The following is a 58,932-nucleotide window of genomic DNA, read 5'->3' as shown; positions in this document are numbered from 1 at the left end:
CAGAATAACTAAATTAACTCCCGACAAAGTTATTTCACAAACTTTGCAGTTTATAGCATCGTGCTTGAAACGGACGATGGTATATGTTGACTTATCAGCTATCAATACCCTTGAAAGTGAAGTAAATGACTAGGAGAGCATGTTGAGTGGCAAAGTTGAACTGCGCATGTGCAATACGTGTACGGGCGGCAGTGTGAGGTTTAGTCAGCAGGGGGCGCTGTTGTTAACACTATATAAAGACCCAGCAGTAAATGATACTGGGCATGTCCACACACAGCCTGCTGCTTGGAAATGGGGCCATTCTTCACATATTGTAAACATGCATGAAGATTAAATTATCACTGAGAATTTATTTCCTGCAGTCTTCTAACGAGGGGTGAATTCGGCTGAGGAAAATATTGAGGAAATGTGCAGACGTATGAAAAAAACTTTATCGTCGGAATTGTGTATCATCTGGAGATACTGGATCTGTAATAAAATAAGTGGAAATGAACACAGCATTAATGGGCTAGTTAATATTTTCTACTGCATGCTGAAGAGGGACACACAATTTTGAACATGCATGTAAGCAAACTAGCTGAACACAAGAAGCCAGACTGAAGAAAGCAACACAAACTTTATAAATATAAAGAAGAATGAAACAAACAAATCACAGTGAATATAACTGCAGACATTTAAATTAGATGTTTTAATTGAAGAAATCAGTCAATGAGAAAACTTGCGAATGCAATTTAATTAAAACTTAATTAAAACCATTATTGTGAGTAAAGGGGCATCAGAGTGTAAATAATTAGCAATCTTAATAAGATCCTAATACCTCAGGTTGTTTTTCAACTGGATTGTAGTAAAAAAAAATTAGCTGCAATGCTTCTCCAACAACAACTGCAATGATAACAGCACATCTTGAGGCCCTGAGGGGTCCTGTGTAAAAGGGTAATGTTGTGACCTTTATTTGAATTTATATTGTTTTTTAATTATATAAATAAATTAAACATTTTTAATTAATATGCCTCACACTAAATGACACACAAAATGTACGATGTACTTTTTGTGAAGGAAACAGAGGTGTGATAGTGGCTCAACAGCTCACTTCTTCATCAATTACGTGGAGTTGTAGTTATCAAAATGGCCACCAGAGGGCGACAAATACATTATCAGTTAATTTGTGTATTTGAGCAACACCTGTACCGGATGAGTAACTACTTAAAGCTACTACTGAAATGTTTTTATGTGCGTACATTTTTATATGTGTTTTAAAACATCATCAAAGAATATATATTCCATATGCAAAAGGTTTGAATGGCTCAAAAATATATAAATAACCATAATGCTTTAGTCATTTGAATACAACAAAGAGAAAAGACAAGAAATACAAGAAGAAAATCAACCAAAACAGGATATCATCATTTTCTAATGTTTATTTGTGTAGTGTTAGGTGTTACTTAAATTTCAATGTAAATGTGTACTTTTTAAAATGAAATACTACAACTTTTTAAATCCTTGTAATTCTTTATTGTATTCTCACTTTAGGATCAGTCATATCCACAGGTCATGTGGGGTCTATCAAACCATGAAAGACTTCACTTGGTGGCCTGTCCTCTATCAGGTCAACACGGGGCAGAGGACGATGCTTGGCCTGTGCACCAGTTGGCGATGCCTCTGCTGCTCAGTCGTTCTCCTAAATCCACATTCTTCACTTATATTTTATATAATCCACTAGTGTCACATAATCTTTCAATTAAATTAGTATATTCTGTGATTTTGTTGTCCTGTACATGCAACATCTATTACATGTCTGCCCGTCCTGTGAGAAGGATCCCTCCTCAGTGGCTGTTCCTGAAGTTTCTTTCATTGTTTTTTCCCTGCTACAAGGGCTTTTTTCCTGGGGAATGTTTTCTTACTTGAATCAAGGGTTCAGGGTCAGAGGATGTCATTCACTGTACAGATTGTAAAGCCCACTGAGGCAATGTGATTTTGATTTTGGGCTATATAAATAAAACTGACTGACTTGCCTCATAAGGACTGTGTGGGTGTGGCTTGATCATGAATTTTCTAATGGTTCCTGCCAACTTCAGTCTAATTTGAATGCACTTTAATGATTATGCTAAATCCAGCCATTTCTCAGCAACCATTTTTAGATTGTTGTTGTTTCTGAAGACTATGGTGAGATGTCGCTTCACATTTGTGTCAGAAACTGCCTTATCTATAAATTATAGAGCAGTTAAGTCTCTGATATGTTATCCCACCGTCATTCCTTGTGAATAACTTCTGTCTCATTTCCATTTGTTATTAAAAAACTCTAGTTTTTGGCTATTCTATATAGTTGGTAGAGGTTGGTTGTGTCTCCACTCCCCCCCCCCCCCCCCCCCCCCAAAAAAAATTATAAAATATCAACATAAAACAGTGTGTATAATAAAAAGGTATGTTCAGATTGCAATTCAAGTTACAACATGTACACAGCCTGACAGAAGCCTGTGCAGAGGTGCAGGGCTGCACATTGTAGGAGCAGATAAGTCAACTCCAGCCAATAAACCCACTCCGAGCTGCTGCTGCTTTGCATACTGAGTCTCTGTCCAACAGTCGTTATACTTTACTAGATTATGACACAAATCACCAATACAGGACGACATGTTGAACAGAACATCTCATCACCACATGGAATGTCTTCATACATCAAAGTTTGTGATGGGACATGTCAAACCCCAGATGATGAGGAAATGACCTGGCTTCATATTATTTTCATCTTGTCCAGTCCTGTGACGATGCACCTGCTCTGCACCTGCGTCCTTTCCTTCTCCCTGCTGATGGTGTCCTCGCTGGTGAGTGCCAGTGTGTCCACCAGCTTCAGAGACTGCAGCCATTTTTTCTACATGCAAACACCACCTGCAGGGATGAAGGGAACCGGCCTGACGAGGATCTGCCAGAAGTACACAGACAAACTGCGCTACGCCACATTGTATGACAGCAGTCACCGCCTCCCCCTCTACTCAGCTTACATCTTTAAGAAGTCTGATGGGAAGAGGAGGGTGGACACACCATGGATGTATGAGCCACAGGTAGAGAGAACAGCACTAATGTATTTGGATTATTTGTCAGTTAGTGTTAAGCCTGTGACAAGCTGAATGTTTTGGGGCAACTCGAATTGTAGTAGATTCTTGCTTGTATTTCACTTGAACCTTGAACCTTGAGATAGGTTTGCAGAAGAAGCATATTCAATTTTGGATTGGCTGCCATTCTGCTAGTTACTGAGGGCAGGATTTAGTGAAGAAGACTGTATGGAGCTCACGCTGGGCCGACTTGCAGCAGTCACCAGTCAATCACCCAAACAATGCTAAGAGTTGGATGAGTTGATATCAGTCTTATGTTGTAAGCTAAATATGTGGAGCCAGCACCTGATTATCCTAGCTTAGCACCAATACAGCTAACCTTTAGTTTAGCTTAGCACAAAGACAGCTAACCAAAGCTTAGCACAAAGACAGCTAACCTTTAGTTTAGTGCAGTGAAGGCTAACCTACATCTACAGAAACATACATTTTGACCCTATCATGTCATCAACTCATCATTTAATAAAAGTTGAACTCACCCTTTACGCTTAAAAAGATGAATAAGATCATTTTTTAAAATTATATAGCCTTATATTGGCTATATGTGACTCAAGTCATTTGTATAGGTGGAATCAAGTCAAGTCCTTGAACTTGCTGGGATTACATTAGTCACACTGCATTTAAAGTTTTTTTTTCATTGGCTTAAGTGCCTTGGCCTTCATTATACAGTCACTTTTAATATAATAAACACCAAATTCCTGTCATTTCTCTTCCCCACAGTTGGTTTCTGACGATGAGAGTGGCAACATGAGAGCACTTCCCCTGACTGAAGACACCCCCCCTCTGATTGAGGACAGCCAGGCTGTGTTGGAGGACTACACAGATGCTGTAGAATACAGACGCAGCCCACTGAATCCTGACCTGCACCAATCAGAGCCAGATGACAAGTCCTCCACATATACTCTGACCAATGTAGTCCCATTGATCACAAACGTCCTGGACACTTCCTGGAACCCGTACTTGGACATCATCCGCCGTCGCCTCAACAACTTCTGCCACGGCAAATCTTTCATTGTGACAGGTGTGACCATTTCTGGGGCGACTGTCCAGAGAGAAAACAGGGACCGCCTGGCCATCCCAAAACACATATGGCTGGCTTACTGCTGCCCCCGGTTCGACCGTAACTCTCCGTATGAGGTGAGGTTCATGTTCCCTGGTTATGGGGGCTATGCACTGAATGAACAGGCTGAGCAGAGTGTGGTTGAAGTCCCACTGAAGACTCTGGAGAGCTTCTTGAAGAGCCAGACAGACATAGACAGTGACTTGACTATTTTCTACAGGGGCTGTGTGTCAGAAAACACCTTCAAGAAGAAGAGAGAGCTGACCAGTATGTCAGTATGATGGGACGTATGGAACTGGAGTCATGGATGAAGCCTTTACTGAAGTGCACCTACTGTATAAACAGGACTAACTCAAGTACACTATAACAGAAGCAGTGTTAAGTAGGCCTGGCTTCATGTGTTTTAGAATTAAATTGTAATCATTAAGAAGGGAAAGAGCCAGTTCATGATAGCTCTTCATGTTGCAGGTTTAGAATCAGATTAATGGTAGTACGTGTGAATGGGCCACAGTACAGATGACCAATTAGCACCACCAAAGGAAATAAAGTGTAACTGCACAGTAATGGGCACCGGGGGATTTACAAGAGAAAGATTAGAAAAATAATGATCAAAATCGAAGCAGCACAGCCTCAGATATCATGACCTTACTGTCAAGTATCAGCCAAGTACCCAAAACTCCTTTTACAGATGGTGTCCACTACAGTGGATATTTGGAAGCCATTTTTTATCTCGAGAAAATTATGCCGTTATCTCGGGAAAACAAAATTTCGTTATCTCGAATGGCATAATTTTCTCGAGATCTCGAGATAACGAAATTTTGTTTTCCCGAGATAACGGCATAATTTTCTCGAGATCTCGAGATAATGAAATTTTGTTTTCCCGAGATAATGGCATAATTTTCTCGAGATCTCGAGATAACGAAATTTTGTTTTCCCGAGATAATGGCAAAATTATGCCGTTATCTCGGGAAAACAAAATTTCGTTATTTTCATTATTTCGTTTGGCAAAATTATGCCGTTATCTCGGGAAAACAAAATTTCGTTATCTCGAGAAAATTATGCCGTTATCTCGGGAAAACAAAATTTCATTATCTCGAGATCTCTAGAAAATTATGCCGTTATCTCGGGAAAACAAAATTTCGTTATCTCGAGATCTCGAGAAAATTATGCCGTTATCTCGGGAAAACAGCAGTTGTTATTTGGATATAATAACTCGAGATCTCGAGAAAACGAATGAAATTAACTCGTTATCACGGAAAAACGGAAGAAATAAAATGTATGAATGCATGGCCCTTGGGCTTCCGTATCTAAGTATAAGTTAAATGGGTAGAATATACCCTTAGGCACGTAATGCTGTGGATTGCTGTATTTTCAGTCACAGAAAATAATGTATATGAAAAGTAATAGTAAAATCTGGATTAAAGGATTTAATAATTATTCCTCAATCACATTTTATTGTGTTATGGTGTCCACTGCATATGTCCAGTAGACATTTACGTAACTCCTTCAGAATAACATATATTGGAAAAAAAAGAACTGATAATTTTTTTATTGAAAAAACAATGTCTTTCCTATTTAATAATTCATGCATGGACATGCTAGAAACCTTTCCCATCATGCAACTCTAATTCATCCATTTATGTCACGTGTATTTCATGTAGACATGTAAACCAGATTAAGCCTTGGTTAGGTGGATTTCACAGTCCACATGTTCCTGATATACTCTACCTCATATGACTCTGTGTTGCTTACTGCTTCTGGTGAATTTGTATATATGGTAGTGGTGTACAGATGAAGTATCAACTTTTAAATAATTAGCAAATTGATTTTTTTAAAGGCAATACTAAGTAAAAATAAAAGGATATATATGAGAAACAGGCATTGCCAACACAAATAAGGTCTACTGTGTGTGAGAGAGGTGATAAAACATGCAGCACAGGTCAGAAGAGGGCGTTCAAAGTAGCTAAACATTTTCTTTATGGGGAATTTTAGTTTGTGCATGAGTGCCTCTGACATTCTGTTGTTACCCTGCATTAGTCATTCTTTTGCCTTTCACAGGATGATCAGTGGATGTAATATATCACATGAGAAACCATCTTTCCTGACCCTCAGTAGTGCCATCATAATCTGAGTTAATCTGAGTTAATGTTTGTGAATGGAATATGAATAAATACAATTTTTAAAACCAGGATATTACTTAGAACTTTTACTGTGGATGTGTCCTTTTCTATCTTTACAAACATTTTGAAATTGTAAATAAAGATAACTCATTACTGACTTATAGATCAATAACACAGCCATAAAAACAATAAAAGAAACACAGACAAAACCCCAAACTGTTTCGTTGTATAATGTGATGTGCAGTTCTGCACTGGCATTTCTAGTGCTCCCCACTAAATTTCATGTAATGGTCTCTCATCCCTTATTTGTTAATGAAATGGTCCTGTATTTATAACCCTGTGTGTGTTTCATAATTAATCTGTGAACTTGTGTTTTGCTGTTTGATTAAGTTTCACTAGCTAGTTTTTAGAAATCCACGCAGAAAGGGATGAGATTCTTTGAACAATTTATTGGCTGCTGAGAAGAAGTTTTTATCCCTCTGTGAGCAATTTACAGCTACATAATAGCTTCACTGTTTGAACAAGATTAGTCAGATGCTCTGGGGCCAGCTAAACCCTGACCAGCACCAGTCCAGCTCAGCAGACAAGCCTTCACCTATACTCTGACCAATACCCCTGGATACTGATTTTCAGCACTCTCTAGGCTGCTGTGTGTGTGTGTGTGTGTGTGTGTGTGTGTGTGTGTGTGTGTGTGTGTGTGTTAATGGAGAACATAGTCGTGTAGAAAATATGTTTTGGAGGAAGAGAATCACAGAGTACAAAGTAAGTAACTGCTCACCATTTAGGGCTTTATAGGGCAGCCTGGTAACTTCAAGGACACATGCCATAAAACTGAACCTGGTTTGAATTTGGCAAGGGATCATCATTGCATGTCATCCCTCTCCTTTTTCTTATGTCAGTCTCCACTGTCTCATATCCATTAAAGGCAACTTTAAATGTGCAATTTAAAAAAAAAATTAACAGTAACAGTTTATATTAAGGTCCTTGTCATAAGCATTAGTTAATAGGTCATAAGGCCATTATTATAAGTCCTTAAGACTAAAGTATTGATAATAGCATAATAAACAAAATGTTTTTAGTTAGATTTTAAAATATTTATAAGCACTTATAAAAAACGTGTTAATAGTTTCTAAGAATTGTTTATAAAAGCATCACCAACAATTTCATTGTGTTGAACAAACCTACCTATTATGTCATTGTTAAACCTTTACTGGGCTTTTTTGTTACATTATTAAGATTAGCGCATACTTTATGATGCATTTATTAGCAGTTAACTATGCTTTTTGCAGCTACTATGCTATTACTAAGTAATCAATTATAAATGTTTATAAGTATCTAATAAGGACTTATAGAGGCCTCATTACCGATTAACTAATGCTTACGACAAGGACCTTATTATTATCATTTTTAAAAATCAATTTAATATTTTTTTTTGCTAGAAAACAACTTGCGTCACAGATTAACCATATGACAGGCCAACTTTGGCCCGCAGGCCAAACTTTGGGCAGCCCTGGTCTAGTGCACAACTTGTGCAGCATGACATCCATGGTATCTTTGAAAACATTAGGAACTTGACCAGAATTGTAAACATGTATTGGAGGAGTGCTTGACTTGCAGAGGTTAAGAAGAAATTAGACACTGATGTCTCCCTATTGGCTATCTACTGCAGCTGGTCTGCTGTGGGTGGATCTACTGAGGTGGAAGAACTGTAGGCCTGCTGTTTTGCATATTGAGTCCTGATTACAGAGAGCAGAGTGTGAAATGTGTGAGACACATTCAATCATTTGTAGAGGCTCACAGAAACACACTTGACTAAATTTTACAGCTTTAACCTCTGTCAAGAGCGACATCAAGCCCTCCTGACGATGGCACTTTGGGCACAGACGGCTTTCCTTCTTGTCAACATAATAACATCAGCAGTGAGAGGGAGGGTGGAGAAAGAGCTGTCTCCAGAGTGCAGAGAATTCCTCTACATGGCAACAACACCGACTGGCCTGGAGCACAACTCCCTCCAGTTCATTTGTCAACGTTACAACAAGAAGCCACGCTACGTGACGCTGTACAACACTGTGGACCATATACCTGTCTACTCTGCCTACACCTTCAAACGCTCAGATGGAGAGAAATGTGTGGATGTCCCATGGATGTATGAACCCCAGGTAAAGAAATCATGTTAGTATTTTTTCTGCAAAAGCTTTCATTCTTACACCTTTGTGAAATCACTTTCTATTATCCTCTCATTTGCACTGGGTCTGTCTCCCTCCACAGTTATCAACAGTGTCTGATACAGATGAGATGCAGCCTTTCCCACGTGGTTATATGCACATGAATTTTGAAGATGCCCAAGCTGTCCTGGACGATTACACAGATGCCATCCTTTACGAGCGCGGTTCCCTCAACCCAGACGAGCATCAGGACGACCCTGATGACAAAGCCTCCACCTATACCCTCACCAATGTCGTGCCCATGGTGCCCGACTTCAGCAACAGAGTCTGGAACAAACAGGAGCACATCATCCGCAAACGGCTTAACAACTACTGCCGCGGGACAGCTTACATCGTCACAGGCATCACCACCTCAGGGAAGATGATCCGCCGGGAAAACATGAACCGCATTGCAGTGCCGACGTACTTGTGGTCAGCTTATTGCTGTGTTGACTACGACCACAACACACCTTTTAACGAGCGCTTTAAGTTCCCATCTTATGCTCACTACGGCCTCAATGAGGAGGAGAACAACGAGGTGGTGGAAATCTCTGTCCCCAAGCTGAAGGAGTTCCTCAAGAAAACAACTTATGTAGCCCAAAACTTTCAGATCTTTGTAGGTGACTGTGTCCCACCAGCCTCCAGTAAAACTGAATAGGCAAATGTTTAGGTGTAACACGGCTATGGGCCATTTTGCCTCATTTTGCCTCAACTCATGTGTTGTTTCCACTTCTTTAATAAGCATTTTTCACAGCAGCCATTTTTCATAGCAACCCAATCGCCAGAATAAATGTTGGCAATGCTTGTATCTGCAAACTATGTATATGTTAAAACTTAATATTTTGTAATGTTGCAACTTTACATTTCTTAAGTTCAATTTTCACTTTGATCTTATGACAAGGTTGAGGTTCAGGCATAAAAACCAGACCAGATACCCATTCTGGTCGCAGCAAACACAGCAGGAGATGTACCCAAGGTCTTGTTACAAACACCGGTTTTGTCACCACAGACATGGATGGAAATCTCGAGGTCTCCTTAAAAATATCTAGTTATATCAAGCTTACAAATGTTGAAACGTCCTGATCCCTCATAACAGATATCGAATGGTTTCACACTTACAAATGTTGAAACACAGTCTTGAACTATTGACACTGGCTGGGCAGCCTTCTTGCCTGTAACTCCACTCCCATCCCCTCCACCTCATGACATGACAGTTAGGTCATAAACATGTAATGTGAACATGATAGGACAAGTTTTGTAGAAATGTTAATTTGGTTCATAGCCCATGACACTTACAAACGTGAGCGGATATGTGGTTTGCAGAACAATTTACTACCAACTACTACTACTACGGCCAACATTTTATTCTGGTGACTGGGCTGTTCATAGTAAGAAAAGCACAGGTGTCTGGCTCTGTTCAACTCAAGTGTCCCAGTAAACCATCATTACTGTGAGACTGAACCAACATGCATGATACCATGAACCGGAATCTAGAGGAACTAAACTGAACTCAGACTGAATTTATTTATTACACCTGTGCTTTTTCTACTGTTACATGTCCAAATGTCTTCTGTGACAGGGTCCATAGCCTGTTGCAAAAGCTCAATTAATTCATAGAAAACATGGACTTTAGAGTTGATAGCAATACAAATGAAACTGAATAGCTTAACAGTACTCTGTATTGTATTTTGAACACTTGATTTAAAACTAGCTGGACAGTAGTTTTGCTGAAAATGTGTTAAAATGCATCTGATTGTCTAATTTGCAGAAATAAACCCTTGCAAACTGTCATTAAAGTGTCTTTTCATTCAGATTTCTGTGATATAATGTGGATTGCTTATTGTCATTCACAAAGCTAACACATTTAAATTAAAACTGTTACAATACAATACAATACAAAACAATACAAAACATTTTACAGCCTTTTTAGCATAGATTTCATCCTCTTACCTTACATTTTTACGTAATTATTAATTGCCTACGTGAAACCGTCATATACCACAGCAATAGCATTATAATTGATTTCACTAAAATTCAACTTTTCAGGGTGTCACTGCTGTTGTAGTCCTGACACTACAGACTCCAGATAATTAGTATACATAATGGTTGAAGAGAGTGGACTTAAAGGTGAGGAAGCTCTTGCAGCTGAAACATATGGTTGATTTGCAATTGTGTAAAAAGACTGTTCATGTAAATAAGAGATCTAAACTCCTACTCTTCTCTGACACATTAACTTACATGGCCATATCCTCAGTTTCTTCCAGACCTACATTTTTATATTGTCTCTCTCATTCATTACTAAAGCTATTTGTGCACAACTTTAAGGAAAGGTCCTCTTTTTTCTTGAGTGTGAATTCAGCATAGTTTTTTACTCTGCAGTTCACTGTAATAAAATGCTCTCAGTGCATGATAACATTCACTGTTTTTGAATTACTGCTACAACGCTGGTGGCACTTTGAATATATGGAAAAGACTTTACAATGGAAGGCCAGTTTGCTAGAAGTGCAGACGAGGCAAGAAGGGAAGATAGAGTCAGAGCAGACTGAGGCTGTACTTGTCAGACAATAGTGGATTTGCAGTGGTGTGTTACAGGTGAGAAAGAGACATACAAGCAGACGTAGAAAGATCAAGGCAAAGAGACCCTCCGTGATGAAACCTCCATCAGAAAACTGTGCCTTACCCCTGGCAGCTGTTCTGAGCCTGCTGACCTGTGTACTGCTGCAGGGGGCCCAGGCAGGAGTAGTGGGGGACTTCAACCACGCCGAGCGCTGTAAGGACTCTCTGTACATGGGCACCCCGCCCCGAGGCTACCTCAGCACTTCCTTTAAGAAGATCTGCCAGAGGTATGAGGATAAACCCCGTTATGTCACCCTATACGACCCGCAGAAACACATCCCCATCTATTCTGCCTATACGTTTAAGAAGTCAGACGGGGAGAAGAAGGTGGACTTCCCTTGGATGTTTGAGGCCCAGGTGAGTGTTCTTTCAAGCTTAATCGAAGTTAAAATGTTCATTTGGATTTATTACAAGTCTGTTTTCAGTCTGAACCCAAATCCAATAAAGGTATGTGTGCTTTCCCTCAGTTTACTATCTCTCTTGTTCTATATGATACTTTTCATCACATGTACATCTATCATTACATGTCAAGTCTTTCATTATTTCTTTAGACACAAAAAACAAATACTCGCAGTTTTTTAGAGCTGGGGCAACTCTAATACTGCTGCTATGGGCAACACAGTAAGCTTGAGATAAGCCACTTTATTGGCTATGAATGGTATTTGAATCAGATACTGTTCCCTTGACCATTTAGGCTCTAGTACTTGTACTCTCAGTACTTGTACTCTCATACTTTTAAATATGTTTTTTGTGAATGTGGCAAATTGTCTGACTGTAAAATCAGTTATTTCCTGCTTTAAAAGGGACAGTTCACCCTAAACTCCAACAAACTTATTTGTCCTCTTACCTGTAGAGTAAGTTGTTTTGGTACGAGTTGCAGAGTTTTGGAGATGTCTGCCTTCTTGCAAATATCATGGAATTAGATGGAAAATTTATTTGAAAAACTCGACAACAATGTTTTCTTACCAGGAGTAATGACTTGGTTTCTCTAGATAATCCACAGACCTTGCATTTTGTAAATTCATGTAGGAATTATATTCTTTCTACTGAATTACAGCCGACAAACTATCACCGAGTAGAAGGAATCGTGCATCAACTCATGGACGGGAGGTTAGCTAAAGTTACAGTGAAGCCAAGGAGGATGCATTAATGTTTTCATCCTGTGCTGTCATGAGAACAAGCCTCTCATCCATGAGTAGATGCACGCTTCCCTCTACGTGGTGATACTGAGACTGTTTCAATATTTTTTTGCCGCTTTCAGCATCACAAACCAAATGCCATTTAGTTCCGTTATATTCAAGACAAGGCAGACATATCTACGGCTGATATCTCTTGACAACTCCCATCAAAACAATCTGGATGGATAAATAGCACTATAGAATAGCACATATTTCTGATTTTGAGAACTGTCCTTTTAACTTTTCAGATGTAATCACATCTGAGGTAATGGTATGCTTCTCCTTCTATTTCCCTAGCTGGCTTCAGAAAAGAGTAGCAGCAACATGGAGCCCTTCCCCCAATCTTCAAGCATGCATATGAACTTTGAGGACTCCCAGGCAGTCCTGGAGGACTATGCTGATGTGGTTCAGTATGAACGTGGCCAGCTAAACCCTGATGAGCATCAGGCTGACCCTCTGGACAAAGCCTCCACCTACAGCTTGACGAACGTGGTACCCCAGATCAGGGAGTTCAACTTGGGCCCCTGGGCAGAACACCAGGACATCATCCGCAAACGTCTCAACAACTACTGCCGTGGCAAAGCCTTTGTGGTCACAGGGGTCACCACTTCTGGCCACACCATCCGTCGCAACAACCTGGACCGAGTGGCTGTACCAGAGTACATGTGGTCGGCCTACTGCTGCACCGAGTTTGACCAAAATGCACCATACTTTGTGCGCTACAAGTTCCCTGTGTTCGCAGCTTATGGGCTGAATGATCGTGTCAACAACCACATGGTGGAAGTTCCCCTCAAGAACCTGGAGAAATTTCTCAAGGGAAGGATGGATGTTGACAAGAACTTTCAGATTTTCTATAATGACTGTGTGCCAGATAACTGAGATGAAGTGGGTGCGATCTCTGTTTTAAGTGTGTTACCACTGTAGAAGGGTTTGGAGTTCTTGCAACTCAAAACACATACGACGGCAGTAAGATGTAGTCAAATTAAGATTATAAAATGTAAGCAATAAAATGGGGAATTGACTGGAGTCTGTCTCATTAAGTCCATTTAATGATGATTTTCATTATCAATTACTCTGCAGATCTGTTAATGTAAAAGGTCATGAATACAAATAAATACAAACAAAGACATTTACTTTGAAGCTTGGTAAAAAAAAAAAAAAAAAATCAATAAGGGAAATACTTACCAGATATCCAATAAGATATGAATTTAATAAAGCAATAATGAATAAAGTGATCATCAAATTGTTTTATCAGTTTGTTTTAATGTGTTGTAATTATTGATTTCATCCACAGGATGGCACTGCAGCTTATTTTGAATCATAAATGCAGACAATGCATTGCAAATATGTCCCATAAAACATGTTTAATTGCATCTATGAGAAAATCACACAACTGTTCATCTGCACGAAAAATAATTCATTTGTAATTCTGAGACACAATTAGGTCTGTCACTTAGTTTTTGTTCATTTTTTGGCAGTCTGAGGCATACACAGATTATAAAATGAAGACTGATCCAGAGATGAGACTCTTTTCCACGCCACCCACCCACGCCTCTGCAGCTCTGTCTTCTCCAGCTGACATCCATAGTAGTGAGGGTCAACTACTAACAAGTAGCTCCCACTGTCCCCTGTGCACACCCCTAATATTCCCTTAGAAGAGTTGTCCCTGTCCCCTCCCATCATGACTGGAGACCCATGCTTCTCAAAGTGCTGATGGAGCTCTCCCACTGCAACCTGCTCCAGCTCTGCCCCTCCACCTCTGACATGTACCAGCTTACAGGGCACATCATAGAAATAGTCAAGGACCAGGGAGGCTTCAAATGTTCCTATCCACTCCCTGGAGCAGGAGAACGAGCCTGGTTTGTCCCCCATTGTGACCAAGGCTTGCTGGATTTCTGGGAGGCTTGGTGGAGGTCTGTGTTTGTCCTTAAGTGGAAACCAGTTATGACACAGCCAGGAAGCCATTGTCTGAACGGTGCGGTAGCCACATCCCCAGCCTCTGTCATCTTGTCCATCACAGCCATAGTGGAAGTAGAGATAGTCTCCTTTTATTAGAGAACATTTAACAGAGTCTGTCAGTGGATAAGGAAGACAGGTGTGGACATTCTTTGATAAGGTTTTGCTCGTCTCCTCTCCCTCAGTAGCTCCACGTCCTCCCCAGTCAATCCCCTCAGATTCCGCTTCCACAAACTTTTGATCCATTTTTAGTATTTGTCTCTACCAAGCACACATTTCGCATTTTACCTAACGGTTTTGACTTCTAGCCGTTCAAAACTTGACATGTTCATCCGGCTGTCGTCGGTTGCTACTGCAATAACCGTCCCTTCGAAGCACTTGCTACAATACTCGAGTTCCGCCTGAACTTTGTTCCCCCTGACGATGGTGCCTTCAGGACGCCTTCAGCGTTTCGTCAGTTTATTTTAATTTGTGCGAATCTATGTTGTCGTCGGTCTCACACGTCTAAAAATCAATTCCTTTGAGAATATTATTGGGATCTCTGAATCTGTCTTCATCTTGGAAAAAATTTAATTAGTGTTAGCTGTTTCATTATGGGAACAAAGTGGATTAAAGCTAATACGGAGCGGGAAATGAGCACAGACAGAGTTAGCTTTAATTAATTTTTGTGGAGATTTTGCAGGATAATATTTTTGATTCAATCATAATCAAATATTTCATCGTTTTTAAGTTGTAGCCTAGTTTGTCCTATTTATTTTTCTTGGAGTATCAGATTTACAATGTTTGAAACAGTCTTTGAAGCTAGCCGACTGTAATTACATTTTACGCTAATTAATGAAACGCCTGCTTGTTTTTACGCCAAAAAATGGCGACCCGTGTTAAATATACACTCTTCGGCTCCTTAGTCGCGGTTTTGTTGGCTGTGCGCGACGTTTCTTTTGCTGAAAAAAGTCTAGAAATAAAGTGCGACGAAGTCAACGTGAGAATAATCGCACAGCGAAAGTTTTTCCTGGAGAGAAGTATTCCTTTCAAACCTGAGCATCTTCGACTCGGAGCTAACTCAACACAGCAGAGGACCTGCGGACCGAAGAGACCCATATCTGAATCTGAAATGGTCATCTCTGCGGGGCTACAAGAGTGTGGCACTGAGTCAAATGTAAGATAAGAGATTTAAAACAAGAGGTTAGCCAGGGAAAAGGTCAGGTGATAATGTTTTTCTTGTGTATAAGGAGCGACACACTCACAAAAAAGTCTGCCAGGCAGGAAAAGCCTTGCCTGTATGTCAAATAACATTACATTAGTGTGTTCATGTGTGTGCAGTCTGTTAATACAGCACCACGAAGTACATTAGACTCTTAAGTTTAAGCTTACCTTATTTGTACAATGTGCTGTTCCTCTCTTTTACAATCATGATACCAACAATAGTATATGGTTGCACTGAATCCTAGGAGATTTTTCATTCATGCTTTAATGAATAATTACTTCTACCCAGGTTCATGGTGAGTGGCTTGTTTATTCCAACCAGCTGGTACTGTTTCCTGCCCTGGTTGTCACCTCTACAGGCAGTGTGATAGTTAGAGGGGCCGCTACTGTCATACCTGTTGAGTGCCATTATAAGAGGTAAGACCGATGTCCTATTACTGTATGAATAATGCATATGTATAATGCCAACCCAGTCAATAGAACAAATGTTGGCAATATACATTTCTGCAAAGCACAGATATGTTGAAACAGTATGTTTTCCTTCATGTTGCAAGAAAATATCTAGTAGTTTCGCTCACTTCAAGTGTCTCCACCATCCCCTCCTCCTCCTGACATGAAAGTTGGATTGAATACATGTAATATGAACGTGATAAGACTAAGACTGTAGAAATATTGATACATGAACAAAACGTACAAATGTACCCTATACATGTAATGCTAACATTTGATCCTGGTGACTGGGCTGCTTAAACTCTTAAACTTTTGAGTTGCAGTTAGCTGCCATCAACACTTTGTAATTGTATTACCTGTCCCATATCTTTATGTGAGCACAGAAAGCAGACCGTGAATGGAGAACCATTAACCCCAACCTGGTTACCCATGACATCCACTGTCAGTGTCTTTGGCCTTCTGCACTTCTCTCTTCGTACCATGGCAGGTGAAACCACTGTCTTATTGAATCTAGAATGTATCGGTGGATGATTTCTCTGACAACATTGTTTCTCTCTGAAATCCATATGAAATTAAGATTGATGAAATATGTCTGTTTGTTCCTATGCAGATGGCTGTACCTCTCTCCGCAGTTCCTCGGTGTATCAGCAGGGGGAAGCAGTGTTTTTGGAGGCCAGTGTGGAGGCCCCTCTGCACCCTCCTCTGATTCTATATGTCGACTACTGTGTAGCTACACTGAAGCCTGACCCTCTCTCCCTGCCAAGCTACAAGTTTATCACCAAGCATGGGTAAACCTGTCCAATTATTCAGTCTTTTTTCAATTTTCAACACTTATTTGACTAGGTTGGATATGTCCTGTCTGACATTTTATGCTGTATGTGGAATCATTTCAGCATGTCTTGCTCCACTGTTACAGATGTCTAATGGACAGTGTATTGCCAGGGTCCTCGTCTAAATTCCTCCCTAGGGGGCAAGATAACAGACTATGCTTCAGTGTCCAAGCTTTCCACTTCAACCTGGATTCTTGGGAACAGGTAACAAGGCCTTATTGGACAAGAGGTTGTTCATAACTTTCTGAATGATAATAATTGGAGTCATCATTTTAGTACAAAGGGTGCCATTTGTGTAATTTATTGGGCTTATTTAATACACTTCATATTGCTTCTACAGTGTACTGTTGAATGAAAGAATCCTATATCAAATGTAGCTTACTTTTTTCTCTCTCTTTCTTTAGATGTTCATCATCTGCCACCTTCGGGCCACCCTGAAAGAAAACTCACACAGCCACCTTGATAAAGCCTGCTTCTTCCAGAGGCCCACATTCAGGTTAGGCTGCCAAACTGCTAGTGACCTTAAATCAGTTCATACATCAGTTCAATCACATGCAAGACCAAATTGCATGTGATTTCTGGTTACAGCCTATAACAGCCAAGTGTATCTATTTAGCTGGGGCATCTCAGCTTAGGTGTATTATCAGTATGTTTCTCTGTTATTCAGCTGGCGTGCCCCAGAGGGAGACACTGCTCTGTGTGAGTGCTGTGACTCTGACTGCTTTAAACAGGCTGGAGAGGAGAGCAGCGGCCACACTGGAGACAAACCTCAACCAGAGACAGGTTGCTCAGCCCTTTTTTTATAAACAAATGCAATCTACATATATTTAGTTATTTTTACCAGTTGTGCTGAATACAAATGATAGTATGACCAAAGCAGTTTGTGTGTTTGATGTATACATACCGTAGCCTGTACAATGGTCTTTAAGCTGGTTGCATATATATTTTTGACAGAAAAGAAGCACGAGGCGGACACAGCTGTCGGACCACTTTACACCCTGCCACGCTCCCATTGGACAGGCCGTCTGTCAGTCAAACACTAAGGAGCCTTTTTTCAACATTTCAGTTAGGTGGGTACAGGGACCCTCAAAACCAAAACCAGGTGTTTGAAATTAAAGCATCCATCATGTATTTTTTTTCTCCAAACTTATCATAAAAGTTGAAATTTGGATTGTTAGAAAAAGTATAGATGGAAAGCATGAATAACCACGATGGCTGTAGCACTGGTTCTACTGATATATACCTGGAGTCACCTACAAAACACATTTAAAGCCTCTTCATGTGGGATTAATTCTTCATTTACTTTGAACCCTGGAGTAGTATTTCACTTCAGCCATCACAAAAGCTCCCCATACCCTACTGCCAACTACAGATAGAAATGTTTGCACAAGAGATGAAACTGCCATAGTGTGTGAACTTGAGTAATAATCCTGAATAAACCTTAATAAGGAGGAGAGCTATTTTTCTCTCTGGCTAAAGATGTGATAATCATTTCAGACAGTGTCATTTAAATGATACTTCTAAATTTGCTGCTGTAAACAGTATCACGCTGCAAACTGTCTGAACTCTGTCTGCATGTTGTGCAACACTTCAAAGCTGTATGCCAGCACGCTGAGCCAGTGCTGTTCCTGTTTTGACTGAGGATGCTCCAAAACCAAAAAAGGGTCAGCCAGTCATGCATGCTCTGAGGAAGTGGTACACAATCCCAGGAGAAACAAAACAACACGGACCACTTTTTACTGTGATGGTTTGATTCTGTACATTATATCACAATCCTGATCCCAAAAAAGTTGTGAGGCTGTGCAAAACATAAATGCAACAAAATGTGATAGTTTGCTGATCTTTTTTTTTTACATACAGAGACAATATATTGTTTTACCTCATCAACTTCATTAGTTTTTTTTTACATATCTGCTTATTCTGAATTTGATTCTAGCAACATATATTTTAAACAAGTTGGGATGGGGGCATCAAGGACTGGGAAAGTTGTGGAAGGATCCAAAAACACATATTTGGAACATTCCACAGGTAATTGGGTTTACTGGCAACGGGTGATATTATTAAATAAACATTTTCAAGATTCAAGAGTCAAGATCTCTTTATTGTCAATCAGCACAGAACAAAAAAGTAGTGAGCAGAACGAAACATTCATTTTATGAATATGTTGAAGTTACTATTAAAAATGTACAATTGTGACTTCAACGTATTTCTCCTTACTTTTTAATCCTGTTTATAAATGTATCTCGTCTGAGACAGTTCAGGTGGTTTCATCATGACTGAAGAATGGGTGGTATTTCAACCACGAAAATTGATAGCCATGAAAACAAACCCATGAGGAATTTCCAGAAAGAGGTCGAAGAACTACAATGGAACCTAAAATATCTCTGAGGCAACAAGCGCACTAGAATAAACAGACATTGGAGTAAGAATGGGACAGCTACACAGTCATGTGCCTTATGTCCTTTACATCCCGTCTGCAGTTGAAACACTTGTCTAGTCCCGTGAGAAGAAACGTGACGGACCAAATGGGAGACTTGGTAGATTTCAGAACTACAGTACTTCTTGATCTGTATCCCTGAAAATTACTGCATTGCATTAGTGTAATTAACTTTTCCGGACCTAAAATGTGTTGGCCTTTCTTTCACCTAAAATTATTTTCTTAAACCTGATTAGCTGATCAGATCAGCTTAGACCAATATAATTCACTTTATATTGGAGCAGTTACATCAACTTCTGTGGTGGTAGGTGTGTTGTGAAATGTAAGGTTGTGGTTTGAAAAGCCACCTGACTCGAGTGATATTAGGAAACGGTAAAAATTAAGGAAAGGAAAAATCACACATTAGGACACATTAGTTCTGTTAAGTATTGCTGTAGTATCGGGGTTAACTGAAATATTTGATCAAGCACAAGAACAGACTGTGTTTCACTTAGATGTCTGTGGCTTTTTATTGGATGACCTTTTTGTGTTATGGGGTTGGTGCTTTCTGTTATATCAAATGTTTTGTGTTACACTGGAGTGAGTGATGCAAGTGTTGGTTTTGGCATGAACAATCAGATAAGTTTTTTGTTTGTGGTTTGATGTTTCACTAAGTTGGCGCCTGTCAACATGGAAAAGTACACATTCCCACATCAAGGTTCCCCTAGATTGATAGATTTTTTATCATTTATGGGACAAGATACTTTTGGCTGGGAGAGAATGATGGCCTCAGCTGCATTACTATCTCCTGCAAACTGCCCTAGTGTGCAAGACAGATCTTACCCTGATAATGCTACAACAATGAACTTCTTTCATTGTTTAGCAATTATATGCGGAGGCATATAACTGCCAGGCGGTAGCTCTAGTTTATGGTTATTTTTAGGCACTCACAGCACTTGGTTTAGTTTAGCAAAAGATCAGGCTCTTGATTAAATATTTACACAATCAAACATGCCTGGAAACATGATCCATTCAGTGTTTGCGTTATTATTTAACCAAAACCAGGATATTTCTCTAATCTTAAGCAAAGTGCTTCCTGGGCTTGTCTGCCTCAAAGTCTCGCCAACAACAGTGTAGCCCTTCCTTCAATCAGCGAACCAATGCCCCTGAGCGTAATCCCAGGAGGCAGTTATGTTTCCTTGATTACATATTTGGCAAAATACTTCAGTAGAATATAAACATAATTTCTAGGAGACAGTGTTGGAATAAGCCTTTTGTCACACACAACATTTGAGTTGTCCCAGTCAGTAGGCACTGTGAGCACTGAATTCCATGAAGATTTTAGACATTTTAGACATTTTTTTAAGACATTTTCAATTCAGACTAGTGGGGAGTCCCTGGAATGTAAACCATTGTCAGGTTGTTCACACCTTGATTTGTGTTTGAGGTCATGTTTGGGCTAAAAGGCCATCTTGAAATCTCCTTCCAGGCAGTTCAAGATCTATCCACACGCTGACTCACTTAGGGGAGACCTGCAGCTACATAATTATTGTAACCAGATGCATAAGGATTTGTATTAGTGTGGTATTCATTCATAAAAACACTGAATTAGCTGCAAAATAAAACCACAACCGTTCGATCGATTGTAGAATCGATTGTACTGCCAAAACAAAATGGTAAACAAGAGCACGGCACAAACGAGATGTTGAGCCTGCAACAATGCTTGACTGTTTTTACCTCACCTCCTATGGCTTTAAATTTTAAAAGCACGCATACTGTATACTGGAGTAATCAGATTATCGCTTGATGTTAGACAAATGTCCCATTGTCTTTCAAGCTTATGTTTCCAGTAAGTTGACAGTTTTGTTTTTTGTTAAACATAAATGTATAAATTACTGAAGCCAACAAACTAAGAGGTCTAAAACAATGTGTGCAATTGTAAGGAGACATTTTTTTGTAATATATGTTTATAAAACCTGCAGTTTAAGAAGAAGGGAAGTTCAGGGACTACAGTGTGCTGCCAGCAACTCGGGGAAACAGCAGACAAGACAGCTAAAAGAGGGTTTGGGTTCTCATGTGTCGTCCCACTCTTTCACCACTTGGGGGAGACATGAAGTACACACTGTCAAACTTACCACAGTTGAGGTTTTGTCTGCTCAGTCACAATGCTGGCTTCACCTACATGCATTTTATAAATTCCACTGTGACCATTCTTCAGGCATGATTTCTCATTCTCTTGGACGTTTTCTAGCACTTTCATGGACAGCCGTCTGCTGTGTGGCTCTGGAGGCACCCGGATGTGTTTTTTGAACTATGATACATTCACGCCGGTGTTGGCTCGTACTGAGGCCAGTCTGTTCACTGTTTAACGGAAATTGTCTCGCATAATCCTTTCCTTTTTCTAGTAGTAGCCTTAACCCATCCCACCCCATGCTCATACAGTACAGACATGACACCAGCTGATTCCAAAAACTTTATTTATAAAAAGGAAATGGCATGAGAAGTTGCGGTAACAGTGTGCTACAACTTACCAGGAAACTACTTTAGACATATGTTTTTCATGTTAATATAAATGTGATAAGAGACAATTGTGTCAATACAATCTTTTTAGTGGTTTTTAATTGGAATTTAATATTTCTGCAATTTAGAATCATGCTATTGTCTTACTTCTATAATCGTATACATTAAACATTATGCATTTGACCAGTGAATGTGTCCCCGTGGAGATTACAAGCTGAGCTTGTAGTGGTCTTTTGCTCAATATCTGAACCATGTGGAAAGGTTACAAGATAGTTAAAATTCCAGTGACGGCCAATTTGTTAAGTGGATTAATACCAACCAAAAAAATTCCTTGGTAAACCATGTTAATTTTTTCTGAACAATCAATAATGTAGCTCTAACTGGGTAGAGTCATTTGTCAGTATTTATCTAACTTGTCTTCCAGGATGTTCAGGTGGTAGTTACTGTGAAGAGTGTGTAGTGGACATGACAAGTGATGAGAGGCCACTGGATAAGAGAAGGTGTGAGGCTAGGGGCAGCTAGGCCAGAAAAATACCACACAAGGCAGCTTGGCAACAGGGAGAATACCAGATACAAGAAAACAAACTGATACAGGAAATTGCTCACAGGGCAGTAGATAGTGTGGAAATATCTGAAGGCCAAAGATATAAGGGGCATATTCTGGGGTGGCTTAGGTGAGAAAGTGGGACCATGGACAGAGAGAGGATATAATGTTGTTGGTGTCAAAAGGTTAAATGGTATGGAATTTAAAGGGGAATTGTGGTATTACTAAACCTGGGCCATATGTTTACATGTTTTTGTACGTATATGATTAGTACTTTGTTGTGCATTAAAACTGCCTGTTTCTGCTTCTCATGGGCTGAGGTTATTATTCTAAGTGTCTGACAACATTATGAAAACAAGCTCTGCTCAAGGATAGTTCTCACTCTGAACTCTTACAAGGTAAGTTTCTGTGGATTCTCAGCCTGTGAGCGGCAAAAATGTATGTAACTTTGACAGTCGGAGTTACCCGAAACGATTACCCTGCAGTCATCATGGTGTCACGGCTGCTGGCTGAGGCAATTTCAAAACTCGGTTGCATTCAAGGCAGCTATGACTCATTCCTTTTCAAAAGCAATGCTTTGTAAATGAACTAGAAAAGCTAGGGATGTGGAGGGATGGCAGTGTTTTCCCAAGGTTTTTTTTCCAACAGCAGTCTGAGGTGTGTGAGCTTAGGTCCCCACTGACAGGAGGACACATATTTGTACAGAGCTGCAGTATTTCATACTCCTGGGCTTCTGAAAAAATGGGTGTTCCAAAGCTCTGCATTAAGGAAACTCACATGTGGGGGGCCTGTTAATGCTAAGACATGCAGAGGCAGCAGCCTGTTCCTCAGGTCAGTCAGGTCATCACCTGTAAACACTACAGCAATCCCTTGCAAATCAGTAGGTATGGGGCCAGCAAAGTCAAATAATGAATCTACTTAAAGATTACCCTATTCACACTGTGAATAGACTGTGTGGAATTAAATATTTTCGTATGATAGAGTTCAGTGGTCCTTAAGACATCTGGTCCTTTTGATATATAGTCTATCTCTACACAGTCAGCTGAATAACACACCCTCTTTTGAAAAATGAGTGGCCTACTTTTAGCTGTTCTGTCTCTACATCTTTACTGAACTTTGTTGTAATAGTACTGTATATGAGTATACATAATTGTACTGTAGGTAGCAAGACCGGCAGCAGTGCCTTTGTTGCTGCCAACTGCACTTTTAAACAACCAAAAACCAATAACCGAGTGCTAAATGGTGGCATTGACTGAATGTACCATTTATAATCCTCACGCATCCCCAACTCTGACTGCTGCAAATACGAATACTGAGTTCATTGTGTTTGGGGATAATGTTATATAGCTGCGGACCTGCTCTGCTGTTATAGAGGAAACACTGCATGGTATGAGTGCTTTGAATTAAAATTTCAGAGAGAAATTGTCAAGCAGTGGTTCTCTGATATTGTGTACTCTGTATTCTGCCTGTCAAATATTGGCCAATTTAAACAAGATGCCAGATAAATCTAATTAAATAATTGACTGAGCAGTTTTAGGACCAGAATTGGGAACCACCGGACGAGGAATGACTATTGGTAGTTTTTATCCATGCTAGTGCTGTGGCTCTGTGGATGTGTATCTACTGCTTTGGTCCAGGTTAAAATGTCCAACTATTTATGGATTGCTGTGAAATATTTTTTAAAGACATTCATGGTCCCATGAAGATGAAACCTTTTTGATTTTGGTGATCCCCTTACTTTCCCTCTGGTGTCACCAAGAGAATAACATTTGTGGTTTTGGTTGAAATGTCAACAACTTTTGTATGGCTCTCCTTGCAAGTTGATGCAAACATTTCCCCATCAGGAGGATTTGTAATAACTTTTGTCATCCACCAGCTTTCTCTTGGGAGATGCTGATGACTAAATACTTGCAAAACTCATGACTCTTTTCTAATCAGCAGTTAACACCAACTGTTGCATTAGCAACAGTTGGTGTTAACTGCTGATTAGCGAATCAGCAAATTGCTAACATGCTGAACGTAAGCATGTCGGCATTGTAACTGTGAGCATTTTAGCGTCATGGCAATAGCATGGTGCTCAAAGCAAAGCTGTTCCAAAGTACAGCCTCGCAGAGCTGCTAGACTGGATGTAGACTCATAGGCCTAATCCCAATACACCTCCTGCCCCTTTTATTACCACAGCCTGCTTCTATGGGACAGCCAGCCTGAATACCTGAGGGCAGCAGGGAATGATAGGTTCAAAAGCAAACTCAAGACCTACCTCTGGAATCTGGCTTTTGATTGAATTTGATCTGTTTATGTATTTATGTGTTTTTTGTATGACATTTTATTTATGTATTTTATTATTGTTAGGTTCTATTGATGTATTTTATCGATGATATTGTTTTATTTCATTTATGTACCTCATTTCTGAATTATTTATGTACTTTTGTACTTAAGTTATAATAACTATGTGTTTTCTGTGTTATTTTTTTCTTGTTTGTTTTATTTGTTTGTTCATTTGTTTGTTTTCTTTTCTTTCACTGGGGGGGTCAGGGAGTCTGTGACTGCTGTTAGGGCTGTCTCTCTCTATGCATTAGTTTTTGGTGTGACACTGTCTTATTCATTGCTAATGATGGTAGATGGTTTGGGTTTAGTGGTTTGGGAGAGGAGCTGAGTCTCTGAGGGGTGTGCATGGGTCTTGGGGTGTCTTTGTGTTGGATGTCCCCCCCCCCCTTTGCTTTGATGGTGGTGGTGTGCGGCCGGGCTTGGGCTCCACAGGTTTGTGTGTGGCCTGATGGCTTGTGTTGTCCTGGCATTATTTGGTGTTGGGGTTTTAGGATTAGATTGTTCTGTTGCAGCTTAACTGGGGTCTCCTCAGACCTTTGTTCTACCATGGGGCCAGGGGCACTGGTGGCTCCTGGCTGTCCTGGGTGTTCTCTGCAGTTGGCTGGCCTTGGCCCTATAGGACATTTGCGGGGGCGCATGGAGGCTGGGGAGCCGAGTGGTCTATGGCATACCGGGAATCACCTGGGGGCACTCTGTGTCGTGCTGGGGTGACATGGGTCGTTGGGTTTTGTAAGGACTTGTGGGGCCTGTGCCAGCTAGTTGGGATAGAGGGGTAGGGTGAAGTGTCAGGGCTACATGGCCCTCCAAACTGAGGTTTTTTCAGAGGCACACTTCAAACCAAGGGTTTGGAGTTTTGCTGATGTCTCAGTAGCTAACTAGCTAGCTAGCTATTGTGACAATGTTATTGAATTGTTAAGTCCAGCAGCAGGCTGGCCGGGTTGGCGCACATGTTTGTTTGCTGAAAAAGCACCACTGGTACAGAAATGAAGCAGAGTTCTTTTTTATTTGATGACTTTGGTGCTAGTTGTGAATATTAAACGAGCGTCCATGCTTTTCCATCTCTTTCTGTCTAGCTTTGTGATAATACCAGGACTTGCCACAGTCATGCAGGAGAAATCACCACCGCTAAAGATGGAATATTAGAAAACTTTGGTCGCGTATGTTCACATGAACAGCTGTGATGAAAACTGGTGACGTATGAGGGTCTTAAAGGGTTGTCACATTTCATAGGGGGAGATTTCAACCATTTACAGCCATTCTTTAAGAATAGTTGCAAGAGAAGTGGTCTATACAGTTACATATCTTTTTTTTACAGTTTTGTGTTTATTGGCCAGCAACCACTTGATAATTTAGTGGGTAAATGCTTTACTCATAGGCCAAATGACAGCATTTGTGCAGGAAGAAAGAGATGAGGCGACTGCAATGCTCTCTAGACTTGGGGAATCACTATGGGATCATACGAAGTTCAATAGAGTGATAAGACTCTTGTCACTGTGGGTGCCTGTAAGTTGAAACAATAACTTCCGCCCTTGTCAGTGTCTACTGTCTTGGCTCCTGCCTTGGCTCCTGTGTCCTCACAGTCCCCCCATTCTTTTATGTTAGCTTCCTGTCTTCTGTCGCGCCAGAGGAGTAGACCTAGCTGGCTGTGAGCCAAAAACTGGATGAGAAAGCAACACACACACACACACACACACACACACACACACACACACACACACACACACACACACACACACACACACACACACGGCATATAACAGCGGTACACTGCCTCCGTATTGTTTGGTTGTTGTCACCCCTGGCCATCTTTGTTTATTAACTTGTGTAAGTGAGGCACGGGGAAAGATCACTTGCGTTCATCCTCGACTTTACATCACCCCTCCTCTTTTAAATCATCTCAAATTCAATAATTGTGTCCCATTCCAACCAAGGAGTCACTGTGACTGGACTCCCCTGCCCCCGCAGTCCCCACACATCCCTCACCTCCCACCTCAATCCCCTGCTCTGGTCATGAAGCATGGCTCGCAGCACGTACCTTGTCTGCCTCTCCTCTCTGTCTCTCTCTCATGTTGGCTCAGACATAAGCAAACAGCCCTTTGTGCAAACAGTGCAACAATCTGTCAACATTGTCTTCAGCTCAACACCGTGCTGACCATGTAGTATTAAAGCTGAGTCACAAGAGAGTATAGATATAAATATGTAAATATAAAAGAACGTGTAGAAAATTACACTTGTACAAAATTATTAGGTAAATACCATGAAAAAACATTGAAATCAACTTATATTAAATGCATATGAGTCCTTCACTTACGGTATCACATTTTTTTAGCATTTTGGCATCATAACTTTGAAAAGCTTTTTTTTAATTGATAGCGACTTCTACTTGGTTATTGGTTGCAGGGTAATATATTAATGTCATAGATCACATAGATCAATTCATTCATCCATTACTGGTGATATTGTCATCAGACACAGATTGATATTGTCAATCACTTCTTTATGCAATTTAAACACTTTCAATAATTTTCTATATTACACCCACTCACCGATTTATGTGTGCATGCACTTGTGTACACATACACCTTGCATAGGCTTATGAAATGGTAAGCAGGCAAACGTGTAGGCTTGATAACTTATCAGTGTTTCCAAGTATTTGTGTAAGTGAAGCTATGTGTGTCACTTGACATGGCATGTTGGCTCCTAGTAATGCATATGCAAACATACCTATCCTGTCTGATGTAAAAGCCTCCTGTTAACCCCTGGAAGACACCCCTTCCTTTATGACACACTAAGGGGACTTCCAGGAAATTTCTATACATTTCCTTTTCTCTGGCTCCAGAGGGTCTTTCAGGGGTCAGGTTGATATGCTACATAAACACATCCAGAGAAGACAGTTGCAGTATAACATTGTTCAAGTCATGCATAGTCATAATTGGATAATATAAGTTACATTGCATTACATAATATTGTTAACTTCATATGGAATGACACCTAACCACATCCATTAGTCTAATAAAATGCACCTGAGACAGTAATGCCACCCTGGCTCCTATGTTTGTCCTTGGCCTATTTGTTTTATTGTATCACGAGGAAGCCTTATTGAGTGTTAACTATTCTAAGAATGCTTCCATGGATGAACTCCAACACTCGCGCTGTACATGAACAGATCCCTTGAAAGAGTCTACATCTTGTAGTAGTTACTCTATTTTGAAAAAAAATCTTGCTGGTGGAAAAGTTGTCTTTTTATTGTGAGAGAAGTTACTTAAATACAGTTTAAGTTTTCCTTTAGTCAGTGTCTACTGGCCATCAGGCCAATCATCAGCAAGATGTTGTCAGAGTTCAGAATTCAGTTTATCCGCCAATATACTACATATCAAGCATGACTGATAATGATCTGGAGCTCCCTTAGGCGGCCATAGGAAGAAAGTGCTCACAACATCTTCATATTGACCCCACTGATGTGTCTGTGTGGATTCTCTCCGGGTACTCCGGCTTCCTCCCACAATCCGAAAAATCCTTTGGGATTAAAGTCATAATCGGTAGCTTTACAACTCTTAAGCCACATTGTTAGTGTTCTCGATGGCTAGCATTGGTTTGTAAAACAATACTCTGGTATCCTTTTGTACTCAGGTGTGCTTCAGTGGGACATAGTGTTTCAAGTGGACTTGTTCTGCCACCATGTTGACTTCTCATACGTTGAATAGGTTTGATGCGAATACTTGTTCAAGGTCAGCTCGTCCTCATTAGAAAATCAGCTCTATAGGTCGAATGTGCACGCAGCATAGTACGACTCATATTTACGTTTATTGTTAGGTGGTGACCCCTCGTGGTTGTAGAAATTATGCGGGGCGCAAAGGAAGAAGTCAGGTGATGTAGTTTAGGAGGCAGATGGAGGAGGTGGGGTGGATTGACAGCTCAAACAACACAGGACTTTCACCTTGGAGACAGCTGTTCGTGTCCCACATGAAACCAAAAGTCAATCAGTGAGATTTTTTTTTTAACTTGCATAATGTGCATCACGTACGTAACATAACTCTAGCCAAAACCGTGCAGATTGTTGGTTGTTGAGACAAATACTAATGCTTTTGAATGGTGGGTTAACAAACAGCAGCTGACAAATTCTGCGTAGTATGCCTTTAAAGTGTTTGCCTCAACTACATTCATTAAAATCCTTTTAACCCCAATTTTGACACCACAGGTCATACTGGATGAAAAATAGTGAAGTCAGTGACTCTACCTCTAACCACGAGTACAGGAGAAATCCACCAAGAAGGCCTCAGCCACTACAGAAGACGTAAATGTATCTTCAGTATTAGAAACATAAAGAAAGGTGACAGATAAAAAGGAAAAAAACAACATTAAGTGTCACTAAAAGGTGTTGTTTCATTATGACAGCTTCAGCCTCCAGAACAGCTTCAGTGCTCATAATCGTCCATGTCTCTGAACTCCCCTGCGGTGATGACCACCGTTCTTCAAATGATATTCCCCCACAAGCCACTGCAAAAACCACAGCATGTGAATCACATCATTGTCATGCACATCAAATTATTCTGAGCATCTGCATTCATTTAGTCTCTCCAATCCTTCATTGAGGTTGTTCCTTTAATTTGTCTCCTGTCTGCATATTAGTGACCATATATACCTTACAGAGTAGTCATCAGAACATACCACATACAAGGGGTCTCCCCTGTATGAAATAGGCCATTACTGTCCCTACCATCAGCATTCAAACCTGCTATTAACAGCTTTATTGTCCAGTGTGCTGCCTGTGATGATGGAAGCTTTTAGAGTTCCTTCCCTCCTCATTGTTCTCCTGAATCTGACTGACTCCTCTTTCTTTAAGCTCTCCTGTCTGTCTCCTTGGTGCAGTTCCTTCAACACATCTGTGTTGTAATTAAACATGCTTTTCCTTCTATCACATTATACAGTAACATCTACTTTATAATGGCACGTGCCGTTAACTAACGTGTCTTACCCTGCAAAAATAATTCTCCCTGGACCCGGACACATGACACTTGAGTTCTGTGTGGCATCATCTGGTCACTGAATGCGCCCTGGCACATGATAGATGTCAGTGATAGTGAATGATAGTCCTGTATTAAAAACGTGTGATTCTGACAATCAGAACTAAATCGCTCACGTAATATTTATTCTAAATCATAGGATCGTTTAAGAAGAAAATAAAACAAAACAAATACTACTGTAATGACCGTTTCTGAAAACCATCCAAACAATGGATGGGAAGTCTCCGCACGGCTTTTTTTGAGACTATTTACTTTTTAGGCCAAATGTTTTCTAAACAGGGATAGCCTATTATTTGGATAACAATGAAAGAAAACATTTTTGCCTTAAGGGAGGAGGTAGTTTAGATTGTCATCCTAGAAACAATGCAACTTTATTTTCAAAGTCATCAATAAACAAATCAAACGGGATCAGTTTTTAGAAACACCTACCGGATAAGTGCAGGAGATCCACAAAAGAGCTTCGTTTCCAATTAATGGGCAATAGACGGACCTATGGGCCAAACCGCGAGGACCCTGTGAGGGGCTCTGCGGATACCGCTATGGAGTTTCCCAGTGAGTTATGGACATGCCTTCATGATTTTTTTCTCTGTACACTGGCTTTAGTAGTTAGTCAATTTTCACGCTTTACGCAAAGGGGGGACTGCATGGGTTGATGTTTAATCGCTCACCGTGGTGCGTAAAAAGGCGCGCCCTCGTCCTTGCGGGCTATCGCGTTATCGGTTTATCCTTAGGGGAGGTAAATAAAAGGTTTTGCCAAAGCACAGCAGTGATGCAAAGTCTGGTAGGTGACTGCTCTCACCCGCAGCGTAGATCTTTTTGATGCCGGCAGGACTAGCGCTGGGACCAGCGCACATGGCTGTATGCTGGACTTCCAGGATTTGACCGGTGCCTTTAAGTGAGCCGTGAAGCTTGAGCTTTTATTGAATCCTTTCACAATGTTTTTAAAAGATGCGGCACCTGTTTGCGAATGTTGCAGAAAAAGGGTAGAGGTAAGAGCACTTATGATATTATCTAGTCTGGTGCGTTACTTGGCGTGCATTAACTGTGCGCTCCATCAGTCTGTATGGTCAGTGTTTTACAACCATTACAGCACGTTTATCACGTTGATGATGTATGGATGTCGCGTACTATTCACATGTATGTGTACCGGTGGATCTTGACATTATATGAGGAGTCTCTGGAGGTCTGGGTTTCTTTGAATAGTTATGCCTGTTTTCCAAAAAGTTGTGTCAGGCTCCACATCCTACACGCTGTCAGACCTATCTCTGCATACTTCAGGATTGTGTTTATACACTGCAGTTAATGGAAATGGATTGTGTAATGTCAGTTCCTAGAAGGCTGCTGTACATTAGGCTGTGCTGCAACATTTTAATCCTTGAAATAGCCATTAATCACTTGGATTTACCTCTAAATGAAACCAGATTACTCTGACCTAATTATAAGAGAATCAACACTATTCAGTTTAAAAACACAATATTTTAAAGCTGATACGAGGCATTATGTTGGTCCTGAACCTTACTGGGGTGGCAAGGCACTAAACCTGTCAGAGCTGTTGGTTTGATTCTCACTAATGCTGAAGATGGATTTTTTCCGGTTACTGTAAGCCACTGTTTCACAGGGAAATTACATTATGAGTCATTCTTCTCTAGCATGACGCAGCAAACTGGAAAATTTAAGGGTACTGAATGCAAAAGCTGAATCTGCAATTTTCGCCACAATTGTCACATACTTATGTCAGCAGAAGAGAGTAAAGGGTTATCCAGGGTGGACAGTTATAAGGGATTCCAGCAAAGCTGAACAGGAAATGATGTCACACCTGTGTTATCCGAGAGCTTCTCTTCACTTTGTCATGGGGAAGACCTGTTCAAAATAGAGAGGAGGTCACAAAGCATTCAAAGGCAACCATCTCATGATTGAGGTGAACCTTAAATAGTATGTCCTTCTCATTATTATCAGCACCATGCCGACTACATGGTTTAAATATGTCGGAGCTCTTTCTGCGCACCTGTTTGATATTGTTAGCTAAAATAGCACATGTCAAAGGCATCATCTCACGTGAGCATCCGGCCACCTTTCCAAAGCATCAGTCACATACCTGGTGTGAGGCTTTCCATTATCCAAAGTACTGCCACTTGTGGACTACAGCTTCCAATTTAAAATAGCAACATGGTTTTGGCAGCTGATGTTGGCAGACAAAGCTGTTAACTTGTAGTGTGGCTACAGCCCTGGACTGCAAATTCCACCACGTTGGTGAGAAAGGAGAGAGAGTGTGTGTGTCTGTAGTGTAGATTGATGCATTCTCACGTAGGCAATGGCAGAGTTGAAAGGGTCACAGATAATCCTCAAGCTGAGTCACACACACTTATTCAACGAAGTGACCACGTTTTGGAAAATGTCAGATTGATTGGAAATGAGTGCCATTAGATCGTCTGTGCAGGCCTCATGTCGCCTCTGAAACTGCTAAATGATTTGGTGTATGTTAGGTAAACTTGGGATCACACTGGGATCTGATTTTTCTCAGTAAGTTTACCAACATCTAAGTAAAGTGGAGCAGCCAGCAGCCAGCTCACTGAATGCATACAGACCCAGTGTAGTAGATTTATTCCTGGTGTGAAATGCTTTGTCATTAGTCCCACTCAGTGTACACTTCCTGCTATGCTTACATCCTGTATTCAGTATGGGTAAATAAGTATTTTCAATGAGCCTATGACTGACTCTTTGAAAATTCATGTCCAAGGCATGTACTGTTAAATGTTACACACCTGGCGACACCTTGGTGTATGTGCATATTTACTAGACTGAAAGTCTTCAGGGATTATAGGGGCTTGCTCTTGCGCTGTACTGTTACTAATTCGCATGGAGCAATGGTAGCAGTGGGACTGTGTGCGGTAATATGTACATACATTAGGTTTCTGTGAAATGTGGGTGGTATGAGTCAGATGTGTAGTTTTATAGACACAGACTGATCCTATGTGTCATTGGCAGTCTCCTCCATGACGTTGACGTCACAGAAAAGGGGGCATGGAGGTTAAACTGATTATACTATTGACCTCTTAAAGTACCACTGCTAACGTACTACTAGAAATGACATTAAAATTCTTGATGTTATTTCTTATTAGTTCTCAGTGATGCAGTCACAAACCTGCAATATTAGTGTAACCTTTTTTGCAGTTCAGGTCAATTTGTGCTAATGTGTGGGAGTGTGGGAACTTGATCTAGCCTGTATCAGACCTGTCTGCCTGGGAAGATCATCTGTATTTTCTATCATCCATCTGCGTCACACATCCAGGCTGCTGTGAAAGAAAGCATTCAGCATGTGGCACGGAGGAAAAGGGCTGGAGGTCCACATGACCCACAACACTAGAACCAGTCTCATTGACAAGTATATCCTTAATGTTCAGAGCGTGCTTTCAATGGATGTTAGAAGTTTCTTTCGTGGTCATTGAGTAAAATCTACATTTCTGAAAAAGGCTGATTAATGGCCTAATTATAGAACAACCCTAAGGGTTAAACAAGGAAACGGTAATTTCTGCACTGTCATAATATCTGCAGGTTTCTATTCAGAATCCAGGATATCACATGGTTTCTTTGGTGTCATGTGCAAGAATGAAACTAAATGGATGAGAAACTGCTTAATCATGTTGGTATTAACATGATACAGCGCTAAAAATCAACTCAAACTCACAGTGGACGGACAGAAATCTGTTAAAGATATCTGCAACATTCGTATTTGCTCTCATATATACTTTGCTATCTGATTAAAATCTGGATCTGAAGAGGTCATGAGACAACGATAGTGGAATTAAGTAGATATGATGATACCCCTGAAGGCCTCAGACCATATGTGAGTTGCATCAACGAGTCACCAGATGTAATATCACATATTTAATCTTGAAAGATCACAACTGACCTCACTAGAGGAGGATGGTGGGTAAAAGTCAATATTGCTCAAGTACTGAAAGAGAGTTTTCATAAATTGGCGAAATATAAATTAATGACATTTTTTTAATGGCAATGATAAGTTCTGATGGTGAGCTAGATTTAACATTATGTAACCTTTTTACCTGAAAATTATAGCTTTAATCATTTTGATGGTACAGTGTCTTGTAATAGGGTGAACGGTGTCTCTAAAAGCAACCTGTAACTGCTGCACACTGTAGCATTGGTGTTTACACTGCTTACACAGCACATCAGCTTATGTTAGTTTAGCATGCTGTCACTGCTCTGCATTGTGTGTGACGCTTGTGCAAGCTTTGACCGCCATATGGCAGAAATGCCTGAGCATGCGCGTTTACTTGAAGACATGAGTTTTTAAGACATAACATCACATTGTCATATAGATGGATTTTCAGTGGCAATGTCGGTGGATTAACAATAAAGACAACCTGCATGACACTACTTACATCTTTTGTTTTGATTGGGAGACCCCTGGTGTTGGGAATTACATACTGTGCATTTAAGTGTTAGCGTAACAAAAAGCTATTAACAAATATAACCCAGCAGGATTTAGTGTTGTCTAGTGTTTCTGAAGTAGCATTTTAGGGACAGATGCGACAAAAGTTAATTCTCACGGAGATTTAGACAAACGTGAGTCCACATAAATACACATTTCAAAGGTATTCCACATTTTGTCTCACGGCTGTGGCTTATTGGCTACTTGCTAACGCAAATCAGCTCATTTTCATTTAGATTCCATATTAACTGGCCTTTGAGTGACTGTGATTTTTTTTGTATCTGTGATGGCAGGACTGCTTGCCTTGCTGTTGATGCTGTTGGAGTGGACTCGGCCAGGCCTACCATCACCGCTGAGGCCAATCTGTGACCTGAGGGTCCTGAACCATTTCATTAAGGAAGCACGAGACGCAGAAGTCGCTATGGTGAGAGAAAAATGTATGCATGCACTTAGATCTGCCAGGAGGCCGAAGCATTCGCCAGCGATACCGTGGTCCTGGAATCAACCATACTGAACATTTGATGTACCATTACATCAAAGTACCCCAAACATTAACACTATTACTCTCTTGTTTTTCGTAGAAGTCATGTAGAGAAGGATGTAGCCTGTCAGAATCTGTCACTGTTCCCCAAACCAGAGTTGAATTTGATGTCTGGGAGAAGAAAAATGTAAGTAATCACTGAAAACAGTTGAATGTTAGAACAGCTGACAACATATTTAGATATAGATAGATGTATTAGCTATAAGGTGTAATAGAGTTCATAGAAACATGCTGCCTTTTAGTGTGTAATTTAGTTAATTTCTAATGACAGCGCTGAATACCTGTTTCCTTTGTTCCCTGTGGCTTTTAATGAGACTCTCCTTTCTGTTCTCGCTTTCTTTGTTTTTTTGGCAAGGCATTGGAGCAAGCCGAGGAGGTGCAGTCTGGCTTATGGCTCTTACAACAGGCCCTCAACTTGCTACGTACCTCAGTCACCAACACAGCACTGCACAGCCACATAGATAACTCCATCAGAAACCTGCTCAGCATCAATGCTGTGCTGCGTAGCCTCAACATCCAGGTGAGTTACAGCAGGCTCACAACAGAAATTCAAAAGCAATGTGTGTACTGTGTGCTTTTTGTCACCTTAATAGTATGAAAAGAGTCTAATTACAATAATATTATGAAAAAATGAAGAAAAAAAAAAAATATTTGCAAGCATTGCTTATCCCCTGTCTCAGTGATTCATCGCTCTCATCGTAAATTAGGTTTCTTTTAGTCACTTTTGAGGATAGAACGATATAGTGGTCATACTTGAGTTCAAGTTTAGTCTCTTGTAATGAATTAATAGCGTTTTCCCTGGTAATAGAGAATCTGAGGGATGTCATGGGACAACCTCTACAAGTGTTACCTTGAGACTTTCGTCAGAAGGCTGCAGGACAAACTTGTTCTTAGACTGCAGAAGTTGCGTCAACACAGCTTTTGAAAAGATCCAGGAACAAGCTGAGGCCTTGGGCATAGACAAACTAAAGCTCAATGAGCAGTCTGTGTCCAGGCTCAGGGGTCATTGACAAATACATTTTATCATTTTAAACAGGGAACAGGGTTGTTAGCATGGAACCCCGACAAAATTCAAAAAGAAAGAAAATATTATCCAAGCCCATAAAGGTTACATATTTCTTTTCAATACCGAGACATGATTAATGTGAGTATTTTCTGTACTTTCCAAGATAAGCTGCTATGCTAGGTTTGTGTGGATATCTGCAGTTTTTACTTCATAAGCCAAATGACCATGAAACTTGTTGACCAATACAAATTTCTGTGGCCTTGCTTCTACAGCTTTCCTACAGGGGGAAATGTAACAGCTGTAAAGCAGGGTTTTGAGATTTCAATGAAAAAGATACATTTTCCAAATTAAATCAAGAGTGAAATGTTTTTTGTATCTTTCAGGAATATACGCCGCCAGCAAGTGCAGCGGGGCTTGAGGGAACATGGAGGGTTTCCTCTGCAGCAGATCTGCTTCAAGTCCACGTCAACTTCCTGCGAGGCAAAGTGCGCCTCCTTCTTTTGGATGCGCAGGCTTGTCAGCAAGATGTCAGCTGATCAGCTAATGTCCCTACTCCAGGCAAAGCTAGTTTGTGTTTCCGAAGGCAAGAGGAGGGACTTGACACTGCTGACATGCACGCTGGTTGTTGGAAGCGGTGTGGAAAGAAAGATACAGCTATCCTCATATAAGTGGAGGAAGCTGAAGGGAAAGGACAGTCCCAGTTTGGCTTTGGATGGACAGGAGATGACTGCACCTTGGAATGTAGATGTGATACATGGACATGGTGAAGCACACACTGACCAAAATGAGGCCTATGGGAGGCACTGCTCCAATAGCTGTTCTACTGGCACTCTCTTGCACTTTGTGTGTGGATGTACTTTTGTGTGTGTGATTTAAGACTGCAAGTTTAAACCTGTACGTAGTGTGTATGTTTCCAGTGAGTTTGACCCTGACACTCACCTCTTTAGAGTAAATTGTGGAGTGAAAAACGCCTTTAACATTTTCTGACAACTATGCCTCACTGAAACATTAGTCTCTTCTCTTGGATTTTTTTCATTGAATATTTTAATATATTTTTAAGAGTTGTGTAATTACTATTTATACAGATTTTCTATGTTCAAGTTCCAGTCTTTGTTTGTTTTTTTTAAGAGTCCGATCTTTCAAATTTTAGTTGGGCTCATGTTGCCATGTTCTCTAGTTTAACACTGAACACATCTGCAAAACTATTTAACATCATTCACAATGGCATGCTGCTGTCTTCCTTTTTATAAAAAGATTTTTTGTACCTGACTAGTTGTTAGTTTCACATTGAATGTTCCATCCAAATAACAAGACGGAGCACTGAAGTTGATGTAGAGGTTCAGTTAAAGCAAACGATAGCCTGACTTCCTGGGAAAATGCTGTTTTGCTGTTACAGTTAACATCCTGTGAGCCTGTAATTGCAAATAGTTTTCCAGAATCTGACGTTAACACTGTCTCTTTGCTCCGTGTTGTTCGTCATCAAACAGCAGGCAGGCAATCAGTTAGTCCTGGGAACCTGAGGCTTTCTATAAAATAGATGCTTAACTTTTTCAGACTAGTTAAGTGTTCTTCCTTGTTTTTTTCCTTATTTTTAAATCCTGTTGTGCAAGTGCGAGATGTTTTTAAGGATGTTTGTACATGTTTTCTTTCCTGTTGTTTGTGTGTTTTGTCCCGTCACTGTATAATTTGCTATTTAAATACAAAATATTATTCTTGGATCAAGAAAGGATAGATGGAAACACAACAAGGGGAAGTCTGTCCATTTCATTCATTATATTTGTCTTGTTCAAATCAGTGGAGTTAACAAGCTTCTGCAGTTCAGATGCTGAATACAAGCTGCTGTCACAGACCTTACTGGTCTTAATGTCATTCAAATAACATCCTGATCAAATGTTCCTCACCTCGATGCATTGGTGATAGTCAAAGATACATTCCTGCAGATTCTATTGTTGTCAAATCAAATACATCGTCCTTCTGATAGCTGTCCATTACATATTCATTTTGAACATAAACACCACTGGTGGTTCAAGGATTTGAAACCAAATTAAATAGACTACTGACATCTAGTGGACATTTGCCACAACAACATGGGCATGAAATATAAACTTAGGATACCTCAGTTTTTCAGATTATTTGTATCTTTAAAAACATAGACATGAAACTGTAAACACTTGCACAGAACCTTAAGGCCTTAAAATTAAAGACACTTGTACATTTAGATTTGGCATAACCATGTCTACAATTATTAAATGACATTGAGGTTTTACCTGGCACACCACTGTTGCTTCAAGACATGCAAGGTGAAAAAGAACAACGGTTACAATTTGCAAATGAAACACCGACAAAAGAGCATAATATAATCAGTCAACTAAGGTTCAAACTGGAGCACTCCAACACAGTTCAATGATAAACATACAGCCACCACACTGAATGTTATCCGCTCCATTTTGCAGTCCTCTAGTGCTGCAACCACAGGTCTTCACAGCCACAGTCCCACATATCTGTCTACTGGTTTATGGGGGAACAAATAGGAGTTGAAGACCAACAGAGAACCTCGGATGAACACACCTCTCTTCTGGTCACTGAGGGTCAGGGTAGAAAACCTTGATGTGAATGGCCGAGTTGTTGCGTGTACGCGTCATAGGCTCCCCGGCTTCATCAGGATCTTCAGGCTCCAGATCGTCCACAAGCTCCACAGTGGAGGTGTTGGCTGCCAGCTGCAGCACCCCCTGGCTGCTGGCCTGCAGCTGAAGGGCGATGTTGATAGCCCTGTTGATGGCCAGGCCCAGGCCATGGACACAGATCTCCCTGTGACCCCCACTTTCCAGAAGCTTCTGACAGCGTGCCAGCTGAGCCCGGAAATCAGTCTTCATGTTGACGTAGACGTCGTTCCTTCTCTTTGGGAGTTTCCGGGGGAGGCGCTTCCTAAGGGTGTACTCCACTGGGTCCATCTCTACAGCTGGAGACGTGGAGTCAGTGTGCACCGGAGCTGTTTGTGGGATGGAGGACATTCCTGGGTTGCGTGGCTCTGTCATGTTTCTCAGTGGATATATGTGCTTAGCAGCTCGGGTCAAAAGAGGAAGCTGAGAAAATAAAGTTGGTAGACAGAAGCTGATTAAATGTGGCCATGATACCTTTTAGCAGACGTTCAGACATGCTATCAACAATTTATATAATCAACAGTTATTGGTTTTTATCCCTCAATGTGCTGATTACATTTTAAATGCCCCTCGTGCATCCGCCCAACAGTCTAAATCCAAAAGATATTCAGTTTAATGTAAATGATTCCTCTCTTATCATACAGGGTTGTTGATTCATCATCTTTCAAATTCTTAATAGTTTCAGCTCTGCATCCTAGACCCTTCAGTAAGTCCATTGATCAGCAGCAAATTGACAACTACACTTATTTGAACTAAAACATACAAGTAAATGTCCTCAACACTGTCTAATTCCAGGGTCTGTGATGTGAAGATTAGCCTTTGTTCTCTGTATCATTGTAAACCGAATGTTTTGGGGTTTTGGACTGATAATTTCACAAAATAAGGTGACATCACCCAGGGCTTTAGGAAAATGGGATGCGGATTTTTTCATTATTTTACAGACCAAACCCTGAATTTAAAAAAACCCCAAACAAAACAAAAAAACCCAGCAGCTTTATTGATAATGAAAAATAGTCGTTTCAGCCCCATACTAAAAGGGACACTACACAAACATAACGATATTAACCTAAACTATAGAAACACCATATTACGACCCTGTTAGTGGCATGGACTTATTTTATACGTCCCTTAGGTGATGATAAGGACATCAGCAGCCAGTGGCAACATACCACGAAAAGGACACTATTGCTTTTAATACAGACAAACCGTGAGTATCGATGCTGCTGCTGGTGAGAGAACAGCTGTAGAGACAGGCTAGTCAAATGTTAGCCACGCTAGCCCCACTTGTGACGGAGCAGTCACATAGCGTTCCCCAGGCAAACCCAGGCGGAAACATCAAAACGTTGTTTTTTTTGCTAATTATCCAGAAGCAGGTTGCATTTTCAAGTTTGTGCTGTGATCTCACAGATGTCTCCAGTCTTCCAGCAGTGATTAAATGTTTTGCCGGGGCAAAACCAACGTTTAAATCCAACATGAATGCGCTGTGGGCCTGGATCTTAGAGTGCTGAACGCTCTCAACTGTTGGTAGTCAAAAATGAATTAGCTAACGAGCTAAAGCTAAAGCTTCTGAGCCTAAAGGCAGTGGGAGCAGCTAAGCTAAATAGTCATGTTTACAGCGAAGCGTAAATGCTTTAAGTAGTTAATCCATGTCATGTACACACTTACATTCAGAAGATAATTCCAAGTTACAATTTTTTTTTATCTCATCGCTGACGTTTGGGGTACCAGCAGCATTCACCTTAGCCAAGCTAGCTGTTTATTTTCCGTGACCCGGAAGTAGTACCAGGGGAAATACTGCCGCGGTCACGTTCACTTCACGACGCGACGCTCGACACACCCAAATCAAAGTTGATGGACAGTGTTTCACTTTTAATATGAGCCGCCTAACACATTATCATCACCATCATGTTCTGCTATTTACAGCAACCTGACGCAAATTCAGACACACAACAAGTTTATGTATTTTAGTATAGAAATAACTAGGCCTATATTTTCTGTAATTTATGTAGCATGGAGCAGCTGAACTTCCATTTCGTTATGCAACCCTGTTCTATAATGACGAGTAAATTACCTTGTACCCATAAGCTAATTTTTTGATGATATTTTTTTTGATACCATAGTCAGTTCAGTTTAATTGGAAATCACATGATGCATTTCTTGAAAAACAAAACAGAAAGTAACTTTGCAGAATAAAAGGAGACGCCTGCAACAGGCTCTTGTATTGCAGGGCAGAACTAATAGTATACTGCACAGAAGAAGAAGAAGAAGAAGAAGAAGAAGAAGAAGACGACGACGAAACTCCAGGATTCTTACAATGGATGAATCTCTCCTACAAAGGTAGGCTATAATTTATTATATCTGTAATTTATTTTTCAAAAGTAGGCTCTCCATACACTAAAACAGAAATATGACTCAGTATATTTTATATGCCCTTGAATCTCCCATAGTGGGTTGATTAGTTTTTTCTTTTGTTTTGGTCAAAATTGTAGTCTGGCAGGCTGTAGAGTGCAGTTAACTGTGTGATTTTTGTGTAAAGGGTTGTTTCTTGTTACTTTCAGGAAGAGGAAGTTTGAATAATCTGGACCACGTGTGAGGTGCCTGAGTGTCCCCACAATGGAGAGCTCTGAAGAGGAGGTAAACAGTTATAAAATATAATATAATAAAATGATATGCTAAATATGTTTTTTCAGCTATTGTGAATGGGTTTTGCTACCAATATTGTCTATAATACACTGCCATTATTTCTAATTTAATAAGGACTTCCATGATGCACCTGATTCCTTCTCTGAGCCATGCTGTGAGGAAGGAACAGACGCTTCACCAACACCACAGTCTGACTGTAAGTGTGTCAATAACTGATCCAATTTAATGACTAAGTACATGCTGTAGTGTGGAGATATATTGATATTAATTTCTCCTCTCTTTTGACAGATGTCCCTCCACCAGAAATAACAGTTCTCAGTGTTGGTCAGAAGACTGTTTCCTTTGGTATACCACTCACTGATGACTCTGTTAAGTATACACTGGAATTAGACTACTCCTGTGACACACAGAGAGACAGTTTGATCAGAGATGACTCCAGCACTGTGGAGGTTGAGGGACTGATTCCTGGGACTGAGTATACTTTCAGCATCACAAGGATCACAGACAATGGAAATCGAAGCAAAGCAACCTCGCTGTCTGTCTTCACAGGTAAATCTGAAAAACAAATGAATACAAGAAAAATCAAACAGAGCTAAAACTACAAAGTGTTGTCTGAATGGTCTTTGTACTCAACATATGCAAATGTGCTTCTTACTAAGAGGTTAGCTCTGAATTTATGTTACGAAGGTTAATTTCAGAATAAAGAGGTGGTAAAATGTTCTTCAAAGTGCATGAAGTGATTATATGTGTCATTGTCTTTTACCACACCTCTTGTGCTTGGCAGTCAAACTGCACCTCAAAGTGCAGGCAAACACTGACAGAACATGAATTTCCAGTTATAAGTGAAACTATGACATTATTCCCACAGAGCCCAGCCCTCCTGTGCAGATTGCAGTCTATCAGGTCAGCAGTGAGTCACTCTCTCTGCGATGGGACCCCCCTGCTGGTGATGTGGAGAGTTACATTGTAACGTGTTGCCATGAGGGAGAAGTTGTGCGAGAGATGGCAACGGACACAAACAACCTGACTCTCAGCGGCCTGAGTCCAGGGGTGTGTTACTCTCTGCAGGTTTCTGCACAACTTAGGAATGGAAGAAGAAGCAAGCTAGATGTAACATCTGCCAACACAAGTAAGTTAAAGAAAATCACAGTTGAAATAATAATGAAGAATGCATTTTTTAAATAAAGTCACAAACTTTGTAACAATAAACACATTTCTAGTACGGGGCTCAAATGAAAGGAATATATTGCATGAAAGCAAATACAGTCCTACAGAAAAAACTCAAAAAGTGACATTATTGATATCAAACACATAAGTAGTCCACAACAAAGAACTTCTCAGGGCGATGTGGGTTTGTATAGACATTGATCGATGGTTACTGAATTCTGGATGACAGCATGTGGTACCATGAACATCCAGAATTTATAAAAATTAAGTGTATTCTTATTTCTTCCTGACAACCAGAGATGGTATGTAATACCTTAGTGACATTTACCAATACTGTCACTAGCAGGTGTGTAGTGCTACTGTAAAGTAAAAGCTGAGTAAACCCATATTTTAATATCACAGATCCATGAGGACCTTTATTGATGGATAGAAGGATCTGTAAGTCCCTATTTCATAACAAATGTCAAACTACACACAATCTGCATGATCCTTGATGTAGATCAATGTTAGAAATACTATAGACAACTCAAAACCATAATTAAAGCCGCAAGCAGCATTGAGTGGGCCCTCCCACCTTTGTACACGGTGGCCTCATTGCTGGACCTTATTGCTGGCTCTAAGTATACATGTGCTTTGGACACCGCACAAATGAGTCCTTGAAATGAAATAGCCAGGGACATGGGTGAAGGCTACTTCCTGCCTGTCAAAATTCAGTTACATCAGTAAAACTCAGAGTGAGAGCTACTTTGTTAAATTTTTGTAGGGGGCGCTTTCAAGCCATTTGTCCATTTGTCATTTGTCCAAATGCAAAGACCCACATCAAACATTAGTGTTTCTACTGTTGACATGTGTTCCAAGTTTTGCAAGTTTTCAAACATCCCAAGCCCCTCAGCGATAACTGTCATGGCCAATAATACATTGCCATGGCAATGCTGTTTGATTAAAAAAACAACAACAACAAAAAAAAGATTTTTGAACAGAAACATTGTTAGGCTCTCGAGTCTTCTCTGACCATATCTGAGGTGAATCTGTTTAATCTGCCTGGAGTCATTTGTAAGAGTATAGCACCTGCAATGTCCTGTTACCAGTAAAAATATGCATGAAGTTGTGTTCATAACTCTAAACAAACACATGAAGTTTGAGGCAGATTGGATAAAGCATGTATGAGTTACAACAACTTCCTGTTTCACAAGAAAACCTCAAAATGTGCCATGTTGCTACAGCCACGCTGTTAAACAAAAACTCAGTTTTTGGTGTGATGCATCATCATTGGTTTTCTGACCAAATTTGAGGTGGATCTGGTCAAAGGGGCACAAGGCTGCTGCGTTGCTTCATCCAGAGACAGTCTTGTCTTTCTATTTTACTGTGCACTTTTTTTACTTTCCACCCCTCCCTCCTTCCCTCCCTCCCTCTCTTTCACACTCCTGCTTTCTTGCTCTTTCATTGGGGGTAAAGGTAAATCATGTCATCATATTTATTGATAATTAGCAAAGGCAAACTCCATGTAAACAGATTCAGCAGGCAGGAGTTGCACTGCAGGAGCAACACTGCCTATGTGGACACAAACACGCAAATGAGCAGCAGCAGCTGAGCAACACCGCTGCATCTCCATGTCATGTCCTGTAGTCCACAGTCATCTGCTTTGTTTTGCTGACACTGAGATGGAGGGTATTGTGGTGGCATCAAAAGGTTGAGGGCTATAAAGCTTTATGATGGTAGAGTTGAGTGCTACTGGACTCTCATGCCGAGGGATTTAGTCTTTTCAGAGAAAGGGATAACGGTTGTCTTTTTGAAACGTGTGGTCTACAGACTGGAGCAGTGACAGGTTGAAAATTACTGTGTTGGCATCCACAGAGTTCAGTTTGAGATCAACAATGAATGGATTCCTCTGAAAACCACATGACTTTGCCCCATTAGAAAGCGAAGCTATGGACTCAAGCTCCCACAATCCTTAATGTCTTGGCACCTAGGTGCAAAGACTGCGCAGAGGCCCAGCTTTGAGCTTTGATTGGTCCGTGGGAGAGACCCCCGTGTCCATGTTAACAAAACTCCAGCTCCCTCTTAATTCTCTTTCTCTTTATTTTGGGCCTCTCATCCCTCCTGGTCTGTCACTGGACTCAACAGCTGCTGAAAGATGCTAGCTGCAGGGTCTTGCATGCAACTAACCATTTTTCTTAACTTGGCAGTAGAGCCCAACTAATATGGGATTTCTGAAACAAATACCAACTTAAGAGGTGAAAAATCCACGGGTATACTGACTGTTTGAGCTAAAGTGAAAACTGACCTTTTCTATGTGCATTGTGTACCAATTTTGAAAAATGTTGTGTTAATTTTAACTGATAATATATTGTACGTATAAAATATTGTTCTGAAAAGTAACTACCAAGTATAGCAGTAAAATAATAAATGCAGTGGAGTAAAAAGTACAATATTTCCCTCTGATGTTACTAAAGTACAGCGCTTAAGAAAATGTACTTAGTTACATTCCATCACTGCTCTCTAATAAACTACTCATTTGAGATTCATGCTGCAGCTTTGTTCCAATTCTGAAGTGTTATTTCAATGAATAAAACTTCAATCAGAAAATCTTATCAATACATGTCATCTTCAGCAATATTTCACTGTTTACATTCAGCATTAACCAGATTGATAAGCTTGTTGTCACGGAGAGTAAAAAACGGGGACGCTTTGGTTGATTTCCAGCATCGTCTCTCACAAATTATGTATCCAACGTTGCATGAAATGGATAAAGATAATAACCTCTGATTATTCAATATAATTAATAATTATCCCTGATAATAATGAATTATTATTGATATCCAAATGTATCTCAAATACCCTATAAATAATGCTCCAACAACTGTGACATCCGCCATCATGCAAATTACAGTTTGCGCAAGCAAAATGTGCAATTCACTTTGAAATGAATAGTGGCAGATTTTGACTTGTACGTCTTAATTCTGACAAAATTGGTTCCATATAGTACTGGCGAAAATGAATGAACAATTTTTTTGAGTACGAAATGTACCAGGTCAGCAGGTACAACTGCTTCCAGGAAGAAGCCACATCTTTGCACATCGAGTCTGACACTGACAATTGTTCTTGACTTCCCCCGCATACTTATTACCAAACTAACAGCCAGTGATACAAAATGGAAGCAGTATAACCTTCAACTGTACAACAACTCACTTTTACCTGTTTCACACCCGCCAACATCCAGCTTTTGTCTTTAATGTGAGTGTGTACCATCGTAAGGGGTACCCCATGTAAGGGGTGTTTATGGTCTCCACCTCCAATTGCCTGTAATGGGAACAGAAGACCTGGGTGAAAATGCTAATATGTGCCACTCTTCAGGTGTGATGTAATGATATTATGTGTTGAAGTTGAGGGCTCTGGCTTGTTAATATTTTTCCATTGGTCTCTGTTCAAGCAGTGCTCAAATGTCATTTAACGCTGAGTTTGAAAGACAGACTGAAATAAAAGACACTAAAAAAGTAGCTGCCATGTCACTAATAACTGAGCCTTGCTGCCAACTGCCTGATTGGTACTGCACATGTGCAACTCGCCACAGAGACGAGAAAAGAAGCGAGATATGTCACTCCTTAGCTACTTCTGTTGTTCAGCATTTTTCAGAATGGGTGTAATCTGGTGAGGTATATGAACTCATGCCTTCTACTGTACCCTGTTCTTCCAGTGCGTTCATGATGACAAACGTGACACGAGGAACAAAAGAAACACAAAGGCAAACTCGCCTCCTGGCAATGTGAAAGCAGTTAATCGGCTAATTTTAGCAGGTTTTCCCGCATTTAAAAACGCTTGTACTTGTGCTTGTAGTGTTACGGTGGGGGTTTTCTTAGGAGATCGAAGGCAGGAAGTCAGGGAGTTAAGGATTTTATTTTGCAATAGAGTTCTCTTTGAGGGAAACATAGATGAGATGAGATGAGATGAGATGAGATGAGATGAGATGGGATGGGTGGGCGGGCGGGCGGGCGGGCGGGCAGGCAGGCAGGCAGGCAGGTACCGTACAGAACGGAACAATCTGGCACCGGAGTAGTGGAGAGACCAGGGTAATATAGCCAGAGGATGATGAGCTGATGAGAGACAGGTGTGCCTCTCCGCTGCTGCAGACACCACTGCCACGCCCACAGACACACACACAGGGAAGGGAGCAGGTGAGGGAGAAGGGAGGTGGAAAAAACACAGAACAACAGAAAAACAACCACTGCGACGACTGCCACAGTAGCACCGTGACATGTAGTCTATTAATGTGGAGTATGAATTAAAGTTGTTTGTGGGTTGTTCAAAGTTACAGTTTGCAAAAAACCCCAAACTTTTAGCTGAAATAAATCCTTTTGTTTCCTAATAAATTGCAATGTTTGGCGACATAAATGGTAATTTCAGCTGTTTTAATTACTCCTGGCTCTATTGGCCGTACCAAGTCTACAAGTCCAATAGTTTTAAATGGTGTCACCCCTAATTACACTTGTTATATATAAAAACATGAATATAAAAACAAGCAAGCAACATTGAACAGGCCCTCGCACCTTCGTTCACATTGGGGTGTACAGCAGTTGTGAATTTGGATGGAAAGTTTCCACCTCAAACATTTCAGAAATTGTGGAACCCTGATGAGAATACAGTGATCGATTCAGATTCTCTCAGTTGTTTGTAGACATTTTCAAATATAGCTACTAGTTTCAATAGAAGGTTTGTGGTAACTAAGTCTTTATTTATGTGGGGATTGTCTCTTTTAAAAGATATTTTATTGCCATAAAATTTGCGGCTGTCTGAATATCTTTTTACTTTCCTCTCTTTCTTAATACCATTCCTTTTTTTGTTGATTGGATTTCATTTTCTGTCTCTTAATAATCTTAGCTTGGTGTTCAATCTGAATGTGACTTTGACTCTACAAAGTGGCTCCAAAAATGACTTTACTCTTTTTAATTTTCGTTAGCGTGTTTCCACCTGATTTCCACCTGTAAATCTTAAAATGTCTCTGCTGACAGTTTATAATCATATGGATTCTGTTATATTGTGTTGTGACTGAGAGCCTGACTCACCGTGCATCATGGAAAGCGAAATTACATCACATAATCACCATCAGTGAATAGCGGACCCTGTCTGGCTCTCACTCATGGAGAGGGGTGCTGTTTACTGGGGGGAAGTTCACCAAAGACTCTCTCCACTGGTGGATCAGAGACAGAACAAAACTGTCCCCCGATTCCGCCTCTGTAACTTTCATACAGACAGCGAGGCGGAACAACGGTGCAATATTCCCGCCTTGAAGATCAGTGTGAATGGGGCTTCTTGAGTAACTGAAAGCAGAGAGTGGTGGTCCAAAAACTTTTAAAAAATCAACACACATCATCTTACTGGTTTCAGGTATACTGTCAAACATTTTGTTGGAGTTTCTTTAAAAAGTAAATGGAATGAAAAAAATATGCAAACAGTACAAATCACAGCAAGATATTTAACATTACTACCGACATACCGTATGATCAGTCTGAACAAAGATCACATCACAAATCACCAATTACCATCTAGAGAATGTCTATGTCCATTTTGGTAATATTTAAAGACAGACTTGTGGAGATATAGACATTCAGCTCTTCAGTTCAGCTCTTTAGGAAATATGCAAGATTTTTAAGGATTTTTTTTTAAGTTTGCTAAATTTTGTAGGGGGTGCTATCAGGCCATTTTACCCAATTCTGAAACTCATTAGATGTTTTCAGGCCAGGACTCTGATCAAGCATGTGAAGTGGGGAAGAGTCAATCATCAATCAATCAAAGTTTTATTGTCATTTAGCTGTACCTGCAAAAGTAGTGCAGCAAAAATGAGATTGCGTTTCTCCGGGACCCCATGACACGAACACAATAAATACACACAATATATTACTATAATAAATTAAAACTAAAAACTATGACTAAGGCTCATGAAGTGCAGTAGTGCGCATGCTCCAGATCAGCAGTTCAGCAATCTAACAGCTTGTGTCAACCATGTACACACAAGTTACAACAATTTCCGATCTACAGTCAAAAGCTTACAGAAAGTGTATATCATGGTAGTTTTCAGTTCTATGATTTCTACAGCTCTCATTTTTCTGTGATTGAATTAGTGGCACACATACTACGTTGTTACTAAAAACATTCATGAAGTTTGCTTCAAATCTAAATTTATTATGGGTCTTCTGAAAATGTTACCAAATCTACTGGTTCAAAAATATATGTACAGCAACTTGAACAATTAATTTTGGTGATTATGGAAAGTTGTGTGAATCTATTCTAATTCATCTGCAATGAATTGGAAGCTGCTGAAAGATAGGTGACAGTGTCCAAAGTCAAGTATGTGAGAGGCTGCCGTGCAACAGAGATGCTCTTGAAACAAACGTGGCACCTTAAAGCTCAACTGAAGTTTTCTGGTGATCACATGCATAAAGAAAAACCCTTCTGGAGGAAAACTCTGTGGTCAGATGAAACAGAAATTTAGTTGTTTGGCCACAGTGACCTGCAATATGTTTGGAGGCCTTTCACCCCAAGAACACCCTACCTACTGAAAAGCAAGGTGGTGGTAGTATTATGTTGTCGGGCTGTTTTGCTGCCTGTGGATCTGGCGCTCTAATGAAAGTAAACAAAATAATGACGAAGGAAGATTATCTCCAAATTATTCAGGAAAACATAAAATCATCAGCCAGAAGATTGGGTCTTCGGTGCAGTTGGGTGTTCCAACAGGACAATGATCCCAAACACACTTCAAAAGTGTTAAAGGAATGGCTAAATCAGGCTAGAATTGTGCCAGGAAGCTAAGAAATTTAGTTGAACTTCACTGATTCTGTCAAGAGGAGTGGTTAAAAATTCAGCCAGATGACTACCAGAGTCTCCTGAATATCTAAAGCACCTAATTGAGGTGAAAATGGCCAAGGGTCATCTAACTAATATTAGAATTACTGTATGTATATTTTTGAGCCAGTAGATTTGGTCACATTTTCAGAAGACCCATGATAAATTTTGATTTAAAGCAAACTTCATGAATGTTTTTTGTGACAAAGTATAATGTGTTCCACTCATTCCAGCACAGAGAGATGAGACCTGTAGAAATCATTGGAACTGAAAACTGCTGTGATATACATGTTCTTTACAAGTGTATGTAAACTTTTGCCTGCGACTGTATGTTTCATGAAATCATCTACTGTATGACTGGTTTTATGTAACAAACATTTTCATATCCACAGAGACACAAATGAAGAGCTTATTGGAGGATCTGGGGTTGGAGCAGCTCTACACAGAGAAGCTGTCGCTGAGCACAATACTTCAGATTGAGGAGAAGACCATCACTGATGAACCTGCCAAGTGTAATTCAGATCTTCCATGGTATTTTCTGAAGAAACTGATGATGGTTAATGTGACAGCTAGGAATGTGAAATGTACATCTGCATGTGAGTCAACCTGTGAGGCTGCATCAGAAAATACAGAGTCAGATTTTGATGATCTGCTTGACAGTGAACATTCAGATGATATGTTGAACCCCCTCGACATAATCACTGCTCTCTTCCTGTGCTCTGATGGTTTTGTACAGCAGGAAATGGCTCTCAAAATGTCCATGTGTCAGTTTTCTGTGCCTCTGCTGCTCCCTGATTGTGACACAAAGCAGTGCACACTCATGCTTTGGGCCATGAGAGACATTGTTAAAAAGCACAGACCTCAGTCGCTTTCAGAATCCAGGGGCTTTATTGAAGACAGAATTGTTGTCTCTGAACTTCCAATGATATCCTTTGTGAGACTGGGTGAGTGCTCCTTGTCCAAGTCAGAGATCCTTAATAAGCTTCTGAGCAATGCTCAGCAGTACCATGACACCTTTGTTCACTCTAACATGGAGTGTGGTGACAGTCCAAGGAGAATATCCAATGGAGTGGCTGAAATTTCTTGGTACCTTCCTTGTGGGAACAAAAACATGGACATTTTCAGTGAGCCAGTAGCTGTAGCTAACCTTCGTGGGGACATTGCTTCATTTGAAACACAATTTTCATTTTTGTGTCTGACATCTGCAGCAGTATTTGTATTCTTTGAAAATGTAGACTCTGAATGTGAGCTGCTTATGAACAAACACCACAAGGCAGAGATCTTCTTGGTGGGAAACCATCAAAGCAGTCGCTTCAGTATGGATGCTCTAAAAAAAGTAGCAACAAAGATGGGCTTGACTAAAAACAACATCATTCTTAAGACTAATCAGAATAATGATGCAGACTTTGTCAAAAAATTGAGGAAAACAATCAGTAATGTAGTTGAGAACCCAAAGATGAAGATGGGCATTGAGCAGATGGCTGACATTGCCCATGAACTGGGAATCTGGGTTGATGAGGACTGTCCAGAGTGCCAGACTGCCAAGACCAATGCTGATGCCATCACTGCAGAAATTCAAGACATCCTGAAATATAAAGAAACTCAGCTACCATTGCAAGGCCAAATATGGAAAGAACTGACTGGTTTAGAGAAGGAAGAGTTTCGGCTTAGAGGAGTTGGGTCTGAAAGCATAGAAAAGTACAAAAGTGATCTTCAAGTACAGAAAGAAAAACTTCGGAAAGAACAGAACTCTTATGACATGTCAAATGCAATGACATGTTTCATCCAAGCAATATCAAGCCCAGGGACAGAGAGATCCTATTTCCTGAAATGGATGCGAATTAACCTCGATAACTTATCTCGAGAAAAACTGTCTGACCTCAGGGAGCGGTACAAAGAAAAATCCAAAAATTCTGAGAACAAAGAGGAAATCAAAGAGATTGACAGACAGCTTTCCAACAGCTCACTGGGGACTGAACACTTCTTCCGTGAAATGGGTCAGATCTATGAAGCTTCACTCTCCCTTCCAGAAACTGACCCATCATGTCAACAGTTACAGCATCTGCCTAAACTATGTGCAGGATTGTTGCTTGATGGATTTCCCCTTGAGCTTGTAGATGGAGATGCATCCAACATACCTCTCAGATGGGTGAGTGATGTTCTCTCTCAGCTCAATGACCTGGTGTCTCCTAAGAACAAGATACTGGTGGTCACAGTTCTTGGAGTTCAGAGCACAGGGAAGTCCACTCTCCTCAACACCATGTTTGGAGTGCAGTTTGCAGTCAGCAGTGGTCGATGCACTCGAGGTGCCTTCATGTTGCTCATCAGAGTCAATGACGATGTTAAAAAAGTTCTCAACTGTGACTTCATGGTGATCATTGACACTGAGGGCTTAAAGTCACCAGAACTCGCACAACTGGACAACAGCTATGAGCACGACAATGAGCTTGCAACACTTGTTGTGGGGCTGAGTGATATCACCATTATCAATATTGCAATGGAGAACTCAACAGAAATGAAAGACATCCTACAAATAGTGGTGCATGCTTTTCTCAGGATGACAGAGGTGGGCAAAAAGCCCAAATGTCAGTTTGTTCACCAGAATGTGTCAGATGTTTCAGCCCATGAGAAGAACTTACGAGACAGGAAACTGCTCTTGCAACAGTTAAACGAGATGACGCGGGCAGCAGCCAAAATGGAAAAGAAAGAGGAGAACAAGAGCTTCACTGATGTGATGGAGTACAGTCCAGACACTGGGAACTGGTACGTTCCTGGTCTCTGGAATGGAAACCCACCAATGGCACCAGTCAATGCAGGGTACAGTGAGGCTGTTTATGAGCTCAAGAAAAACATTATCCAAATGTTAGGAAGTTGTGAGTCGTCTGCTAATAATATCTTGGAGTTTACAGAGTGGGTGAAAAGCCTGTGGAATGCAGTGAAGCATGAAAACTTCATCTTCAGCTTCAGAAACAGCCTGGTGGCTGATGCATACATGAGACTGTGCACAGAATTCAACAAGTGGGAATGGGAATTCAAAAAAGAGATGTACATCTGGGTTACAGAAGCTGAAACAAGAATTTACAACTTTGGCACAGTTGCTGGAAAATCTGAGACATCAGACATGTCAGATTTTCTCACTCATTTAAAAAGTAAAGCTTGCACTGAGCTGTCCAAATGGGAAACAAAGACTCTTGAAAAGCTGGCAAAATACTTCAAGCAAACAGACGGTCACGTCTATCTAGTTGAAGGATACAGAGAAGACTTTGCAAACAGTGCAAAGAGCCTTCGACGAGAAATGGAGAACTCTGTAATCAATCAGCTCACAGCAGCAGCTGACATCAGACAGGGAATGAAAGAAATTGACAGAATCAAGGAGAATCACACAAAACAGATAGAGGAGAGAGTATGTGCATTGATTGAAGAATGTCGGCAAAAAAAAGTCAAGATGACAGACAAAGAGCTGGATGAAAAATTTGATAAGATGTGGAATAAAACACTGAATGAACTATCATTTCCGGAGCAAAAGGTCACAGATGTCATCGCAAGAGTGACCTCTGACTTGAGAACAAATCTATCACACAGGGGCGGTGGTGCATCTAAACTGTTGTGTCAAAAAAGGCTGCAAGATTGTGGACAGGGGCCTTTCAAATATACTGTGGAAGGATTTATCAAGCAGTTTAAACACGGAGTCAGCAAACTCTTTAATGTTGAAGATCAAGTAATGGCTTTACAAAATCTAGCTGATCGCATCATCACGGACTGCACAGAGTTTGTGACTGACAAAGTGAAAAGAAAAAACAATTATCACGACACTTACATCCAGGAGATCCTACACATGATTGATGAGAAGCTGATAAACAATCAGAATGTGAAGATAGAGATCAAGTTTGAAGTTCCTCTCAAACAGCACATCTGTGGATTTGCAGCCAGACAGTTTCAGAAAATGCATGAAGATTTCCTGTGTGAGAATGATCCCTACAGATGTCTGAATCAAAACAAAAAAAAGTTTTGTGATGATTTTAAAGATGTGTTCCATGAACGAGACCAGTGCCAGAAGAAAGCAGAAGAATTCACAGAACGCTGCTTGAGGCCTGCAGTGGAAGACTTTATCAACCGCTCCTTGGGTCCTGATATCATTGGTGAAATGAAGACAAAGTTCAAGTTCAGCACACGAATGTTCTTCCAGTATTCAATTTTACTGGATTTGCTCTCAAAGCAGAACTTTATGAAGTATCAGAGGTACATTCGCTCATATGAGAGTTATGCCAACAAATGGGTTCTTGAATGCATCTTGAAACATTTCTCAAATGGGTCTAAACTGTTTGAGTTTGAAGATCAACATCTCCAGTCAAGAATCAACAGCATAAATATTGCTATCAACAAAGCTAAAACAGAAAAGAGTGGCAACCTGAAGACATTTGTTGAGAATGTCTGTCAGAAACTTGGTGATAAACTGGTCATTTCCCAGGATGCTCTTGGTGCTTTCATGATCCTGAACAATGCTGACCAGGAACAGTTTGCTCACTGGCTCACTGTGTGTGTGAAGGACATGGGACAAGCTCTTAGAGAGAAATTCAAAGAAACAAGCATCCAAATGAAACTAGAATCTCTTCATGTGAATCCTCAGAACGAGCTTTTTTCAGAAATGATCGGCTGTGGCAAACAGTGTCCATTCTGCAAAGCACCTTGTGAGGCAGGAGGAAGAGAACATACAGAGCACCACACTTCACTACATCGACCAAAGGGTCTGGGTGAAACTACCTGGCATGGAACAGAAAACCTTGTCATTGACATTTGCTCTTCTTCGGTGGTCAGTGACACGCATTTTCGCTGCAATGCCACAAATGGTGAATGGCACCCTTACAAGCTTTACACAGAAATTTTCCCAGACTGGAAAATTGCTCCAGATGCAAGCCTTCAGGCATCAGACTACTGGAAATATGTGCTGGCAAAGTTTAATGACAAGTTTGCAGAAGCATATTATGCAAAGCCTGCTGATATTCCAGTAATTTGGGAAAATATCACATACGAGCAGGCAGAGGAGAGTCTGAAAAAGACATTCAACATCAAATGAGAGTACTAACATTCCTCACATGTACAAAGGTATTCATCTACCTTTCATAGATATTTAGAAGAGTAGAGAATCAGAAACAGTCACATACTGTATATAAGATGACAAGGTTGAAGATATTGTAAGTACAAGCAGACATTTGGCCACTATGGCTTACAATGTGGATATAAGAGAAATTCTAATATACAATAGTTCTCACCTTTCACTGAGATTGCAACAACCATAGTAGATAATAATAATCTGCTTTCACTGTATGTTAAGGTTGACCTCATCAATATTTTAAGAGCTTTTTCTGTACTTGGAGTTTATGTAATAGTTAGGAACATACTAAATATTTCCAGTTTGATCTGAGTCTGAATTTGTTACCTTTGTGTGAAAGGCAACAAAATGACAGAAGCAAGTTTGTTTTTCTTTTTTCAAATATCTGATATGTTTACTGTTATTGTTTATTTCTGTGAATTATCTGATGTCAAATATTTATATTTACATTTACAGTCCTTTTTTTAAGTCACTCAGTCTTCACGTGGTATTGTCATAAAAGGACAGGAAGTTTTTGTCATAAAGGGTGATTTACGTTTTTTTTTCTGTGACGTATCTGATTTCAAATAATTACTTTCTTTTATTCATCACTCGGTTTGCATGTGGTATTAATTATTAGAACTTAAAAAAACATGGTATGGGACGTATCTGATGCAAAATATTTCAATGTGTTAAACGATCATTCAGTCAACATGTAGCTTTCACATGACAGGGTCAGGGTTAGTTTGTAGTGGGTTAAGATTAAGGTTAGTTTGTTCCTTATCTAATACAAGGTACAAGATAGATTTGTCATGTTTTAAACAGCATTTAATGAATGATTTTCCTAAATCTGAATTCAGAATCTCTTTGTTTTTGTTTCTGTGAAGTATCTGATTCTGAATATTTACATTTTTTAAAGAATTAAAATGTCACTCATTCTCTATGTGATAGTTAACATGTATACGTTACTCACTCCTGTTAACTGATTCAATAAAGAGACAAAATTGTCAGACTGGCTATGAATGTCTTTAATGTTTCCCAGATCAGAATCACAGCATACAGTGTATAATAACTTCTAAAGTAAACAGAAATATCATCACCTCATTCATTTATATAGTTTTACTATACTTTTTTTAAAAAAAACATCTTTTTTAAAATCCATTATTTAACATTTTTCTTCATCTCAAGTCTTGGGTTTCTGAATTCAACAAAGAATGTAAAAACAAGACAACAGGTGCAACTTTGCAATGGAGACCAAGCTGAAGGTTTATGTTGAGTGTGTCACTGTCTTCATGTGTGTTTGCCACTGTGGGATGTTAACCATGTACTTCCATTCACCACTGACCTGACACAGGATCTCTAAATACTGCACCTGTTGTCTTTTGTTGTCACAAAAAAGCATTTCATTCATTCCCTCAAAAAAAAAAGAAAAGAAAAAAGGAAAACAAACAAGAAACTGAATATTTACAAATATTTTGTCTGTTTGATTCTTACACTTAAAAATGTACAGTTTTGATCCTCTTCCAGATGTTCTGTCTGTCTCTGTCCTGCCACCCAGTTTGGTATTTTTCTTCACACATCCATTTTCCTCAGAGTGGGCAGACCGCAGTGAATCTGTCACAATAGCGCCCTCCAGTGTTAGCTTATAAAATAGACAAGGAAAAAGAACAGAGCAAACTAAATACCTTTGTTTCTGTTCTCACCTCCAGTGGTGTCATTGTAGCTGTGTTGTGGTGAGGTTTACTTCACAAGCCCTCACTGCCCCCTTACCTTCAGGAGTGAGTACAAAAGGGTTCACATGGATCTGATCAGACATGTCAGATCATCCGTAGCAAGGTGTCCTCCTGGCAAACATTGTGGGTAGAAAGATGGCCGTGCCTTTTAATGTCCTTATTTACTAGAGATCAGTTCATCCTCCCTTTTGATTTCTACATTTAAGGCTGTGAGTCTTTCCACTCTCTTCCCAGAGTCTCATTTCCACAGTGCGCACCTGTTCTTGTGCTGCTGTCCATCATCTGGTCCACAGCATTTATCCACCTGCAGCACAACCAAGTCAGTTGTTTTGTGTTTTACATTGTGCACGTCTCCCTTCCAGTGGGAAGTGCTACATCACATCACTGTGAGGTCGACATGGCTGCTTCTAGCCTGCTATATTAGCGTGGGCTGGTAGAAATAATAGGTGGGCAACTTTGGCGGTGTTGCTTACTTCTAAACTGAAGCTGTGTGAATCTGTGCCATGAAGCGTGTTTGACATAGCCAGGATGTGTCTCTGGCTGTGTCCAAATTCAGGGGCTGCATCCTTCAAGGACGCGGCCTTTGCGGCCCACGGAGGCCGGGTCCGTCGGAGAGACCTTGAAGGCCGCGTCCACCGTTGTTACATGGGACGGTCCAGCCTTCGGAGTATTTCCTGGTTGTGTCACCAGGTTACATTAAAGTCTGTTTTGGTTCAAATCTATCAAACGTGTACAGTTATTTGTGTGTGTACAATGTGTCAAATCTAAATTGAATTAACATTACAAAATAAACATTAACCCATTGGTGAATAACAGCTATATTTAACCATAGCAGTACCAGCGTCACGTATTTTAACTGAAAGTTGAAATTTGGAAGTTTTATAGTCCCTTGAAGTTTAACATATCTGGCGTTGGATGTTCAAATGAGTAAAAACCGAGTATAAACCCATGACTTAAATTTGAATGTCATGTCTGCGCCACTTGATGTCGCCATTTTCTCTTGCTTCCTCTTCTGTTTCGGGACTGAGCAGCGGTGCGCAAAGGATCTTGGGATATAGCAGGCCGCGAAGGATAGTAGCGGTGCGTCCCATAGACATATGATATCAGACCCTGGTAAATCTAAACCTCTAGTTTTAAGCAGGATTGAGTTATTTTCAGAAATTTCTGGGTACAGAATTAATTGTCACAAGTCGGAGGCCATTCCTGTCTCTAGAACATGTTTTTCATCAGTTGTTTCTGCTTTCCAATTCCAGTAGATTCCAGAGGGAGTGAAGTACTTGGGGATGAAATTGAGTGCAGATTTAGGGAATATAGTTGAAATTAACATGCAACCTACATGCACCAATCAGGACAGGTGGAAAATGATAAATCTTACCCTGTGGGGCAAAATAAATACCATTAAGATGGCGATAGTCCCTTAATTTAATTACATATCAACGATGTTATCACTTAATATACCCAACAAGATATTTCAATAATATAATCTAATTGGGAATTGAAAACATTGGGCACAATATGATTCTTACTTGGATTGGATACAAATAGAGAAATCTATTACAGCCCCTTTGAAACCCTCTGAAGTCCTTTCACAGGTGAGACAAATAGATGGAGAAATAAACCCCTTATTAAAGCACATCCAGTGGGTATGGTCCCAGGTGCATAAAAGGATGGAAAATCTCAATAAAGACAAGTTTATTCTTCTATATGGAATAACACTCAGGTACGGATAGGGAAACATTCATTTAATTGGAGTAGTTGGCAGGGGAGCACTATATGTGTGATTAATGATTTGTATAGAGATGACACATTTAAGACATATCAGGAGCTAGTTGACCAGTATGACTTGGAAGTGAAGGGAGAATTCTGGAAATACCTACAGCTAAGGAGCCTGTTCCAACTTAACAGGGTTTAAAGAACCAAATATGATACAGAAGCTCTTTGACATAATGCACAGTGCTTCATTGTTCTACAAAACCATTATTAATACACAAAGTGATGAGTGTGAAAACGGACTTAAGACACGATATTGGAGAGGGGACATGACAGGATATAATATCCAGTACTGGCTGGGCCATGAGAGATATTAGAAGTAAATTAACACACTACTACATGATAGAAATAGTGGAAATGTAAGGATACAGTGGGCACATGCTATGTGGGAATGCCCTGTGGTTATTCCCTTTTGGAGATTGGAGCTGGTGAAACTGGGTAAATGGGTAGAACAGCCATTGCCACACTCCCCTCAGTTATGTCTTCTAAACATCTCTGCCACCAGGTGTCATTAAAGCTCAGTTTGGTTTGTTGGTAAGTTCTGCAGTAACTTACAAACAAACCAAACTGAGCTTTAATGACAAGAGTTGTTTTAATTAACTGGAAAAATACAAAAACCGCAGAATTCACTGAATGAATTAGACTAATGACAGAAGCTGCCTCTCCTGAATACTTATTGGCTCCAATCAATTCTACAAAAGGGACATTTTCTGAAGTCCGGGACAACTTCTTTCTATTTATTAAGGGCTCGTGACAAAGTGGGTGCATCTGTGAAATGTTTACATTGTCATTATAGACCGTCTTTCTGTTCTTGTTTGTTTGCTGTTTAAGTCACATGTCTGTGAGTAGAATATTTAATTGAAAGACAATCAATAAACATTTGAATGACAAAAAGTGTGCTCATATTAACAGGCATGTACAGTATTTCATATGCTTTGGAAACGAGATTATAACTGCTGACTTCTCTTTGGGTAGATCCCATCTCACCTAAATAGTTTCCACGTTTCCTTCACTTGCATCTTTTCCTTGCGTCGTAGTCCCACCGAGGATCCGTGGAGATACGCGAGGAAACCACGAGAGGAGAATCCGAGGGAATCTGTTTTAAGAGAAATGAAACCACCTTTCCTCTGCAGCGTCACGTGAAGCGACACCCGTTTCTGATGACGGCTGCAGCTGATCACAGCTGGATCAGCTGTCCGTCGGCTTTAACAGCTGTAGAGACGTCACATGAATTGATGCCAAAATTGCCATTATCTTTACTTTTTTAAAATTATACCACAGAACTCCGCGTGTCGCGTGCGTAATTGCGCACAGCTCTGTTCACGGAGTTTCTTATAGTGCAGGTAATGTAATGGTTTCCTCATTAATGAGATGTATTATTTCAGCCACCAACAGTCCATCTGATACTAATCACAATGTTTAGTTTTATGACCTGGACCGCCCAAACACATATTTTCCGTGGTGTCCATGGATATACCTG

The 58,932-nt window shown here is 40.3% G+C and overlaps 7 protein-coding genes across 7 annotated transcripts; 5 read left to right on the top strand and 2 right to left on the bottom strand.

The window, feature by feature from the left end:
- The first annotated feature begins 8,149 nt into the window (after positions 1 to 8,149).
- On the top strand, positions 8,150 to 9,146 carry LOC141003378 (endonuclease domain-containing 1 protein-like). Its single transcript, XM_073474703.1, has 2 exons — positions 8,150 to 8,443; positions 8,553 to 9,146. Exons 1-2 carry the CDS (start codon positions 8,150 to 8,152, stop codon positions 9,144 to 9,146), a joined length of 888 nt encoding a protein of 295 aa, XP_073330804.1.
- Positions 9,147 to 11,137: 1,991 nt separating this feature from the next.
- Positions 11,138 to 13,161, top strand: LOC141003377 (endonuclease domain-containing 1 protein-like). Its single transcript, XM_073474702.1, has 2 exons — positions 11,138 to 11,461; positions 12,580 to 13,161. The coding sequence occupies exons 1-2, from the start codon at positions 11,138 to 11,140 to the stop codon at positions 13,159 to 13,161; spliced, it is 906 nt and encodes a 301-aa protein (XP_073330803.1).
- A 466-nt stretch (positions 13,162 to 13,627) lies between these two features.
- On the bottom strand, positions 13,628 to 14,565 carry ufsp1 (UFM1-specific peptidase 1). The gene has a single exon (XM_073475280.1). It carries the CDS (start codon positions 14,482 to 14,484, stop codon positions 13,747 to 13,749), a length of 738 nt encoding a protein of 245 aa, XP_073331381.1. The 5' UTR covers positions 14,485 to 14,565; the 3' UTR covers positions 13,628 to 13,746.
- Positions 14,566 to 15,103: 538 nt separating this feature from the next.
- Positions 15,104 to 18,806, top strand: LOC141003376 (zona pellucida sperm-binding protein 3-like). Its single transcript, XM_073474700.1, has 8 exons — positions 15,104 to 15,394; positions 15,731 to 15,858; positions 16,275 to 16,378; positions 16,502 to 16,679; positions 16,808 to 16,925; positions 17,126 to 17,217; positions 17,389 to 17,504; positions 17,676 to 18,806. Exons 1-8 carry the CDS (start codon positions 15,104 to 15,106, stop codon positions 17,762 to 17,764), a joined length of 1,116 nt encoding a protein of 371 aa, XP_073330801.1. The 3' UTR covers positions 17,765 to 18,806.
- An 11,547-nt stretch (positions 18,807 to 30,353) lies between these two features.
- On the top strand, positions 30,354 to 36,822 carry epoa (erythropoietin a). The gene is made up of 5 exons (XM_073475340.1): positions 30,354 to 30,542; positions 34,300 to 34,430; positions 34,588 to 34,674; positions 34,903 to 35,067; positions 35,937 to 36,822. The coding sequence occupies exons 1-5, from the start codon at positions 30,521 to 30,523 to the stop codon at positions 36,087 to 36,089; spliced, it is 558 nt and encodes a 185-aa protein (XP_073331441.1). The 5' UTR covers positions 30,354 to 30,520; the 3' UTR covers positions 36,090 to 36,822.
- A 489-nt stretch (positions 36,823 to 37,311) lies between these two features.
- Positions 37,312 to 39,961, bottom strand: pop7 (POP7 homolog, ribonuclease P/MRP subunit). The gene is made up of 2 exons (XM_073475341.1): positions 39,879 to 39,961; positions 37,312 to 38,636 (listed from the first exon to the last, which is right to left on the bottom strand). Exon 2 carries the CDS (start codon positions 38,586 to 38,588, stop codon positions 38,133 to 38,135), a length of 456 nt encoding a protein of 151 aa, XP_073331442.1. The 5' UTR covers positions 38,589 to 38,636; positions 39,879 to 39,961; the 3' UTR covers positions 37,312 to 38,132.
- Positions 39,962 to 40,433: 472 nt separating this feature from the next.
- Positions 40,434 to 54,024, top strand: LOC141003157 (interferon-induced very large GTPase 1-like). The gene is made up of 6 exons (XM_073474437.1): positions 40,434 to 40,550; positions 40,772 to 40,847; positions 40,971 to 41,052; positions 41,145 to 41,405; positions 41,725 to 41,985; positions 49,253 to 54,024. Exons 2-6 carry the CDS (start codon positions 40,827 to 40,829, stop codon positions 53,932 to 53,934), a joined length of 5,307 nt encoding a protein of 1,768 aa, XP_073330538.1. The 5' UTR covers positions 40,434 to 40,550; positions 40,772 to 40,826; the 3' UTR covers positions 53,935 to 54,024.
- The last annotated feature ends 4,908 nt before the right edge of the window (positions 54,025 to 58,932 follow it).

Source organism: Pagrus major, chromosome 10, assembly GCF_040436345.1.
Source record: "Pagrus major chromosome 10, Pma_NU_1.0".
NCBI classification, from domain to species: Eukaryota; Metazoa; Chordata; class Actinopteri; order Spariformes; family Sparidae; genus Pagrus; species Pagrus major.
Note: the sequence above shows the minus strand (reverse complement) of the source record. Positions and strands in the feature narration are given on the sequence as shown.

Bases quoted from the DNA above. Each gene is read 5' to 3' on its own strand.
- LOC141003378 (XM_073474703.1), top strand. From the start codon at position 8,150: ATGGCACTTTGGGCACAGACGGCTTTCCTTCTTGTCAACATAATAACA. The intron at 8,444-8,552 runs GTAAAGAAATCA...CTCCCTCCACAG, and splicing joins CATGGATGTATGAACCCCAG to TTATCAACAGTGTCTGATAC.
- LOC141003377 (XM_073474702.1), top strand. From the start codon at position 11,138: ATGAAACCTCCATCAGAAAACTGTGCCTTACCCCTGGCAGCTGTTCTG. The intron at 11,462-12,579 runs GTGAGTGTTCTT...CTATTTCCCTAG, and splicing joins CTTGGATGTTTGAGGCCCAG to CTGGCTTCAGAAAAGAGTAG.
- ufsp1 (XM_073475280.1), bottom strand. From the start codon at position 14,484: ATGGATCAAAAGTTTGTGGAAGCGGAATCTGAGGGGATTGACTGGGGA.
- LOC141003376 (XM_073474700.1), top strand. From the start codon at position 15,104: ATGGCGACCCGTGTTAAATATACACTCTTCGGCTCCTTAGTCGCGGTT. The intron at 16,379-16,501 runs GTGAAACCACTG...GTTCCTATGCAG, and splicing joins CTCTCTTCGTACCATGGCAG to ATGGCTGTACCTCTCTCCGC. The intron at 16,680-16,807 runs GTAAACCTGTCC...CCACTGTTACAG, and splicing joins AAGTTTATCACCAAGCATGG to ATGTCTAATGGACAGTGTAT.
- epoa (XM_073475340.1), top strand. From the start codon at position 30,521: ATGTTGCAGAAAAAGGGTAGAG. The intron at 34,431-34,587 runs GTGAGAGAAAAA...TGTTTTTCGTAG, and splicing joins GAGACGCAGAAGTCGCTATG to AAGTCATGTAGAGAAGGATG. The intron at 35,068-35,936 runs GTGAGTTACAGC...TGTATCTTTCAG, and splicing joins TGCGTAGCCTCAACATCCAG to GAATATACGCCGCCAGCAAG.
- pop7 (XM_073475341.1), bottom strand. From the start codon at position 38,588: ATGACAGAGCCACGCAACCCAGGAATGTCCTCCATCCCACAAACAGCT.
- LOC141003157 (XM_073474437.1), top strand. From the start codon at position 40,827: ATGGAGAGCTCTGAAGAGGAG. The intron at 41,406-41,724 runs GTAAATCTGAAA...TTATTCCCACAG, and splicing joins CTCGCTGTCTGTCTTCACAG to AGCCCAGCCCTCCTGTGCAG. The intron at 41,986-49,252 runs GTAAGTTAAAGA...TCATATCCACAG, and splicing joins TGTAACATCTGCCAACACAA to AGACACAAATGAAGAGCTTA.